This window comes from Topomyia yanbarensis, chromosome 2 (genome assembly GCF_030247195.1).
Source record: "Topomyia yanbarensis strain Yona2022 chromosome 2, ASM3024719v1, whole genome shotgun sequence".
Taxonomy (NCBI): domain Eukaryota; kingdom Metazoa; phylum Arthropoda; class Insecta; order Diptera; family Culicidae; genus Topomyia; species Topomyia yanbarensis.
In genome coordinates this window covers 290,028,354-290,100,442 of record NC_080671.1, presented here as the reverse complement: position 1 = coordinate 290,100,442, position 72,089 = coordinate 290,028,354, and the positions used below count along the sequence as shown (strand labels likewise).

At 38.0% G+C, this 72,089-nt stretch overlaps 3 protein-coding genes, 1 long non-coding RNA gene and 1 pseudogene across 4 annotated transcripts in view; 2 read left to right on the top strand and 3 right to left on the bottom strand.

Moving 5' to 3' along the window:
- The window catches only part of LOC131683247 (uncharacterized), a 5,071-nt gene extending 4,080 nt beyond the window's left edge, over positions 1–991 (top strand). Inside the window, exon 4 of the mRNA XM_058965076.1 lies at positions 1–991. This exon is cut by the window's left edge and continues 340 nt beyond it. Coding sequence (XP_058821059.1) covers positions 1–991 — 991 coding nt within the window.
- Positions 992–3,093: 2,102 nt separating this feature from the next.
- LOC131683246 (uncharacterized) lies at positions 3,094–6,892 on the bottom strand. Its single transcript, XR_009304451.1, has 3 exons — positions 4,792–6,892; positions 4,480–4,737; positions 3,094–4,406 (listed from the first exon to the last, which is right to left on the bottom strand). It is a non-coding gene; the product is annotated as an uncharacterized LOC131683246 (long non-coding RNA).
- An 896-nt stretch (positions 6,893–7,788) lies between these two features.
- On the bottom strand, positions 7,789–9,038 carry LOC131680422 (uncharacterized; annotated as a pseudogene).
- A 17,949-nt stretch (positions 9,039–26,987) lies between these two features.
- Positions 26,988–47,063, bottom strand: LOC131680421 (chaperone protein DnaJ-like). Its single transcript, XM_058961138.1, has 2 exons — positions 46,870–47,063; positions 26,988–27,345 (listed from the first exon to the last, which is right to left on the bottom strand). Exons 1-2 carry the CDS (start codon positions 47,061–47,063, stop codon positions 26,988–26,990), a joined length of 552 nt encoding a protein of 183 aa, XP_058817121.1.
- A 9,794-nt stretch (positions 47,064–56,857) lies between these two features.
- Positions 56,858–58,065, top strand: LOC131679272 (uncharacterized). The gene is made up of 2 exons (XM_058959975.1): positions 56,858–57,573; positions 57,651–58,065. Exons 1-2 carry the CDS (start codon positions 56,994–56,996, stop codon positions 57,800–57,802), a joined length of 732 nt encoding a protein of 243 aa, XP_058815958.1. The 5' UTR covers positions 56,858–56,993; the 3' UTR covers positions 57,803–58,065.
- Positions 58,066–72,089: the final 14,024 nt, after the last annotated feature.

The window sequence follows — 72,089 nt, the reverse complement described above, 5'->3', positions numbered from 1 at the left end:
TTTACATAGCAGCGCTAACTTAACTAGACGTGATGTTAGACACATTCAGAAATGTGTGAACAATTTGAATGAGAAGATAGCACAAGATATTAATGAACTTCAGCTTAAAATAACCGATCCACAGATTGAGTTCGAACTTCATACATATCTAACCAAAATGAAATCGTTGTTTAATTTTGTTGGTACAGACCATAAACTTTTTATGTATTTGACGGAAAACAATTTGTTTCGTATGCCAACTGTTGTTTCGTTACAAAGAGAACAAATTTCAATACACTCCAAAGATATTACTCTAGAAGAAACTTACGATGAGAGTGAAAATAATTTAGTTGTAATGGATGTCGAATTCCAAATACGATCATTTTTTAACACAGATAATGTTCTTACTCAAACAATAGAAAATACTATTAATTTAGAACAAACGGAAGGCATTACCAGTATCGTTAGTGGAAACGTGTGGAAACAGATAAAACTAAAGTATAAAAATGATGTACAAATACCAATTTCACTATACGCAGATGAATTCGAAATTAATGACCCGCTAGGTGCCCATAACAAAAAACACGCTGTGTGTGGCTTATATTATTCATTCCCCACAATACCAGATGAATTTACTTCAAAATTATGTAATATTTTCGTATGTGGAGCAATTAAGAAAAGAGATATAAGCCAAGCTGGAGTCCATTCCCTTTTGCGACATCTTGTAAACGTTTTCAAAAACGTAGAGGAAACCGCTTTTGACTTCACAAATAAGGGTATTATAAAACCAGTTAGGTTTATAGTAACTATTTTCCAAGGAGACAATCTTGGTGTGCACCAGTTTTTCGGGTTTTTGACATTCAGCGCTAATTTTTACTGCAGAATTTGTCGTCGTCATAAAGACTATTTGCAAACCGATTGCGAAGAGATAAACGATTGCCTACGCAATGAAGATAATTATGACTCTGACGTCGCTTTGAATAATCCATCTGAAACTGGAATTAAACATTAGGTTTGTTCCAGTACACGGAAGTTACTCCCTGTTGCTCCGGAGCAAAAAATTCTTGCTCCTTTTCACTCCGGTTTGCTACCAAAAGAAGAAAAAGGGAAGAAGATAATACAGGAACGTTTTTCTCCCTGTTTGCTCCGGAGTACTTCCAGTTTCTCCTGGTGCTGGAACAAACCTATTGTAGTCCTTTAAATGACTTACCTTCGTTCCATTGTATACAAAATTTATGCGTAGATCCAATGCACGACCTCTTCAGTGGTGGTATATGCGTGTTTGGTTTAGAAGAACTCTTGACTTATTACATATTTGAGAAAAAATATGTTTCTCTGGAGATTTTAAACACTTATAAAAGCGAATTTTCAAAAACCGTCCCAGACTCTGCATTAAAACGGCTGCCTCCATTCAGTTCATCGTATTGCAGTAAAAAAAAATCTAAATGTGTAACGATAAGAGCAACTGCAAGTGAAGTTCGATCACTTACTCACTATTTTCCGCTAATCATGGGACCTTTTGTACCTCAATACGACCATGTTTGGGAATATCTGATAGCACTTGTAAACCTTACAGATGTAATACTAAAACCTAATTTATCATTATTGGACCTTGATAATATGCAATCAGCAACCAAAAAGCATCATATGTTGTATCAGTCATTATTTGATAAACAACTAAAGCCCAAACACCATTTTATTACTCATTACAGTACTGTTGCGAAACAAAATGGCAGTTTAGCTAAAATGATGAATTTTAGATATGAGGCAAAGCATAAATTTTTTAAAGAATATGCTCGTGTGATTTCATCACGACGCAATATATGCCTAACACTATGCACCAAAATATCATTGCAATTCAGTAATAATCTTTTCAAATCTGATTTTTTCCAAAGTAAAATAGAAGGGAATTTTCAGTTGATTGTTTTTAATGAGCGACCATATGTAAAATCAATATTGTTTCCAATTTCTTTTGACATTGATTCAACGGTGTCTGCTTCTGACTGGATAAAATATAAAGGCACTAGCTTTAAATCAGGGATGTTTGTTACCATTACTGAAATCAACACCGTTTCCTTGTTTGAAATTATTGAAACGATTTTGCATATTGATGGAAATGTATATATTGTTAGTAATCATTGGAATGTAGGGGATTATAATAGACACTATCTAGCATACGAAGCTGTTTTGAAAACAGAGGAAGTACGTATTATTAAAATACAAGACATAGACGGTCCTCCAATAGCAATACACAAAATAGGAAAACAATTCCTCTTCCGTAAAAATCAAGCTTTTCTATCAATAGATTAGAAATAAGTTTAGGGGCAGATCAATATCATGTATTCAGTTCTAGAATAAATGTATGTTATCAAAGATACGCTGCACTTGACTTCTCTATTATCGGCGTACAATATCCCATTAAAATGTCGTTGATTTTCAAAATGATATCAGATATACTATATACTGCAATCTGCATGATGTATATATGCATGGAACATGAAAATAATTTGTGTGGTATAATAAATATTAAATTTGAAGCAATTGAGATTAACTTTTATTACTTATGCATATGAACAGTGGAAACATTTCGATTTTATTATTAAACATATTTCATTTGATATATTTGCATTCAGAAACAATGTGGTTTACACATAACATCAATGTTATGTCTAAGAACGATTATTATGCGTGAAACTTATAAATAATATGTGTGAATGCAAATTGCAAAAATGTATGTGTTACGCACATATGTATTATAATGATTCTTCCCTCAGTGTAGTTATGGCGTAATATACGTCAAAAATCCATTGCACACTATTTTTTCCACCGTAAGAGCTCAAATATTGTCAATTAACAACTTTCGAGAAATCCGTTTGTTTATCTCAACGATTTCTCTGACGTCACCGAAAACTGTCAATTCGCGGAATAGCAAGCCTCCTTTCTGTGAGCTGTGATCGAACCGACGTGATCCGATGTCGAGCTATAGAAAATCGGGCGATCGTCGTGCTCCTTATTTTGGTCTTCTTCTTCTGATTTTATTCGTTTGGGTTTTCTTTTTTTCAAATAAAAACAATAACAGAAATATGTTGTTTCAAAATTTTTATTAGCGTCAGATTTTTAAAGCACTAGTCCTTATAAATAAACAAATTATATAAATTTTTGATGTAGGCATGTAGGGTTAATGTACGTGCAATGGCGCCAGTCGTTCGTTCCTCAGAAAAGTACTAAGGAAGGTATTAAAAGTATAACTATTCAAACTTATGTGTATTACTAAGGATGGTATTAAAAGTATAATTAAACTTATGAAAGTCGAGTACCATTAGTTTGGAATCTTTCGTACCGTTGCGACCCTACGGCATAAATTAGTTTGTGTTGTTGGCTCTGACTCGCCACACAACGCCACCGGATCTGCCCCATTCTATTGCAACCAGGTTACGAATCAACTCTCCAGTTTTTACGTCTCACAGCTTGACGGTACTGTCGTCGGAGCTGGTGATTACGAAGCGAGAATCGAACCGCAAACAGGTGACAGCCGGTTGATGTTTGTTGGGGCCAGATAGTTTGCAAGCACTGACCAGTGATGATGCCCCAAACACAGACGGTCGAGTCAGCATTCCCCGATACCAGAATATTTTGCCGGAGCCAAACTCTTGTGACCCATCAGAGCATGATTGTAACTTCCCGTTTCCGCGTCCCACACGCGAATTGACGTGTCAAGAGAGCCAGATACGACGTGAATACCATCAAACTGTAGCGAGTACACCCGATTAGTGTGGGTTTGTAGCGTATGGAGACACTTTTGTCGTCCAGGATTCCACACCTTAACTATGTAGTCGTAAGCTCCTGAAACTGCTAGCCTACCATCAAACTGAACACAGCAAACAGCAACCAAATGACCAACCAGCACATGTAGGCAAGTGCCCTCGGTAACGTCTTTCGTTCTCCCATCGTTGAGGATGTTGGCGTTGAAGTAAGATTATACGGACTGAGTGAAGTTCTCGGCGAACTGGTACTATCTATAGCTAACCGTTTACGGCTACTAAAGTTGGGGGACTCTGAGCTTGTGTTGTCACAGTGATTCCCCAAACAACCTACGATTTTGGATCCTATAGTACGGGTGCCGCTTCCGAACAACATCCGATTCTCAGTCAGGCGCTTCTGATGCAGTCTTGACGTTTGTGAATTATTCACGGCAGTCGCTTCCGGAGCCGGGATCATGAGCGAGAATATCTTCCGCAGCATCCATGTGAGAATAGCTGGACAGATCAACGTCTCGTGAAGGTAGTACGTCCAGGTCCTTCATCAGTGTAGTCTCGGCATGTGCAAATTTCCTCATCCGATCCTTCCTCGCAATCGGCCCAGTTTTTTTTTCATCGCAGCACTATTACTGCAGCAGCTAGTTCTAGTGGCGTGGACATAAGGTACTTCTGTGAAATTAATACATAGAATCACATTAATTTCCGATAAAATAGCATCGGTGATAAAAAATTTCGTGCTTACCGAAATCCAAACTCATACACATACTCATACACATAGGTGAAGCAATTGGACTCGTTCAACTCGGACGAGTTTGCAATTGTAATTTTGCAGTAGCACGATGGCCGGATAATAGCAGCTTCTGGGCAGGTAAATGTGTCTGGATTTATATCCAGCGTGGACTATCGTGTAGATCAGGTTTAAACAATTTTACCCAAGAAAGTCCTTCATAAGTGTAAAGAAAACGAATAAACTACCAAATGTGATGACCCCGTTCAACACCTGAAAAAAAACCGAAGTGATTAGATTTTAATACATTACACACTGGCTGTTTACCTAAAACATCAAGTTGGATTGGCCTAGATTTTTCTTAGTGGTTGTCGTAGAACGAAGTACAACGATAATAGGCTGGCACATGAAATATCCAGTCGAAAGCACATAGTAAGCCAAGTCGGTGTTATGTTGATTTCCGTATTGCTGCTTGTTATTCGGGTGCTGCGTGGTCCTGACGAGTTGGCTACAGTTCAACATATGCTGAAACTCACCTCGGAAACGCCATCGTGGCATCGAAAGATTCGGTATGTTTTGAAAACTGGCGTATTTTTGTAGAACTTGAGCAGCCTCGTTACGCTGAGCGTGCGGATGATTTTCTGTAGAAACGTAGCCTGGCGGAGACATCCATCGATCCGATCTCGAATGTAATCGAAGAATGCTTGTTGTCGTCAGCCAATAGATGTGTTATGTTACGGCCCAATATTAGAAAATAGTATTTTATTTATGCGATCTCCAAGAAAATTTTTTTTTTGGTATGATTAATGGCACGAGCATTGGTTTTCTTCTCGATATAATACCGTCAGCCCAGAATAAATCTCTGCGGCGGCGGTGAGGTATGTTTGCACTTTTGACTGTCTATTTTAAGTTTTTTTCTTTGTAAGCAAGTACATTTCACTGTTTGAGTTTTTCAGTTGCTGTGATTGATACTGCTGAAATATAGTACTTGTGGTTTTCATGTTAAGCTTTTTGATTGTTTACCGGCCGAATTCAGTATTCTGTACATCTGTCAGTGTGTACCATCGACTAAATGATTAATTGGATGATTAACTTTGTTGAGCTAAGGACTATACGTCGTAATTTAAAAACAAATCTTTGGGCTGAGTATGTTCGAAAGAACTTGTACCCCAGATTCTATTGTCGAGAACAAGATATTACTGGTGGGCGTGTTGTCGCTGGTACTATTCCGAGCGCAATGCAAATGATACCTGAAACGTTTTCTTCAACAGTGGACGATACCGATGCGTAATGTACCTAAGGTGGTCTTATATTTTCTTCACTCGCTTGAGTACTCCTTCGTTGCCAGGAATCAGACGTATTCTTTTTCATAAAATCTCTTGATAAACTCAGTATCAGATATATGTTCTTCTTCCCCATAATATTCGTCTTCGGAGGGTGATCCTTCTGTTTGTTCCATTTTGTTGCGGGAGCAACACGCTCGACCGCACTGTTTAACTTAAATCAAAATAAAAAATCAAAAGCAATAAAAAGAAAAAAAATCGATAAGAAAAGTAAAAAACAAAACACTTCACCAGTTGGTTCCTGACGAGCTGGTAGGTGAATTGATCCTTCGTTTGTTTTATCCGTCACCCGCGTGACCTTCACACAATAGAGCTGATATAGCTCGTCTAAACAAAGCCGTCTTTCCGGCAAGAAAAGTGTTTAGTAACTTCACTGCACCGATATCGCAGGTAATAATTATCACTCGCGGGACTGTTTATTACTAATGCTTTACTGCAGCCTCTGCCACAGCAAGCACCTTCGTACTACCGAGAAAACTAAACCACACCGGAGAGAACAAAAAGCACTTGTTTCCCGGTACAAAGTTGGGTTACGAATGTATTACCATTGATAAATCCGGATATCAATGGGTGCAAATGACCTAATTGCACGTGAAACCGAAGTCGGTCGGTCGAATTATTTACAGGGATACCTTGCCAGGTAAAACCATATTAGACTCCTTTGGGAGAAATTTTCATCTCAGCAAATTAACAACCAACCGTCTAATGATATACAAACCGTTCAATGAACCACAGAATTTTGCTGAGCTTGGTACCACGGAAATTTCTCACAAGAGATACAATTATAGTCGCAAACTCCAATTGAACGATTCAATTGAAAAAAAAAAAATTCTTAAAATTTACTTCTTCTTCTTCTTCCAATTCTGTTTATTTTCCGTCGGCCTATTTCCGCTACGAGGCCAAACACCGACGCCAGAGAGGTGACACTCCCACTATCTGGATTGGATATCGACCCATCAACTCATGGACCGGGGACCAACGGCTTTACTTCCCTTCCGAAGGAAGGCGTGACCTCAGATTTTTCTCACCTCTGAAAAATCTCAACGACCTCGACTGGGATTGAACCCAGACCAACTGAGGTGGCTTAAAATTTACATCAATTTAGTGAGTTGTAAAGATTGTAAACATTCCGCGCTGACAGTTCTCCATACACGCAGGTGTTAGTGTTATGAGTTCTTTCTCCACTTCGCCCAGTAAATTTTGTAGAGCTCAATCGGCCCGATTATCAGGCCGATGATCGGGCCGACTAAGCCCGATAACGGGCCGATCAGAGCAGGATATCGGGTTTATATCCTGCAATTTTGCACCATTTGCATAAACCGCGTCAACCTTCGAATATGTCAAACGCATCGACGTAATCGGACCCACGGCTTACATATACTAGGCTAGCTCGTTAGAGTGTAAACATTTGACGAGAGCGCGTCATAGAAATCGTCGGCGAAAACAATTACATGAAATTCATATATTGTTTTCTGCTAACGAATGATCGACACCTGGTAAATCACAAGGAAGCTATGTGGATGTCCAAAACCTTTGCTATGATTAGAAAATTACGGTGGGATATGTTTTCTATGGCATGCATCCAAATTCCCGATTTACGCTAATAATCACATAGATACACTGATTATCCACTGTGTCTAGTGTAGTTATGGCGTAATATACGTCAAAAATCCATTGCACACTATTTTTTCCACCGTAAGAGCTCAAATATTGTCAATTAACAACTTTCGAGAAATTCGTTTATTTATCTCAACGATTTCTCTGACGTCACCGAAAACTGTCAATTCGCGGAATAGCAAGCCTCCTTTCTGTGAGCTGTGATCGGACCGACGTGATCCGATGTCGAGCTATAGAAAATCGGGCGATCGTCGTGCTCCTTATTTTGGTCTTCTTCTTCTGATTTTATTCGTTTGGGTTTTCTTTTTTTCAAATAAAAACAATAACAGAAATATGTTGTTTCAAAATTTTTATTAGCGTCAGATTTTTAAAGCACTAGTCCTTATAAATAAACAAATTATATAAATTTTTGATGTAGGCATGTAGGGTTAATGTACGTGCAATGGCGCCAGTCGTTCGTTCCTCAGAAAAGTACTAAGAAAGGTATTAAAAGTATAACTATTCAAACTTATGTGTATTACTAAGGATGGTATTAAAAGTATAATTAAACTTATGAAAGTCGAGTACCATTAGTTTGGAATCTTTCGTACCGTTGCGACCCTACGGCATAAATTAGTTTGTGTTGTTGGCTCTGACTCGCCACACAACGCCACCGGATCTGCCCCATTCTATTGCAACCAGGTTACGAATCAACTCTCCAGTTTTTACGTCACACAGCTTGACGGTACTGTCGTCGGAGCTGGTGATTACGAAGCGAGAATCGAACCGCAAACAGGTGACAGCCGGTTGATGTTTGTTGGGGCCAGATAGTTTGCAAGCACTGACCAGTGATGATGCCCCAAACACAGACGGTCGAGTCAGCATTCCCCGATACCAGAATATTTTGCCGGAGCCAAACTCTTGTGACCCATCAGAGCATGATTGTAACTTCCCGTTTCCGCGTCCCACACGCGAATTGACGTGTCAAGAGAGCCAGATACGACGTGAATACCATCAAACTGTAGCGAGTACACCCGATTAGTGTGGGTTTGTAGCGTATGGAGACACTTTTGTCGTCCAGGATTCCACACCTTAACTATGTAGTCGTAAGCTCCTGAAACTGCTAGCCTACCATCAAACTGAACACAGCAAACAGCAACCAAATGACCAACCAGCACATGTAGGCAAGTGCCCTCGGTAACGTCTTTCGTTCTCCCATCGTTGAGGATGTTGGCGTTGAAGTAAGATTATACGGACTGAGTGAAGTTCTCGGCGAACTGGTACTATCTATAGCTAACCGTTTACGGCTACTAAAGTTGGGGGACTCTGAGCTTGTGTTGTCACAGTGATTCCCCAAACAACCTACGATTTTGGATCCTATAGTACGGGTGCCGCTTCCGAACAACATCCGATTCTCAGTCAGGCGCTTCTGATGCAGTCTTGACGTTTGTGAATTATTCACGGCAGTCGCTTCCGGAGCCGGGATCATGAGCGAGAATATCTTCCGCAGCATCCATGTGAGAATAGCTGGACAGATCAACGTCTCGTGAAGGTAGTACGTCCAGGTCCTTCATCAGTGTAGTCTCGGCATGTGCAAATTTCCTCATCCGATCCTTCCTCGCAATCGGCCCAGTTTTTTTTTCATCGCAGCACTATTACTGCAGCAGCTAGTTCTAGTGGCGTGGACATAAGGTACTTCTGTGAAATTAATACATAGAATCACATTAATTTCCGATAAAATAGCATCGGTGATAAAAAATTTCGTGCTTACCGAAATCCAAACTCATACACATACTCATACACATAGGTGAAGCAATTGGACTCGTTCAACTCGGACGAGTTTGCAATTGTAATTTTGCAGTAGCACGATGGCCGGATAATAGCAGCTTCTGGGCAGGTAAATGTGTCTGGATTTATATCCAGCGTGGACTATCGTGTAGATCAGGTTTAAACAATTTTACCCAAGAAAGTCCTTCATAAGTGTAAAGAAAACGAATAAACTACCAAATGTGATGACCCCGTTCAACACCTGAAAAAAAACCGAAGTGATTAGATTTTAATACATTACACACTGGCTGTTTACCTAAAACATCAAGTTGGATTGGCCTAGATTTTTCTTAGTGGTTGTCGTAGAACGAAGTACAACGATAATAGGCTGGCACATGAAATATCCAGTCGAAAGCACATAGTAAGCCAAGTCGGTGTTATGTTGATTTCCGTATTGCTGCTTGTTATTCGGGTGCTGCGTGGTCTTGACGAGTTGGCTACAGTTCAACATATGCTGAAACTCACCTCGGAAACGCCATCGTGGCATCGAAAGATTCGGTATGTTTTGAAAACTGGCGTATTTTTGTAGAACTTGAGCAGCCTCGTTACGCTGAGCGTGCGGATGATTTTCTGTAGAAACGTAGCCTGGCGGAGACATCCATCGATCCGATCTCGAATGTAATCGAAGAATGCTTGTTGTCGTCAGCCAATAGATGTGTTATGTTACGGCCCAATATTAGAAAATAGTATTTTATTTATGCGATCTCCAAGAAAATTTTTTTTTGGTATGATTAATGGCACGAGCATTGGTTTTCTTCTCGATATAATACCGTCAGCCCAGAATAAATCTCTGCGGCGGCGGTGAGGTATGTTTGCACTTTTGACTGTCTATTTTAAGTTTTTTTCTTTGTAAGCAAGTACATTTCACTGTTTGAGTTTTTCAGTTGCTGTGATTGATACTGCTGAAATATAGTACTTGTGGTTTTCATGTTAAGCTTTTTGATTGTTTACCGGCCGAATTCAGTATTCTGTACATCTGTCAGTGTGTACCATCGACTAAATGATTAATTGGATGATTAACTTTGTTGAGCTAAGGACTATACGTCGTAATTTAAAAACAAATCTTTGGGCTGAGTATGTTCGAAAGAACTTGTACCCCAGATTCTATTGTCGAGAACAAGATATTACTGGTGGGCGTGTTGTCGCTGGTACTATTCCGAGCGCAATGCAAATGATACCTGAAACGTTTTCTTCAACAGTGGACGATACCGATGCGTAATGTACCTAAGGTGGTCTTATATTTTCTTCACTCGCTTGAGTACTCCTTCGTTGCCAGGAATCAGACGTATTCTTTTTCATAAAATCTCTTGATAAACTACTTCATTGTGTAGGCAATCATCTGCGTACCTTGTATCAGCGATGAAAGCATCTGAAGTAAAAAGCATAAATTGAAATAATGCAAAAAATACATATCATAGAACTCACAATCAGCAAATAATTGGAACCTTGGACACTGTCAACGATTTCGTTTACAGTATTAGAAAGTTTAACGCAGTTTCCACTTTAGACCGGTGTCGATCCATCATTGACAAGATGGATAGCAAATGATATATATTTGGCATTTATGATTTCATAGCTTCTATTGATTTGGTAATGAATGGTGAGTAATCAAGGCAGACAATGCTTGGCATATTTGGAAGGGAAGAGTGCTGGAGGGGCACTTGATTTAACCACCATCGCAATCGAAAATTTGTTGGACGATGTCTGCGACTGATTTGATCAATACCTAACAATAAATAAATAATTACAAATTAGAATGCGGAAGCAATGTAGTGTAATTGATTTATTTACCTAGATGGCATAATCGAGTTGATTTTAGCATGCGTGTCGATCCTTTTTGTGATGCATACGCATGTGCATACAATCGCGGAGTCGTCAAGCATTGGTATATGGTTTCCACCACCAACTAGATGCATTTTCTTCAACTTGGAGCCAATCATCCGTGTAGCCTGTGTAATCAATAAGAACTCCTGTAGAAAAAGCATACGTTAATTTAAGTAGCACAAAGTTTATTTGATTACACATTAAATAACTTTAACGTGGCGAGTGAATTTTCCAATTTAAAGTCCCGTAAATAAAACTAAACGAAATTAAATAACTTCTACAATGTTATTTGATTTCTTAGTGAAGATAGCATCATAATTTGATGAATACATCGTAATTTGAAAATGATTGGTACGGAATAAACTCGCGCCTCCAGATTCTGCCATCGGGAGCAGCCAATCACAGGCAGTATCGCTAAAATCATATAGGGTGCAATGGTAGCTACATTTTTCCTACCTATAATAAAAGTACACATTAAATTCATGCGAAAAAAACAAAATTCAGTGTGGTTTCGGCTTAGAATCGGCAGGCAGTCTAGTTTGATTATTGAATTAGTAAAATGGTATATGATTTCTTAATCATTTTAGATAGTATGGTACCTCGATGTCTCAAATACCAGTTTCGAAGGGATTGCCGAGTTCGATGGCATCCGATTCTATGAGGCGATCGACCGACGGTATCGAAGCGCTGGAAGAGCTAAGCTGTAGCCAGCTGGAGTACACATAAGGATGGTATTGAAACAGCTCTTGAGTTTTGAAAGGTCGAGTGAGAAATTTCCACTAAAACGTAATCTGTAAATATTATTAATACTTGTTACGTAAGTGATTCCAGGTACGGATTGGGGCTGAATTTGGCATAGTCCATTCTCATTTGTTCGGACGTCTTCATTGGCATAGTCCATTCTCATTGTTCGGACGTCTTCCTATCAGTTGTCGATTCTCCTGACCTTAGCCCTAGAACGTTGCACTGGGGTACAAATGTACCCCACGCCTTCTTTGGAGCAATGACATGATGAGACAGGCAATGGCGCCCACTAAAACTGCTTTAGACTAATTGTAGCGGGCCGTGATTCTGAATGCGATATTCATTGTACGGTTCAGGTATGTGCGGGTGTAGGGACTTCGCGTCGCGTGTATCATCGTGAAGGACTCGAGCACGTTAACGTGTGCGATCGCGTATGCGTTTGTATATCGCGTGTACTAACGTATATGTAGCTTCGCGTGTATAAAGTCTATATTAAAACCGTGTGCCTTTCGCATATCTGCGTGCGTTCTACAATGATAGCGCGCGGACCGTGAATCTGATACTTAATTTTTCGTGTGCGGTTCAGATTCTAGAAGAAAGTGGGTTCTTCCATATCACTAAAGTTCCCAGTCATGTGTTGTATAGTGGATATTAACTTTATTTTTTTATTGGTATAACTGAATATATGGACCTAAGTTGCTAGGACGGAGGGTAAAGATTTCCGGAAGTTACCTATTCGCGTTTGCGGGTTCGGCCTTGTAACTTCGTAAGTACTAAAACGTTCACATTAGCGTTTGTAGCGTGTGCTCGCGTGTATGTGACTTCGCGTGTATAAATTCGATTTTGTAACCCAGTGGTCATTCACATATTCGCGTGTGTTCTTGGATGGCCACGCGGACCGCCATTCTGATATTTAGTTTTCGGTGTACGAATCACATTCTGACAGGCAGTGAATTGCCCCATATCACTAGAGTCCCGGTCATGTCGCCATGGAACGTGTTGTCTAGTGGATATGAGTTATTTTTTTCCCAATTTTTCAATTTTATTTTTTTGTTTCTTTATTTTATTAATTGACATGGACCTAGACTTTTCGTACCGAGGAAGACTTCCGGACGTGCCCAATTCTTGATCGCGCCAGCGCGGGAGTTTCACGCTTGCGATCGCGTTTGTAAGTTTATGAGTGCTGAGACGCCCACCTTGTCACCGGGGTGTAATCATGTTTGTTAAATCGTGGGCGTAGGTTGCTTGGATAATCACGAGGGGTTCAAACGTTAGTATGCTGACGTGATTGTGATATTTGCGTGTGTTCTTGGACGGTCGCGGGAACCGGTCAGTGTACGGTTTAGATTCTAGCAGAGAGTGGGTTCCCTAACATCGCTAGGGTTCCCTGCCATGTTGCCATGAGACGTGTTGTCTAATAGGTATGAGCGTATTTTTAATTGGTATGGACCTAGGTTTCTAGGATCGAGGATAGCCCCCCGACGTAACCGATTCGTGTTCGCATGCGCGAGGGCTGTATGAGTGTTAAGATGTTCACTATCACCGAGGTGTAATCATGTTTGCGATATCGCTGGCGTAAGTGTGTGTGGGGGGTCACGAGGAGCTCAAGCGTTTATATGTTAACGTGTGATTTACAGAAAAAAGATGTTTGCATGTATTTGTACATACATATCCATGCAAATAACTTGGTTCATGGATTTAGGTAGGTGATAGCTCAATTGACTTTCCGATGACTCATTTCGTGTACAGCGCCAGCCATGTTCCGAGGTCATCGTTCCATCAACTAGCCCCACTTTAATGTACTGTTTGTATCAATTGGATTTTAATATTATATTAAAACTTTCGATTCCTTCCCGAAAACATAGAAACATTTAAAGCGCTAGCGAAACAAACAGTTAAAAATATACAGATAATAATAGTAGATACAGAACACTAGATTAGGATTGTCGCTGGCATCAGTGGTTGGAACATCATTGTTTTGATTTCGGGATATACCTGTCAAATGGGCCAAATAAAAAAAGCAAAAAAATAATCCTCTATCGTTGTTTCATAGCGACCAATCATTTTTGTTTCTTTTCGCCAGCAAAGCAATGGCCATTCTCGGTTGATGTATTTTCACTAATTAGAATGTACAAATTGTCTAAATCTGTACTGAATTTTAATGAATTTTCAATTCCTTGTGCGATATATACAAACTCTTCCATCTCATAACAATAACAGTCGAAAATGTACACCGAGAAAATTGAATATATTGATTTCACACATATTTTTTTTGCAACTTGTAGTAGCAAATAAAAATTACCTGTCACGCATAGATATCATGTGAAAACTAATGAAATTATAATAGTATGCCACATAGAATTTTTTTCTATATTCTGCTGTATATTTTATGCATTGGACGTTTTCGATCATGAATTTATAAAAATCACAGAAAAATAAACGAGACTGAATTAAAGAAAGGCAAACTCTGCCTTTTACTAATTCGAAGTTTACCCGAATAGAAATGTACAGTAACAAAACCATGATTTTCACTGTGACAGTACAGTAATTTTACAATAATTTACAGTAAGTTTTAGTGTTATGCTACAATACAAAAACAATAAACTTTAACGTTTTTACAGTAAATTTCAATGTAAAATAGACTTTTACATCTATGTATGTTATGTATCTTAACATTAAAAAAATCAATTTTTCTCCATACATTTTTTCCCGAAAACAGTAATATTTAATGTGAATGCACTGTATCAGTTTTTGGCTGAACAGTGACATTTATTGTTACATGAAATTTTATTGTAAATCTACTGTGAGAACTTTGCATCGAACAATGTTGAAACAGTAATAACTATAATATTTATTGTTTTATGATTGTTTGTAGGGTAAATGCTATTACAAAATTGTATCCGGGCAACTAAACGGTTTGTGGTTACAAGCAGGCCATATTTTTCTGCGTGTACCAAAAGTGCGGACCAAAGACTTTTACTAGAGAGACTTTCGATAACTTGACAGATATATACCGAAAGCAAAACAAACATGTTCCGAGGCGAAAACAATGGGAACACCAGCGACAATCCTTATCTAGTGTTCTGTATCTACTTCGTTAAGTAATTTATAGTTGTTGTTCATATTATTATTGTTAATATTATTCTTTACATTATCGTTAATATTATTATTATTATAGGTATTACTATTATTGTTATCGCTATTTATTAATTTTCTTGTCATGGACCTGGTGTTGACAGTAAGTACGTTTAAGGCTTTTAATTCGTCTGAGGTTGCAACAATTCTGGATAAGGCATCCGCAGTAGCGTTGCTTTTACCAGGAATGTATTCTATATTAAAGTCGAATTCTTCTAAATCTAGTCTCATACTAGTGAGTTTGGAGGTTAGGTTTTTCATATTAAATAAAAATACTAATGGTCTATGGTCTGTTCTGACCGTAAATTTTCTTCCGTATATGTATGGTATTCCCCAGTGTATTCCTGTTAGTTCCTTTAGTATTGTCGACTTATTTTTCTCTCCTGGAGTGAAGCTTTTGCTCGCGAAAGCTATAGGTAAGTCGTTTCCGTTTTTAATTTGGGATAAAACTGCTCCACATCCTACGTCTGATGCGTCAGTTGTTAGTATAAACGGTTGAGCAAAGTCGGGGTATTGAAGTAGTTTTGGTGAGATTAGGTGTGATTTTAGTGTGTTAAAGGCGTTTTGGCATTCATTTGTCCAAACGAACTGTTTAATTTTCTTTAGAAGTTGATTTAGTGGGTGTGCTATTGTTGCAAAGTTTGGCACAAATTTGCGGTAATAGTAACAAAAAGCTACAAATCGTCTACAGTCGTCACTATTTTTGGGTATAGGGTAGTTGTTATTAGTGTCGAATTTGGAACTATCTGGTAGTATTCTATTATCTGTAATTTTGTGTCCTAGATACGTCACTTCTGTATTGAAAAATTTGCATTTTTGGGGATTTAATTTTAGATTATATTTTCTGATTCTGTCGAAGACTTTTGCTAAATTTTGCAAGTGGTGTTGGGTGGAACATCCAATAACAATTATGTCATCGATATAGGCGAATGCATGTTCTGGTGTTAGTCCAGCCATTGCGATTGTCATCATTCTCTGAAAACTGTTTGGGCTAATATTTAATCCGAAAGGTAAGCGTGTGAATTGGTAATGACCACTCCTAGGGGCAGATCACTCTAAGAATGTATAACAAATTTGCATCAAATTGAAAAAAATGCATTTAATTTCCATTTTTGCATCAGCTTTGCAGCAACTTTGCAAAGTTTGTTTAACAAACGTCCTACGCTGATCCACTTTGTTCGACGTTTTGTTAAATGTAGGGCTAGTTTTTCTGTAGGGTTTTGACGTCTTACACGCAACGCAAACAACATTGCACGCAACGCAAAAACATTGCACGCAACGCAAAATACATTATGAATTTCTATTTTGATGGAAATAAATGCATTTAATTTCGCTGAATTTTAAAAATGCATCACAAGTGATCTGCCCCTAGGACCACTGTCTGTTGAGAAAGCGGTAAATTTTCTAGAGTTTTTTTCTAACGCTATTTGGTGAAAGCCAGACATTAAGTCTAATGTTGAACAGTATTTTGCTCTGCCAAGTTGATCTAAAATTGTGTCGATTCTAGGTAGGGGAAATTTGTCTGCCAGGATTTTCTTGTTGAGTTGTCTGAAATCTATTACCAGTCGCCATTTCTTGGTTTCATCATTTGATTTCTTTGGTACTAATAAGATTGGACTGTTATATGATGATATTGAAGGTTCTATTATTTCGTCTTTTAGCATTTTAGTAATTTGGGTTTCTATTTCCGTATTTTGGGAATGGATTGTTTTATAATTGGGTATGTATACGGAGGTATTGTCCTTTAAGTTAATGTTTTAATTGTAACAATTGTTAGTCGACAGTGGTTCGTCAGCGAGTGCAAAAATGTCTGAATAGTTTAATATTAGTTTGCTTATTTCTTATTGTTCGTAGCTTGGCACATTTTTCATGTCTATCTCATTTAAAACTTTTTTATTTCTCGTATTGTTCTTATCTTTATTGTTAATTTTCATTATATTGTAGTTTGCCAATGGTTCCATTTCAGTTTTAAATTCTAAGTTGGATATATTTACAGTTGATTTCGTTGTGTTCATTATTTTTACATAGGGATTTTGTGGAGATATGATAGCGTTTCCGCAAAAAATTCCAGGTGCATTATAGGCACGGACACGTTAGTATTATTTACTGAGAAATTTAATAACCAACATTCGTAATCGATTATACATTTATGGGAGGAGAAAAAATCTCTGCCCAAAATGCCATCGGTTTGAATGGGAAAGTCTGCGTTAACTAAATGAAAGTTATGCTTAATGCTTATGTTATTTCCGAAATTTAATTCAGTTTCGGTCAGTGCTGTTCTTCTATTTTGCCTTCCGTTATTGCAGATAATTTTACTCAGATATTCTTATTTACTAATTGTTTGGGCATTACTCTATTACTCTTAAAAATAGAGATATCTGCACCAGAATCTATTATCAACGTACAGATCGAATTGGCCATACGCACTCCAACTTTTATGAAGTTATAAGCGCTTATATTTAGAGTCAACACATTGGCCCAAAAAATGGTTTTGAATTTGTTGTTGTTGCTGCTCGCTCGGTGCAGGGACCGGCACAGCTGTTTGCGCTTGGCCTTGGTCAGCCATGCATGATTGCGGTTCAGTACTTGCTAAATACATGTTTTGTCGATTCTGCGGGAATCGATTTGTTCCATATCGAGTCTGTTGAGGTTGGTAATGACCACGGCCTCGTCGGTTATTATACGGGTTTTTATGTGGATAAGTATAATTGTTATTATACGATCGCTGTGGACCGTTATAGCGCTGATTGGTATTAAAATTTGGCTGAATTGCGTCGTTCCTAACGTTTCCTCTTTGGGAACGGTAGTACTGCTGTGTGTTATAGTAACTTGGGGGGTTTTGGAAGGAGTTTCGTTTAACTCGGTTGTCCATCTGTTCGTATTTTTATTTATGTTTGGTAGGGTGGCGGATTCTTTTTCATGACAAGTTTCGTTTTCAACTATTAAGTCGATGGCGTCGCTTAATGTATCAAATTTGCCGACTCTTAACATCATTCGAGTCTCTTGGTTGCGTGCGCATTTTATTAAAGCTTGTATACCTGCTTTCTTTGCTTTATTGTTAGCTACTTCTTGGATGTATGCGTTGGCGAGCTGATTGCTCAGTTCGTCAACGCTTTTAGCAAAAGTTCGTGGGTCGTAATTAGTATAATAATTTAATATCCACCTGTGATATATGCTTTTAGGGTTATTGGGCGGATACTTCAGTTTTGTGTAATAAATAGTTGAAACATGGAAAAAAACTGTAAAGGGCTAACCATGATTTTATACATATATATTTTTTGACAATTTTATTTTTATAGACAATTTTAGCCTAGATTTTAGGTAAAACCTGTTTACTGTTTGATTGTGTTGTGTATAAATTAGGTTTTGGTTAAATAGATCATACTGTATGCTACTGAGGCATAAATCTAGACAATCGATATTATATAGTAATCAAATAACAACCTTTGTATAGCTGCACTTGGTTGGCTTTGACAGGTTAGTTTTTGTTCTATTTTCATTTAAAGACAATTGGAACAGTACAAGACACTATTTGTGTCTATTCTTTTAACTATTTTAAACACTCTTCACTTTTTACTGCATGCGTATTCACAAAAAAAGTCTTTTACCGTAATAGGGATATTTAGGGGTGTGCGGGTTAAGGCATATTCTGATGCAGATTAGTACCGTGAGTTAATATTTCAGTTCTTTTTCAATTTTTTGGCTCGAAACTATTGAAATAAACATTTTTTAGTTTGTTTCCTTTTAGGACAATAACACATCCAAACCCATGCGACTTGCACGACCCTATAGGTTGCCTTATCAGATCTACCATAGTTTGCAGATGAAACTTGGGATGGCAGGTTGCTAGCGGATTGACAAAGTACCAGATCATGCTGTGTGGGGTGCTGTCCCGGTTAACAATGAGGCGAACGAGATATTTGCAGATACGTCATTTAGTAGGACAACTGTCAGTTTGCTGGTTGAGTTTAATTTGGTTTTTTTTAATTTAAAAATCATAAAAGAATAATTAAGGTTTAAGAATGATATGAGTGTACTCGTAAGGACACCCGCTACCAATAGATATGAAAAACTGGCACAATTTTTCCAAATTAAAGATCCCTTTTGCTATCATTATCAAACCATCTGTTGCAATAATGCTATCAAAATATATCTTGATTTACATCTTCTCCGGTGACATCTGTATTTCATAAATTGGAAAGAAAACAGCGTTTTCATCTGTTCATCGAACTCTTACCTCCGGACTCTGCTTCTGTTGCTTGTATCACCGTCACTCTCCATCAGTCATGCACCCAAACCGTTCGAGTAGGAAGAGATACTGCTACGTGTCGAATTAATTTGCAACAACTCGTGGGGCTGTGGCGGCATCGGTACCAAACTGTTGCCGTACAACTGCTTAATTTGCAACAACTCGTGGGGATGTGGCGAGTGTGGCGGCATCGGTACCAAACTGTTGCCGTACAACTGCTTGATTTGTAACAACTTGTGGGGCTGTGGGGAGTGTGGCGGCATCGGTACCAAACTGTTGCCATACAGCTGCTTCACTTCCTCATGGTGTTATTCGGGTGGATAGATAGCTGTTATTTGTGTGAATTCTTCTGAATTTTTTTGTCACTTGTCACTAATTTGAGTTCGTTCTAACGATTACTAGTAGGTCTTAGATGCCCGAATATATGTGTACAGTAACAAAACCATGATTTTCACTGTGACAGTACAGTAATTTTACAATAATTTACAGTAAGTTTTAGTGTTATGCTACAATACAAAAACAATAAACTTTAACGTTTTTACAGTAAATTTCAATGTAAAATAGACTTTTACAGTGAAAAAGGGGGGTGGTTATGTATCTTAACATTAAAAAAATAAATTTTTCTCCATACATTTTTTTTCGAAAACAGTAAAATTTAATGTGAATGTACTGTATCAGTTTTTTGCTGAACAGCGAAATTTATTGTTACATGAAATTTTATTGTAAATCTACTATGAGAACTTGGCATCGAACAATGTTGAAACAGTAATAACTATAATATTTATTGTTTTATGATTGTTTGTAGGGTAAATGCTATTGTAAAATTCTATCCGGGTGTCCATTTTCACTTCATATTTCGAGTTCTTCAGTGGAGGGTGTGGTACATTTCCACAACACATAGATATCTTTTCTCGCGGCCACCGCATCAGCATTATAGAATTCTCAACACAAAAACTTTACTGGCGATGCAAAATCGTGGTCACTTTTTATCTTAGTATCAGCCCGAGATAAAAATCGGAGGTGCGATAATTTGAAATTTCCGAGGGGCAGTTCACTCCCCATTCAAAGTGAATTGAAAATACCCAATTGAAAAAATACACGAGAAATGCTTCAATACACCTTAATACATTTAATGCGCCGAAAATACACTAATGCACTAAAAATACGTTACTTCCGGAAGAATTTTTCAATACGTCGAAAATACGCTAATAGACAAAAATACGTTAGTACCGGAAATATTTTTCAATGCGTCAAGTAATACACTGTTGATACAAGCCATACAAATATTACATTATTTTTATGCTAAATGAAACTAATTCAGTATATTTCTTATTATGACATAGCGCAAGTTTTTTCAGGTTAGATTGTTTACTTTTCTCGGAATAGACCTTTCTTGTCAGACCTAACCCCTATTTTTCTTAATTAATATCAAAAGAGCTCACCTTTTTAAGCACAATTCTGTTAAAAAGAGATTATTAAACCTTTCCCTGATTTTGCTATGATTTTTTAAAAATTGCAAAATGCAAGAATGTTGAATATTTTTTTCACCATTGCAAGAATGGTGGGACAAAAAATATTCGTTTCGGCAGCACGGTTTATACATTTACAACGAAATTATCGGCAACTCTGCACGCAAAATGGTGAATTAGGTTTTACACCAACCGACATAACCCCACAAAATAAGCCGGATGAACTTCATTTGACAATTCGCGGTGGTTTGTTTACATGGGAGTTACGTGAGTGCGAATGTGACGGATGAGCACCCGTTGCACTCGAACTCACGCAACTGACAAAGTAAACAAACCACCGAGAATTGTCAAACATGAACTTCATTCATCATGAGTTCATTCGTGTCGTCATCTTGTAGAACTCAATGACGATACAATATTCATTAGTGAATCTAAACAAGCCGAGTGAATCTCAAATTTCATTGTTTGGCTCATTTCTGGTGATTAATCTGTTCGATTCCAATAATTCCGCGACGTGCAGAACGGGAACCGTTTTTATCTTCTCCACAAAAGCATTTATATGTCAACCACGCGTAGATGATCCGGCGAATGTATTGCCTATGTCACGATCTGTTGGCAGTCCCAGATCGAACACGGTCTGAGAGAATCGAGGGGCGACTCACTCTAGTATTTTCGATTCAGGCTAACGTATTGAGAGACGTATTTGTGTATTTTTCACGAAATGACACGTATTTTGTGTATTGATGAGTATTGGTTATTTCTTTCATAATTCTTACGTATTAGCGCATTAAAAACGTATTTGTGTATTGTTCACGAAATGCAATGTATGCGTATGCGTATTGGTGAATTATTTCATAATTCTTATGGATTAGTGTACTTAAACGTACAATTGCATGCACGCATTGTATTTTTGTTGAATAATCAATTGAAACCGAATGTTACTGAATTTTGACGTTTAAATGTTATTGTAGAATGCAAGTAGAATAATTTCATAAACGCAAATAATAAAATTAGTACAAATGGAATTACTAGTGATTTTTCAAGATTAACGAACAATTAAGCATTATGCCAAATTTTATTATTTAGAGAATTAGAATTTCTAATTAGGCTTACCCAATGGTAATTTTTGAGCAACGCGGTATTATATTTAATCACTGCAGTATTATCTAAATTTATTTCAAAAATTGAGATGCATCTCAGTAAAATTGAGATGCTCCTAAGTAAAATCAGCCGAAATTCCTACTGGTTGTACTAGACTGGACTTAGAGTTATGGCTGAACTCATTCCTGCAAGTTGATCGGAAGCGACTCGTAATTCGGATTCTTGTGTTTTGTATTATTTTTTATTATTTTAATTATAGAGGTTTTAACCTTAGGGTCATTCGCCTCTTTTCTGGTTAGAGTAATTTCTTGTGGAAAAATCTCTAACCCTATGTGCGGGGTTGGGAAACGAACCCAGGTGAGCTGCGTACAATCTTGTGTTTTGCATTCTCAATTCATCGAGCGTTGGTTTCGATTCTATTCCCCCAACGAGTGTTGATTTATAATGTAACCTGTATATCTAAACAAAATGATCCATCGCAATGTAAACTTCGAACTTGCAAGATTTTAGAGCTTCACTATTTAGGGTAAACATTAAACATTGTTTATGTCGATAAAATGAGCGAATTCTTGATGAAAAATTTCCTACTGATGCTGGTAGGAAGTTTCGGATTTATTTATGTTTACAAATGTACGGGATGTTTATTTCCATTAAAGATTATGGGATTGTTCCTCTGAATCAATCTAACAAGAATTCTGATTGATTTCTGCCTACTTGTCATTCTAATGATTCACCGATTCTGAGTCCGTTTGCTGGGAGTCCCAATTCCGAGAAAAGTAAACAATCTAACTTGAAAAAATCATACGCTATGTCATAATAAGAAATATACTGAATTAGTTTCATTTGGCATGAAATTAATGTAATATTTGTATGGCTTGTATCAACAGTGTATTACTTGACGAATTGGATTGTTATCGACGCATTGAAAAATATTTCCGGTAATAACGTATTTTTGTGTATTAGCGTATTTTCGACGTATTATCGACGTATTGAAAAATTCTTCCAGAAGTAACGTATTTTAGTGCATTAGTGTATTTTCGGCGTATTAAATGTATTAAGGTGTATTGAAGCATTTCTCGTGTATTTTTTCAATTGGGTATTTTCAATTCACTTTGAATGGGGAATGAATTGCCCCACGGAGAGAATCGCATGAGATAAATTGATGCGATTCTCGGCGTCTGGGCGTAATAGAATGGATATAGAACAATGAACAAAAGACTGCGCGAGATCCACAATCAAAAATATGGATAAAGATAAAAATGGTAATACTTAAATCTAACCCAGCCAACTAATGCACAACTAGAATTGACATGATATAAGATACAACGGAAAAATCCGAGTTTGTAATAATCACGAACATGCCCTTTCATCGGTTCCTTGCACCAAATCCATCAATCGTTTCTATGAAGTCTCTTCGTTACAGTATTTGTATCGATCTGTTATTCGACGGAGTATTTTATACAAAATCTCATTGGCTCGAAGTCCGCCGATTATCCTTATCCTTTGATCGATTCAACAACATTTCCCCAAGAACCGTTTCTCAGAAAATAGCATTCCGCAACTGCAGAAATGCGTTACCCAGAATTTCAGAAAACTAATCCCCAAAAATAACTAAATCTTAGAACGAAATTCTCCAAATCGAACATAAACCTAGAAAACTATTCTCCATACTACATCATTTCCTATTACACGATTTGCCCAAAATGAAAGTTTGTTATTTGGTCAAACAGCCAACAGATATCTAGCCTTTGAATGTGTGTACATATTTGGACATCATTTTTGATGATGAGAATGCAAATCACTTTCGTTTGAAAAAGCGATCCGTCGTAACGCTGAATCTATCGACAGATATGATCTTCTAATACTGATGGATGTAGGAAGTAACTTTCATATATGTATTATTCGTTACTAGTGATGCAGGGATTGATGTTTCAGAAAATCATTTATTTAGCCTTACTTTCTAAAAAGAATAACATTTGGTCCATCTCCCTGCCTAATACATACACCTTTCACCCAGAACGAGCACTAGCAGTAGCACTACATCTACGACGAAAACTGCGTACCAAGTTGAGCTAGGCTCTGAGGATTCATTGGACATCCCCATATGTAAGAGCAATGGATATAGTACGCCAGTCTCTCAATATCAGTGCAGAACGTTAAAATTAGTTCATGAATTTCCTTCGGAAACGTCCCCATACATCAATGGTACGGAAAATTTTAAAGTACAGAACATCTTAATGTGCATACGTGGCACATAATCAAATTATCCTGGCAAAACTGTGACGTGACATTATGGCAAATGTTGATATTTCGAATTAATCGTATTAATGGGAACAGCCGAATTACAACTGCAACGAGATCTCAATCCGAAATGTAAATGTCACTTGGGCGCGCCTTCCACAAGTATTGGGGCAGAATTTCCTGCATGCAAATGAAAGTTGCAATTGTTTCAGCGAATTGCCAAGTCGATTGTCAATCCTCACGGTTACACTGCGAAAAAATCGGAGAATGTTTTTGCCATCTGAGCTGGTGAAATGTGTCATTAAAACGTATCAAAACATATATTAAAATAAAAGTAATCCAATGTACATCCTATCTTTGATTCCATAGTATAGATCTTATTGCTCCGTTCTGAGATCTGTATTCCGCAAAGAATCACATTTACTACTGGTGTGAATGCGGCAAGTTCTTCGACGTTGTTGATCATTCGAAATTTTGCAAAGATTTCATTCTTGTTTTGTATTTACTGCATTCGTTTCAATCTTTTCGTAGAAATCAGTATCGTGTCGGATTGATTTCCAAAAGGCTTTTCAACGATAGGGCTACAACATACTACCAACTACACAAAAGTGTAGGAACTCAAAATATATTTTGTGGCTCGATTGGCGAATAGCAAAAATAGCGACCGCTGTAACGGTGATGCAGAATTTGCTATTACCCTTGAGCGCACAAGCTTGATGCATCCAAGTTGTTGGTTATGGCTGGAAAGATAAAAAAAATGCAATCATGAAAAAAAATCTCAAACTAATGTTTATTTATTCTGCCTAACGACTGGTTACTTTTTAGAGTGAATGTGACAATAAAAACAGGCGAGAGTCGGATTTAATCGAGCCACATTTTTTCGATAAATTCGTTTTATTGATGTAGTAAATTTATAATAGATACTTACTCCCTTTGTCCAAACTAGTGGCCCAACTCTCATAATATATCCAGTAATGTCGCTGCCGTTTGCCCAGGTTGCTTTCTTTGGCAATTGACTTCAGTCCTCCAGGTTACCACCGTCTAGAGGTTAAACGTTACAGTGTCACCGAGAAGCGATTCCAGCACGGAAAACTTGATGTAACACGAAGAACTTTTTACATAAATACATGTTCGTAGGCGCAGCTGAATTTTGTATTTGTTTACACACTTTCCGAAAGTTCATCATGGACAAGGTGTAGCATTAGAAGGTGGAATCATTTCTCCAAGTGTGACATTTTTAGAACTAGCAGGAAGATGAGTGAAATTGAAAAAACGCGAGTGTCCAACTTCTTTATGTTTGGTATAGGTGATGTTAATATTTACGTTCCGGAAACCCAGTCGCCATGTTTAATTTCGCAAGCAAGAAAATGACATACTCAAAAACAACTACCTTTCTGTTCTTAAAAGCGTACCCTATACGAGCAGAAATATTGAAAGTAAGCCAAATATTGGTCAATAATTTGAAGGTACTAGTGCATCTTCAAAATATTGATTCTATAGGATTCAAATGGGATTAGGCAATCCATGAGACGTTTCTGATCAGCTGATTATTTCTTGTTTACTTATTCTGACGTTACTCCGAGGGGTGCGGCATCCGACAATATCGTTGATTCGATCCAACATCAAACGAATCGGACTAACAAAGTTGTTTGTCGGACGAGTTTTTCTTTTCGCAGGAGTAGACTTGTTGACAGAACCCACCGCTGAATTGTCAAACAAACGTCTAATGGATTGCCTAATTGACGTACTGAAGCATTCTTGTTAATATTTTTATTGACAGTATTCTTGTCTCGTATAAGGTCTGCGAAAAGTTCATCCAAATCAAAAGAATTCTTTTGACATATGTAAAATAGAAGGAGGGAGAATGCGGAGTGTGTCGTTCCGAATGGATTTGGAACGAGAGTGAGGATGACAGGTAGAGTGAAATGATCAAAGGTAAAACTAGATAAATCATTTCGGAATGACTATCTGTAAGGACTTTATTTTATATTCCCCACACGAAATTCATCCAAAATGCTGTAGTAGTGTGGGGAATCTAGGCAGTTCGAAGAATTTTAAATTTTTTCGATAGAGGCTTCAAATCATCGCGCAAATAATCAGGATCGATTCGGGTGTGAAAAATGAAGCTTTTGAGTATATAAATTTTTTTGACGAGAAAGGTCTATTCATCCCACGAAAGACTAAAATAGCTTTGACAGCTTCCCAGTAAAGTTCAGCCGGAAATGAAGTGGAATTCTGGCTGGTTCCAGCTCGTATTCCGGCTCCAGTAACACAACCCATTCTAACTAGAATTCCGGTTCATTTCCGCGTGAGCTTAACTGGGTTCGAGTGAATTTTGCTGCGTTGAGACCCAGTAAATGAAATGGCGGATAGGCGGTTTTGAATGGATGCTGGCAAGCGGTAGGCTATTAGAATATTAGTCTAGGCTACCCTCATTTCCGGCTGAACTTAAATGGGTTCATTCTCCCCACATGAAGTTCATCCGAATGGTGAAAAAATATGGGGAATCAAGGCAAGATAACACATGAGAATGTTGGGCGAGATGGACAATTCACAGTATTTTTGATTTTTTCAATAGTTAGAGGCTTCAAATCACGAAATCAATAAGTAGAATAAAATCAGCAATAAAAATATTATTATATTTACTCATAAAAAATTTTGACGAGAAAGGTCTATTCATTGTGAGGAATTATGCTGCGTTCCGTTATTGCTTGTCCCTGTAGAGGATGTGTGTTTCTTCACTTCGGCTAACAGCTCTTACTTTTTGGGTAATTTTGCTATCTTATTCTGCAGGATAAATCTGTCTAAATCCGCTACGTTATACTATGGTCACGTTAAAAACACCTTGCTATTTAATCTTGTAGCATTGCTTGTAGCTCTCGGGAAGTCTTCTTCTCGACGTCGCACTTATTATTGTGATGCAACTTGGTGTGAACGGCAGTGGTTTTGTCGGAATTGCTCACTCGACAAGCTGTAGGTGCAAGGACTCTGCTACTAATACCTGAGCGACTCGTTGAAACCTTCGCACAGGGTCAAATCGGGCTGTTCTTGTGCACAGGACTGCGTGATCTTCCACGAGCATCGTCCTGCCGGAGCGTATTGCTGAACCAAAGCACTCTGTGCTTCTGTGACTGCCTTCTTCGAATCGGAACCGCTGAATATTCTGGTTAGAGGAATGTCCGACGGCAAACCGATTGCAGCAACACCACCTGGCGTACCTGATATTTTAGACTTTAATCCAAGTCCCTGGCTGGTGGCTGCCATTGACGTAGCAACAGCCGAGCGCGTCGCAGGCTGGACCATCGGTTGACTCGGTACCGGACGGGACGAAACAGCTGCAACTGGAGCGGACCTGGAATAGGTTGTAATGGTCATCAATTACCAAAGATGATCAAAATGTTTTGTGACTAACATGTGCATGTGTTTTTGTACGAAATACCCAGTTCGGGTTCGCATACAAAATGTGGGTTTAATATGAGCACAGAACTAGGGGCAGATCACGCTAGGAATGTATAACAAATTCGCATCAAATTAGAAAAAAATACGTTTAATTTCCATTTTTGCATCAACTATCAACTAACATTTTGGAGTAAGCCTTTTTCAAATGTTTGGCTAGAAATGGCTCACTTCAACGAATCATGTACACTGAGCAAAAAGCATCTGAGAATTTCATATGAACCAGCCTTTCGAATGCCATAGACAAGCTTATGAATTCATTTATCTTTATTCATGCACTCCATAGACGCACAAATAATGTATTTCAATGAACAGTCTTATGATTTCGCTCCAATATATGCGTTTAAGAATTTCATAAGTTTTTCTCATGAAACCCATATGAGATCTGTTATTGATTCTATAAAATTATATTCTGTTTTTCATAAACGTCTCTTTTGTGAAAAGTTCATAATAATTGATTCTTATGAATTCAGTACTGGCTTGGACGGTCAACCAGGAGCTAATAGTTTCAGTCCAGCACTTTTCGGTTACCGCTGTTTGAAACAAAAGAAGTGAGATTTTTAGTCAAATTGCAACAAAATTTTAAATAATTGTTTTTTATGTTATTCAATAAATTACTGTGTTCATTAAATCAATTTACGTGGCTATGATTTTTACAGAAGATATCCGATTATTTGAAATGAAATTAGTTGTGCATATAATAGACCTTTCTCGTCAAAAATTTTTATATGCTAGAATGCTTCCTTTTTTATCCCCGATTCGTTACTGCATATTGCCGTGATGATTTGAAACCTCTAACTATTGAAAAAAAAACAAAAATATTGCGAACTGCTCATTTAACCCCATATTCTGAATACCTATCTTGCCTTGTTTCCCCGTAGTTTTACACCTTTTGGATGAATTTTCTGTGGGGAATACTAAAAGGATGCCAGATCTGCATATATATTAGTAAACTGCCGATTTTGCATTTTCGCTGCAGATCTTTTGAGATTACGAGTATTTAGCAGAACAAAGCCCGTGCCAGCTAATTTTAGCCAGTCTTCAACGTTTTTGATCATTTAAAATATCAACACTCTACATTTCTATGTCAAATTTATTGAAGATTTTTGCAGCAATCCGCAGACTTTTATATTTTTACTGCAGGCTATTGTTTAAATAGACCTGGCAACAATGATGATAAAATAATTCATTCATATATCTGTCAAAAAATTGTTTTTCGCTTGAGTGAATACTTACGATGCTAAATCAACACTGCTTCGATAGTGCACTAGTATGGATTCACCAACGACACGACCTGAAACTTCATTAAATCTTCTGAAGAAAAAGTGTCCGAGTAATTTAGCGCCAGTTACCAGCACATTGAGTAACCCCTCGATGCGACCAAAATAATAATTTCTCCAGCAACACTTCTTTGTTTATTGGATTTTCGGTTGTTGTTGTTGTATAGCAACCATTCGCAAGCAAAGAAAAAAATTATGTTTGAATTGCACTGCTATACACCATGGTGCCGAATATAAGAAATTCGGAAAATAAATCAACTGAATTTGGCAGACTCCTGTACAGTCCGGGTGAGTACAGAAAGGATGAACTGCTGAATGTGAACGGTCGTGCAAGTGACGGGCGCAAATCCGTCCACTTCATCTGGCTGCCGATTACAATCGTATATGGGTCGTGCAGATTCTGCTGCAGCATGATGCCGACGTTAATTCCAAGTTATGTCTTGTTCCGCTGCACAATGCCTGTTCGTTTGGTACTTTGAAGTGCCCGAACTGAATCGGAACTGCAGGAAAAAAAGATGGGTGGGTAATGTCAGAGACATAACCGGAGTGAAGTAGAATACACTTTAGACCGGTAAATTCTGCTCTGGAATAACCAATTTATATGCGATTTTGTCGACTTTAGCATATTCATAGTTTATTTGGAGTATTTTTGGAATTATCAAGTTGACAATTTGCAACATTTTTTGAAAATATTGTTGAACTTTTAGGAATGAAGGCACGCAAGCGAGCGTTTGACCGTCGTCCTACTACTAGCATCAGAGAAGTAGCTGATCAGCATTTTTCGCTACATGGCCTGTACCAAACAAACCGCTCGTAAGTCCACCGGAGGAAAGGTTCCCCGCAAGCAGTTGGCAACAGCCCCCTGGCAACCCTATACCATCATATGGAGTTTGACAGCAACCGACATATATGGGGCGTTATAGCTATAAAGCCCCAAACAAAGAATTATGTTCGGCACTATGCTCGATATTCAAGCATTCCACACGACGTTTTGCATCTTGTGGGATGATTTAATAATTTAATTTAATCGACATTTTGTAACTAAATACAGCTTTTAATCATTCGGTTCAAAATCAATGTTTTGCCTTTCATGGCAGTGATGCTGGCTGTACAGAGACGTCGTCCTTGACAGGGGGCTGGTTGGCAACGAAGGTCGTGTAAAAGTGCCCCAGTCACGGTTGGCGTTAAGAAGCCTCATCGCTACCGAACAGAAACAGTCGCCCTGCGAAAAATTCACAGCTATCAGAAATCGAGCGGGCCTAAATTGTGACCCAAAATAAACCACAAACCAACAAGTTGTTTTCAGGACCAGCCAATTATAAAGTATTATTATTATAAATGAAATTTTCCATTGGCTTACAACCTCCCTCCTCCTTTCTACCCGGCTTGAATAACTATCAATCTTGATGATGCTGTGCGGCGGGGGCACTAGTTTTTATTATAGTGGAAAATTTAGGTTTGCGAGTTTTTCCCAAAAGTTTTTTAGCTGTGCTGTTTTGAAGGAAGTTGTAGTTGAATTCAAAATAAAATAGTTTATTTCTATTGTCAGAGATGGACCTTCCAACGAAAACTAGTCTGGCTCGCTTGGAATCGAATTGTATGGACCAACCACTGCTTTCACAAAATCTGTTATTTTCAGTAATTGAACATTCTACACAACTAGTCACAACTATTTCCAATCAGCGCAAAAATCGAAGATTTTCATTCAGTACAATAGCAGATTTTCACTTTTAGAAAAACAGGCAACATTCTGGCCGAAAATTTTGAAACGGAGCACCTATATCGAAACGTTAGAAAACGTTCGATTTTTGTAAATTGAATCATTACACTAACCTGTCTACAAATCACACAAATAACTTTTCTATTTTGTGCCATTCTACTTGAAAGCGACGATATTGTTCACAAGTGGCTCACTTACCATCCAACGCTCTTGACAAGCCACTTTCTGATGCTTGTAATAAAATTTCAATTCGATTCTTTGTCGATAAATTGATGGCCCTGAAAAGGGCCTTTTGTTTGGACAGTGTTCGGAATTTACTTGGAGCTGGTGTATATGGTAACAGTTTTGGTGCCATCTGAGACGGCGTGCTTGGCCAACTCTTCTGACAGCAGCAAACGGACGGCGGTTTGAATTTTGCGGGTGATGCTGCAAACGAACTGCTGCATGCTGATGCTGCAAACGAACTGATCGTGAACAACAGCATGCTGAGTTTTTATACCTGACTACAGCACAATGTAAGCTCGTCCTTTTTTGTGTTGTCCTCAATATGTGTTCTTCGTAGCTCCACCCTTGCGTTGGTCGACCACATATTTTTGATAAAGAACAAAATTGAAATTGTGTTTCCAATACGGAGGTTATCGAACACTCAGGGTAAAAACAGTAATGTAATACGGCACCTTGGTAAAATGTTTGAGAATTGAAACCTGCGAAACTGCGCCTAGTAAACACGAAACTGTAAACAAACACACAAATAATAACTATTTATTTTGTGTCATTCTACGTGAAATCTACGATATTGTTCACAAGTAGCTCACTTGCCATCGAACGCTCTAAAAGTGCCCCAGTCACGGTTGGCGTTAGGAAGCCTCATCACTACTGAACAGAAACTGTCGCCCTGCGAGAAATTCACAGCTATCAGCAATCGAGCAGGCCTAAATTGTGACCCAAAATAAACCACAAACCAACAAGTTCTTTTCAGGACCAGCCAATTATATTCCAGTAAGATATAAATGAAATTTTCGTTTTCCATAGCCTTACAACCTCTTTCTTCCCGGCTTGAATTACTATCAATCTTGATGATGCTGTGCGGCGGGACACAGGCAGTTTCCATTATAGTGGAAAATTTAGGTTTGCGCGTTTTTCCCAAAAGTTTTTTAGCTGTGCTGTTTTCAAGGAAGTTGTAGTTGAGTTCAAAATAAAATAGTTTTCTGCTATTGTCAGAGGTGGACCTTCCAACGAAAACTAGTCTGGCTCGCTTGGAATCGAATTGTACGGACCGACCACTGCTTACACAAAATCCGTTATTTTCAGTAATTGTACATTCTACAGAATTAGTCACAACTATTTCCAATCAGCGCAAAAATCGAAGGTTTTCATTCAATACAACAGCAGATTTTCACGTTTGAAAAAACAGGCAGCATTCTGGCCGAAAATTTTGAAACGGAGCACCTATATCGAAACGTTAGAAAATGTTCGATTTTTGTAAATTGAATCATCAGTTCAGTGTAAAACTGTCTATAAATCACAAATAACTTTTGATTTTGTGCCATTCTCGTCAAAGCGACGGTATTGTTCACAAGTGGCTCACTTACCATCCAACGCTCTTGACAAGCTGATGCTTGTAATAACAAAACTTCAATTTCATTCTTTGTCGATAAATTGATGGCCCTGAAAAGGGCCTTTTCTTTGGGCAGTGTTCGAAATTTACTTGGTACTGGTGTATATGGTAACAGTTTTGGTGCCATCGAAGACGGCGTGCTTGGCCAACTCTTCTGACAGCAGCAAACGTACGGCGATTTGAATTTTGCGGGAGATGCTGCAAACGAACTGCTGCATGCTGATGCTGGAAACGAACTGAGCGTGAGCAACAGCATGCTGAGTTTTAATACCTGACTACAGCACAATGTAAGCTCGTCCTTTTTTGTGTTGTCCTCAATATGTGTTCTTCGAAGCTCCACCCCTTCGATGTACATCAAAGCGGGTATATAAAGACGGGCTTTTCGCGCGGAAGGTGGAAACCTTGCTGCTGAAGTGTTGGAATTGGTAGGAAATGCTGCCCGTGACAACAAAAATTATCCCACGCTATCTGCAGCTGGGGATTCGTAACGACGAGGAGTTGAAAAAACTGCTTTCCACAGTGACCATTGCTCAGGGCGGTGTGTTGCCCAATATCCAAGCTGTACTGCTGCCCAAGAAGACCGAAAAGAAAGTATAAATTTAACGCTGGGAAAGAAATGCTCTTGTAAAAACTGTCCTTTTCAGGACGACCACATATTTTTGATAAAGAACAAATTTGAAATTGTGTTTCCAATACGGAGATTATCAAACACTCAGGGTAAAGAGAGTAATGTAATACGGAACCTTGGTAAAATGTTTGAGAATTGAAACCTTTTTTGAATGCGCCTAGTAAAAATGTTTTCCACTTCACTCCAGTTTGTTTCAGGTTATATTTGCGATTTGCGTACTGAAATAAATCATAATTTAGGGTTTAACCCAAATTGCTCTCCAGGGAGAAACAGTCCATGAAACAAAATGCAAACTTATTCTTTGAAATGAGTTTGGTGGCCCTGAAAAGGGCCTTTTTTATAATGATACAAGTGAGTTCTACCATACAATGTGCGTCCCTGCCGCTACAGAGTATAGACGCCATTCATTGAGATTTTGCAGTTGGCGTGTTCAGTATAGGTCATGGCATCTCAGATGATATTTTCCTGCACACCATCAGCATTCGTAGATTAAATCGGAAATGCATTTTACATTACCACGACGAGCCAGACGCCGAATGGCGGATTTGGTGATTCCCTGGATTTTATCACGAAGAACCTTGCGATGACGCTTGGTAGGGAACGCAAACATGATACCGCTCATTGTACCGTGCGGACGAGCATGTTGCTCGTGTGGTAAGCGAGCACCCACTGATACAAAACAAGCTCGCGTGACCTGTATATATAACATTCCCGTATGTAATGAAACGCTTACATGCTCCTTTTTGACGGCTCTGCGTGGGATATGCTGGCAAATTGCGCATTTTCCTCGCTGTTTCCGAAGGATTTTCTAAAAATCCTTGTTTTGGTTTATTTATAGTAGTAGCACTAATTCCGAAATCTAATACGAAATACGTGCACAAATTTCCGATCAGATAGTGCAAAAATATTGCGATTTCGTCCAGTAGAACGGAAGATATTCGCATTTCAAATCTGGGAAAATTTCTCAACTGAAATTTTTGAAACGGGACCCCATATTGAAACGTTAGAAGTATTCTACTTCAAAATTACATGTGAGTACAAATTTTAATTATAAAATATAGCAATATTTTGAATCCTGAACGCAAATTTTCAGATGAATATAAGGAGCACTTTTGGCTGGATGCTTGTCGGGCTGATATTCAGTGACTGAAAAAGAACCTCAGCTGAAAATGTCAAAGTAGTACATCCGTACAGTAGCTCACTCAGTGTATCCGAAGCGAAAAATTCTCGAAATTTTGATTCGTAATGGTGCACAGTTGAACGAGATAAATATAGAGATTATGGATGTGCTTCTGCGTCACGATGTCAACGTGGATACGCTCGACGGACTCGGTCAAACAACGTCACATAGATGCGCTAGAGAAGATAAGATTCAAGCAACGACACGACGTGAAACTTCATGAAACATTTCAAAGAAAAAGTGCCCGATGTAGGATATGAGACGCAGTGGGAAGAAAAATAAAATATCAATAAAGGCACGATGGGAGTAAAATTAGATATGCTTGGAGAGGCAGTGCATCAAATACTTACATCAAATATATTTTGAAATTCAATGATATATTTTTCTTCTTATTCAGAACCGATTTCTGGAATTACAACAAATATTATCGCATGTAAATTTGTGTCATGGTATATCTGTATGAAAACAATCCTTATTATACTGCAACCAAACAACAACAACAAAAATGGTTCACGCCAACATAGCAAAAGAAAACGCGAATCATGTTGAAATTGTTTAGATTTATGCGAGAGGACGCGAAACAGGTTGGGATTGTATTAATTCGATGCGACAATGGCGCAATTGCTCCCAGGGACCGCCACAGGCTCGGGATGCAGAATTGGTATTTAGAGGAAAACAAGTGTTCTCATTTTGAGTGATATTTATGGTTTGGTTGTGCAAAACCGACGAACGCAATGGAGAATTTTCGGAGATTATGGTGGCTTTGTGGTTTGAAGAATGTGAATAGCGATGGTGAATAGAAAAGTTATGACAGAAACATACTCGCACATGATAAGAAACGGAAAGTTGTATAAGTGTTTCTTTTAGATATCCGAAATGATGGTCAAAGAGATGGTAAAACTATTGATAGCTTGTTTCTAATGAAAGTTTAGATTAGGCAATTATTTCTTCAAATGTTATGATTCGTGCGAGAGGACGCGAATTAGGTTAAGGTTGTATTGATTCGTGCGAGAGGACGCGAATCGGATTGAAAATGTTTAGGTTCGTGCGAGAGGACGCGAATCAAGTTGAAATTGTTTAGATTCGTGCGAGAGGACGCGAATCAGGTTGAAATTGTTTGGATTCGTGCGAGAGGACGCGAATCAGGTTGGAATTGTGTTGATTCGTGCGAGAGGACGCGAATCAGGTTGAAATTGTTTGGATTCGTGCGAGAGGGCGCGAATCGGATTACAATTTTTTGGGTTCGTGCGAGAGGACGCGAATCAGGTTGAAATTGTTTAGATTCGTGCGAGAGGACGCGAATCAGGTTGGAATTGTGTTGATTCGTGCGAGAGGACGCGAATCAGGTTGAAATTGTTTGGATTCGTGCGAGAGGGCGCGAATCGGATTACAATTTTTTGGGTTCGTGCGAGAGGACGCGAATCAGGTTGAAATTGTTTAGATTCGTGCGAGAGGACGCGAATCAGGTTGGAATTGTGTTGATTCGTGCGAGAGAACGCGAATCGGACTGCAAATGTTTGGGTACGTGCGAGAAGGCGCGATTCAGGTTTAAATTGTTAGGATTCGTGCAAAAGGACTCGAATGAGGTTGACGTATTGATTCGTGCGAGAGGACGCGAATCGGATTGCAAATGTTTGGGTTCGAGCGAGAAAACGCGAATCATGTTGAAATTGTTTAGATTTATGCGAGAGGACGCGAAACAGGTTGGGATTGTATTAATTCGTGCGAGAGGCCGCGAATCGGATTGCAAATGATTAGTTTCGTGAGAAGACGCGAATCGGCTTAGAATTATTTAGATTCGTTAGTCTAGATTTGGCTTTAGTTCGTGCACAAATATGCGATTGAGGATTCAATTGTTCTGATTAGTACGGAAATATTTAAACCGTGTATGAGTTCGTGCGGAAGGATGTGAATTGGTAAGGGAATTCATGATAGTAAGTCATACAATATGCTCGATTTTTTGACAAATATTCAGAACACTACTATTGATAGAGTAGAGATAGGAAAGGATGTAGGATATGAGACGCAGTGGGAAGAAAAATAAAATATCAATAAAGGCACGATGGGAGTAAAATTAGATATCCCTATTATTCGGAAATAGCCCTAATGAACCGAGCTTGACTGTACGAAGATGCATTCGTAAGCGCGGAAACCCACACGCACCGTCACAGAATTTGTTTGTGAAGCCCCATATATTGAAGCTCAGCACATTATGAGAAGCGAGAGAGATACAATGATTGAGAGGAAAATACGAGTGTATGAGTGGTAGCATACCATGAAGTGGCAGCTGAGCGAAAGTTTTACTGTAGTTGGAATCGTGTGATGAAGAGTGAAAATGAAAATAGTCGACAACCTATTCAACCAGTGTGTGTGTGTTTCCTAACAGGAAGAATGCAAATATGCGAATTGGGATCGTGAGTGAGTGGTTCGAGGATGTTTGACGGGATAGTACGTCTTTGCGAATAGAACGCGTTCCACGCCATTTCGATTATCGAAAATTCTGATGTGTTCCGCAAGAGATGCGACAATGGCGCAATTGCTCCCAGGGACCGCCACAGGCTCGGGATGCAGAATTGGTATTTAGAGGAAAACAAGTGTTCTCATTTTGAGTGATATTTATGGTTTGGTTGTGCAAAACCGACGAACGCAATGGGTTTGAAGAATGTGAATAGCGATGGTGAATAGAAAAGTTATGACAGAAACATACTTGCACATGATAAGAAACGGAAAGTTGTATAAGTGTTTCTTTTAGATATCCGAAATGATGGTCAAAGAGATGGTAAAACTATTGATAGCTTGTTTCTAATGAAAGTTTAGATTAGGCAATTATTTCTTCAAATGTTATGATTCGTGCGAGAGGACGCGAATTAGGTTAAGGTTGTATTGATTCGTGCGAGAGGACGCGAATCGGATTGAAAATGTTTAGATTCGTGCGAGAGGACGCGAATCAAGTTGAAATTGTTTAGATTCGTGCGAGAGGACGCGAATCAGGTTGAAATTGTTTGGATTCGTGCGAGAGGACGCGAATCAGGTTGGAATTGTGTTGATTCGTGCGAGAGGACGCGAATCAGGTTGAAATTGTTTGGATTCGTGCGAGAGGGCGCGAATCGGATTACAATTTTTTGGGTTCGTGCGAGAGGACGCGAATCAGGTTGAAATTGTTTAGATTCGTGCGAGAGGACGCGAATCAGGTTGGAATTGTGTTGATTCGTGCGAGAGGACGCGAATCAGGTTGAAATTGTTTGAATTCGTGCGAGAGGGCGCGAATCGGATTACAATTTTTTGGGTTCGTGCGAGAGGACACGAATCAGGTTGAAATTGTTTAGATTCGTGCGAGAGGACGCGAATCAGGTTGGAATTGTGTTGATTCGTGCGAGAGAACGCGAATCGGACTGCAAATGTTTGGGTACGTGCGAGAAGGCGCGATTCAGGTTTAAATTGTTAGGATTCGTGCAAAAGGACTCGAATGAGGTTGACGTATTGATTCGTGCGAGAGGACGCGAATCGGATTGCAAATGTTTGGGTTCGAGCGAGAAAACGCGAATCATGTTGAAATTGTTTAGATTTATGCGAGAGGACGCGAAACAGGTTGGGATTGTATTAATTCGATGCGACACCCGAGTCATTTATCGCTAGTCACCAGTGCATTGAGCTACCCCTCGGAAAAGATAAAAAATGAATTTCTCGAGCAACACTGTTTTGATTTTATTTTATTACTATGCGTGGTTATCATGCCATCATCTTCCCGTGAAAATGTTTTACTGTGGTGTAAATACCGTACCCAAATGGCTTTAAAAATGAGATAACGAAAGGTAATAGCATTAAATAGTTTAACAATGTCTATTTTCAGATAGAGGATAGATAGTTCTACAATAGAGGCATAATTCCATGTTTGAAATGCTATCATCGAAGAGCCAGCGTTATCTAACGTTAGGATGCGATGTTCCTTCATACTCAGAACATACAGGGCGAGAAACTATCTTGCGTACGATGCCTAGATTTGTTACGGAGCCCGGCAAAAAGGGTCACGAAGTCATCTTTGATAAACTGCTGGCGTGCCGAGTTCAAGAAGGGCTAATACTCCACTCCTGAGGTCCCTACAAGAATTACATGGATAAGCTGCATTGCCCTAGTTTTGTACCTTCAATGAAAGATTGGCTATAATATTTGACCTTCATATATTCTACTCATTCGGTTCACGAACTCACATTGGAATATATCGAAGCCGTAGAGCCATCAGATAAATGGCGTAGTTTTAGTCAGATATCAATCTTAAAACATATGGAAAAGGCTTGAGATGAAGTGAAAAAACATGGTTAAACATTTATCTTTTTTATACGATCCCATTAAATTTGTCGAGAACTGTAATATCGGACATTTAAAACTAAACATTAAACAAATTGAATAATATTACAGTAAGCAAACAAACAAAAATATGTACAGTAACATATTTAGTTTGCCTAAATTTCAATTAAAAGTTTTCTTGACCTGATGTACAGTGTAAACTAACAGATTTTCGTACGCAATAAAACTACAAATTAAAAAAAAAACAAGAATTCAGTATCAAAATAGGTGCTCAATACTAATACTACGTTCAGACTACGAGTTAAAACGTTTTTAACTAACATAGTATAAACACATAATAGACGTTTAGGCTCGATTTGAATCGTGTGTAAATACCCGCTACTGAAATTCCGAATGATTCAGACGTTTGAAACACGTTTGGCAAACGTTTGTAGATGGCGCAGTGATCGATACAATGCAGTTAGAGTGCAGCTGTCAAACACGTGTAGCAAACAGTTGCGCAGATGGCAATAGTGAAACACGGATTTCCAACGTTTATCAATTTGAAAGTTTACACAGGTTTTTGAAGAAATTTTGTTCTAGCCTAAACGTCTGTTATCTGTGGAATAAATTTATCATTTGTTTCGTTACAAATCGACGGAAGTGCGATAGTTATCGCCTACCCTATCCTCAATGCGTATTTTAATATCTCAAATGTTGCATTTGCGTCCATCTGAGGTAGGTTTACTCTATTGAAATTCATTATAATTTTGGCACTCGTAACATGGCATTAACAACTTTTGTTATCGTTTGACCAGATAGAAAGGAGAGTTCAACGAAGATCCGGTAGCGTTGAACAGCTTATCGATAAACTGATTCCTGGTTTTCGGGAGTGGTAAACCGTGTTGAGTCCAAAACAAAGCATAAAGTGTAATGTATTAGAATTTAAAACAGCTCTTACTGAACCTCAATGAAATTTACGTCGCACTGGCTGCCAACGGCCATTGCATGTAGTGGATTTTTGTTTTACTTTCAGTACATCGACGTCTTCCTGAAACTGGATCATTTATATGACACTGCCCGAGTTAGTCATTAAACTCACGGAGTGTTTTAGAGCCATTGTCACAGATTTCTGATGGCATGTTGCTTCCGTTGGAGAAGCTTTAAGGGAATTTATCAGTCCAAAGGTTCTTCAATTATTCCACAAGCCCCTTACTTACTGTATGCTCATTAAAATAAAAATTTTCCCAGTTACATATTCGTTCGGCTTGTGAATGTAGATAACAATCAATCATTTTTATTTGGTTCATATCTTCATCAGTACCTGAAATGTCAATATATTCCGCATTTATTTAGTCACAATGACTTCAGCGTAAACTATTGCAATAATTAGATATTTTTGTAGAATATGTACCGATCGGTATCTGCTATGAAAATTCTGCATAGATAAACATTTATTGCAATTCCGCTAATTAATGAATTACGAGAAACTATCAGAAACTATAGACCTATTTGCTCTATTCGTCTACCGCTGAAGTGGTACGACGAATAAGGAAAACAAGTGGCACCGAAAAGTGCCGCATCGACAGTGGGATTTTCGCAGCAAGCCACAGGTAGCCACATTTGTTTACCGCGGCGGTGGAAACGGAGAGAGCGCGCTTGTGGTGGTGATACCGACGAGCAGCTTAACCGGAGAGAGTTTTGGAGTGTTGCAGGTAGGCCTATTCTCTACTGAAGAAGCAACGCGACGAAGAAGGACAGCAAGTGTCACATTGTCAAACAACGGGCACCGAGTTTACAACGTAACACATGAGGTGTGTTCTACAGGTATAACAGGTATATTTTTCATTCCTTTTTGTGATAGTTTTTCTTGCTAGGTAAAATGGATGAAGAGATGGGAGAACGAGTAACAGACCCGCCCCCTAAGCCTTATGCTGAAAATGTAAATCCGACTAGAATTAAAATTTACCCAGAGTCGTCAACGGGACCATGGATTGTATTTATTAGGCGTAAAGTAAAGGCGCTAAATATTATTCAAATTTCTAAAGATTTGACTTCGCGATTCTCGGATGTAAAAGAGATCGTCAAAGTCAATAAAGATAAAATACGCATTGTCGTTGGTAGTCTCAAACAAGCCAATGCAATTGCTTCTTGCGAGCTTTTTACGCGTGAGTATAGAGCGTATATTCCTTCAAAGGAAATTGAAATTGATGGGGTCATCACAGAATCGAGTTTGACTGTTGATGACATAATTAAGCATGGGGTTGGTCGTTTCAAAGACACCATACTTAAAGACGTAAAAATACTTGAATGCAAGCAATTGCATTCAGTATCACACGAAGGAGATAAAAAAGTTTATCGACTGTCTGACTCGTTTCGAGTGACTTTCGCTGGGTCTGCGCTGCCCAACTATGTCATTATCGACAAGATTCGTCTCCCTGTTCGCCTTTTTATCCCTCGTGTAATGAATTGCCTTAATTGCAAACAGCTTGGCCACACAGCCACTTACTGTTCCAATAAGGCACGGTGTGGCAAATGTGGGGGTTCTCATCAAGAAGATACATGCAATGAAAATCCAAAATGTTTAATGTGCGGAGAAAACTCACATGAGCTCCCTGCATGCCCCATTTATAAATTGCGTGAGGATAAAATTAAACGATCCTTGAAGGAGAGGTCTAAGCGCTCCTATGCAGAAATGTTGAAAAATGCTACCCCTAAACCCATTTTCTTAGAAAACACTTACACATCTCTATTTTCGGAACAGTCTGACTCTGACGGAGCGTGCGAAGGTACATCATTTGTTTTACCCGGAAATTCCAGAAAAAGAAAACAGTCTTCTTTTCCCAAGCTGCCAAGAAAGGGCCTTAAAATTTCTCCACCAATAGATAAACTGCGCCCAAAACCGAAAAATTCCGATTCAAAACCGAAATCAATTCCGCCCGGTTTTGGGAACGTACAATCCAAACAGAACACCATTACTGGAAATAATAAAATTTCGACTTCCTCTGAGCCTCAGCCGGGGGTAGGATTATTGAAATTTTCTGAAATTGTTGATTGGATTTTTAAAGCATTCAATATTTCTGAACCACTAAAGACTATACTTTCAGCTTTCCTCCCAACAATTAGAACATTTTTAGAGCAGCTGATTGCTCAATGGCCCATCCTTGCAGCGATTGTATCTTTCAATGGGTAATTCACCTCCTCCAATGAAAGATTCCATCACTGTTTTACAGTGGAATTGCAGAAGTATCATACCAAAAATTGATTCCTTAAAAATTTTACTGCATAATTTAAAATGCGATGCTTTTGCTCTATGTGAAACATGGCTTACCTCAAACATTAATTTCAACTTAAATGATTTCAACATTATTCGCCTAGACCGAGACACCCCGTATGGAGGAGTGCTTCTAGGAATTAAAAAGTGCTATTCTTTCTATAGAATTAACATCCCCTTGTTTGCGGGCATTGAGGCTGTAGCTGTCCAAACGAACATTAAAGGCAAAGACATGTCTATCGCTTCTATATATATACCTCCCAAAGTTCAAATTGGACAACATCAAATTTTTGAGGTAGTGGAACCCATGGCTGCTCCGCGTCTGATACTGGGAGACTTCAACTCGCACGGAGTATTGTGGGGTTCCCTCTACAATGATAATCGATCCTCTTTGATATACAATGTTTGTGACGAATTTAATATGACAGTTTTAAATACTGGCGAAACAACACGCATCCCCAGACCTCCTGCACGTCCAAGTGCATTAGATCTATCTCTGTGCTCGACATCACTTCGGTTAGATTGCACGTGGAAGGTTGTACCTGATCCTCACGGTAGCGATCATTTGCCAATCGTTGTTTCAATTAACAGTGAATTAGGCCTTACGAATTCTATCAATGTTCCTTATGACTTAACACGAAATATTGATTGGAAAACATACGAAACATTAATTTCCACTTCTCTTGCTTCGACAGAAGAGCTACCCCCTACCGAAGAATATGAATTCTTAGCGGGTTTAATTATTGAAGCAGCAGAACAAGCCCAAACGAAATGCAATCCTGGAATGACAATAAATAGACGGCCCCCTAATCCTTGGTGGGACAAAGAGTGCTCTGATGCATATGAAGCTAAACAAGTTGCCTACAAAGAAATTATGAAACAGAAAGGGGGTATACGTGAGAACTTTGAAAATTATTTTATTTTGCAAAACAAATTTGACAGTATACGTCGTGCCAAAAAATCTAGTTATTGGAGACACTTCGTTAATGGCTTGTCAAGAGAAACATCAATGAGTACTCTTTGGAACACAGCCAGAAGAATGAGGAATCGAAACGTGACTAATGAAAGCGAAGATTTTTCGAATCGTTGGATATTTAATTTTGCCAAGAAAATTTGTCCCGATTCTGCTCCTGCGCAGAAAATCACTCGCGATGCTCCCACAAGTAACGATTTCATAGATTCGCCTTTGACAATGATGGAATTCTCAATTGCACTCCTCTCATGCAAGAATAATGCTCCGGGACTAGACAGAATTAAATTCAACTTGGTGAAGAATCTGCCTGACCTAGCAAAAAGACGCTTGTTGAATTTATTCAATAAGCTTCTTGAACAGAACATTGTCCCGCACGACTGGAGACAAGTGAGAGTTATCGCTATTCCAAAACCGGGAAAACCAGCCTCCGATCATAACTCGTATCGACCGATTGCAATGTTATCCTGCATCAGGAAATTGTTGGAAAAAATTATCCTACGACGTCTCGACAATTGGGTTGAGGCGAACGGCTTGCTATCAGATACCCAGTTTGGTTTTCGGAGGGGAAAGGGAACGAATGATTGTCTGGCGCTACTTTCGTCAGAAATCCAACTCGCTTACGCAAAAAAAGAACAAATGGCGTCTGTGTTCTTAGACATAAAAGGAGCATTCGACTCAGTCTCAATTGATGTTCTCTCGGAGAAGCTACATCAATGTGGTCTTTCACCGATATTAAATAATTATTTATACAATTTACTGTCAGAAAAGCACATGCATTTTTCATATGGCGATTTGGCGACACTCAGAATAAGTTACATGGGCCTCCCACAAGGCTCTTGTCTAAGCCCCCTTCTCTATAATTTTTACGTGAATGACATTGATAATTGTATTGTCAGCCCATGCACTTTAAGACAACTTGCAGATGATGGGGTGGTTTCTGCCACAGGACCAAAAGCTATAAATTTACAACAACCATTGCAAGATAGCTTGGATAATTTATCAATTTGGGCTTTAAAGCTGGGCATCGATTTCTCTACGGAGAAAACAGAGTTGGTCGTTTTCTCAAGGAAGCGTGATCCAGCTCAGCTTCAGCTTCAGTTGGTTGGTAGAACGATAGCCCAAGTCCTGACTTTTAAATACCTTGGAATTTGGTTCGATTCTAAAGGCACATGGGGAGGCCACAGTAGGTATCTAATAACGAAATGCCAACAAAGGATAAATTTTCTGCGAACAATAACTGGATCATGGTGGGGTTCTCATCCAAGTGACATGATAAGATTGTATCAAACAACAATACTTTCAGTAATGGAATATGGGTGCATCTGCTTCCGTTCAGCTGCGAACACTCACATTATTAAACTGGAACGGATACAGTATCGCTGTTTACGAATTGCCCTAGGTTGCATGCAGTCGACCCATACGATGAGTCTTGAAGTACTAGCGGGAGTTCTTCCTATAAAAGACCGATTCTGGGATCTCTCTTCTCGTTTACTTATTCGATGTGAGGTTATGAACCCACTGGTAATTGAAAATTTTGAAAGACTTGTCGAGCTTCAACCCCAAACCAGATTCATGACAGTGTATTTCAATCACATGTCACAAGAAATAACGCCTGCTAGGTATGTTCACACATACGTCAATATACTAGATATTCCTGAATCCACTTTATTCTTCGACACGTCCATGCAAGCAGAGATTCGTGGAATTCCGGATCATCTACGCTCGCGGGAGATCCCTAAAATATTCACAAGTAAATATCAACACATAGACTGCCTTAAAATGTTTTACACTGATGGGTCACGAATCAGTGAGGCCACTGGTTTCGGTATTTTCAACAATAATTTTTCAATTTCTCTCAAACTTGCAGAACCCGCCTCTGTTTATATAGCGGAACTAGCAGCAGTTCACTATAGTTTGCAAATAATTAATACTTTACCCCCGAACCATTACTTTATCCTCACTGATAGTCTCAGCACAATTGCAGCTCTACGCTCAAAGAGGATTGATAATCACGATCCATTCTTTTTGGGGAAGATACGAGAATCTCTGAGTAACCTGACAAGAAAATGTTATAAATTTACCCTAGTGTGGCTCCCCGCCCATTGCTCCATTGCGGGCAATGAGAAAGCTGATAATTTAGCCAAGATTGGTGCACTAGATGGTGAAATATATGAAAGACCCATCGCTTACAATGAATTTTATAGCGCTTCTCGACAGAGGACACTTGCTAGTTGGCAAACATCTTGGGACAATGGAGATATGGGACGATGGCTACACTCAATTATCCCTAAAGTATCAACGAAGGCATGGTTCAAAGGATTGGATGTAAGTCGGGACTTCATCCGTGTGATGTCTAGGCTCATGTCCAATCATTATACTTTAGATGCGCATCTCCGTCGTATTGGGCTCGCTGAGGGTAATCATTGTGCTTGTGGAGAAGGTTACCATGACATTGAGCATGTTGTTTGGTCCTGCACTGAATATCGTGAAGCCAGATCACAATTAGTAGATTCTTTACAAGTCCGAGGAAGACCAATCCATGTTCCTGTTAGAGACATCCTGGCGTATCGCGATCCTCTATACATGGAACTTATCTATCATTTTCTAAAAACAGCGTCTGTCAAAATTTAATTAAATTCATCTCCTCATACTCTCATCCAAGGCTAATCATTCACCAATTAAAGTGTCCTAGAATATTTAGTTTTTAAATTTAGACAATAACAGAAAAAAAGTAAATAAATACACCCGAAAATACTAGATCATTATGAAATACAACAATGTAAGGAAAAAAGCAAACAATAAAGTGATTTCAGTGTTAGTTTTAGACAAAGTACTAGTATAGTTAAAATTAGTCTTAAGGATTTTTGTAACGTGCTATGTAAAAAAAAAGAAACTGGCGTAAAAAGCTTTTGCAGATGCCGTGTCAAATAAACGTATGAAAAAAAAAGTCACAGAATTTCCGAGATTTTTTCGATCCAAACCAAGTTATTTTTTCCTACCCTTATTAATTATTTCAAACGCAAGATTTGTATTGTTGTGTATTCGTTTTCCCCTGCGTAACCAAGGGATACACCAGGTTATTTGGAAAAATAACAAGACCGTTCAGTGTTGCTAATTTCATGCATTTTTTAACCAAAAGTCATATTTGACAGTACCAGTTACCTGAGTCACTGAGGGGTAGTCAGATTTGCCTTGCAGTTTTGGAACTCCAGTGTCTAGTCGTGTCGTTGGATTCACGGAGAAATAATGAGATCGAAGGAATAATGTCAATCACTTCCGACCGGGAATACTATCGATGAACGGATTTTTTTATTTCTGTTTTCGCCTGATAAGCTGAACGTATACGCTACGAATGTCCTTAATCGTTGCCAACCAACCGGAAAGCCAACCTTTGCGTTATTGATTATCCTCAGTTCCAAACAGTGCGCATCACTTTTATCGGTTCAAAGTTAAATAAAATATAAAATCTGCCAGATTATGCATGAATGTTACTTACACTGCTCAATCACTGAAAAATTAGTCGGAAAAAACATTTTTCTGAGAAAAAGTGAGTTTATTGTTCAGACACTTCGGGATCATCCGTGACATGTTTTGAGTGATTTTTAACAACTAATTTTGTGACGCTGAATTCATATTTGATGTTTATTTTTTGTCTTTTTAAATCCTCAAAATTTTGGCACTTAGGGTGGTTCGAAAATTCAACATTTACGAATTTAAAGTGCACTATTTCTGAAAATTCGTTTTCAAAAAATTAGGTTAGGTGATTTTTTTAGCAGAATACACATTTTTTCAATTGTTGATAATGATAAGACACATCTATAAATTATATTGCGAACCCTGGGTAGTCAAAGGCTACCATGCGTCTCCTTCAGACGTATCATGAAAAATCACCTTTTTTCATACCTCGGGACAGAAAGGGGCAAAACAAGATATTCATTTTAGAAAAGTACACTGATTTTCAAATATAATGTACAACAAGCGATCTTTCCGAACCGTTTCAAAAAAAAGTACAGCCACTTTGAACATTATAACTTTAAACTATTGCTCGATTTATTATTTGTTTTTCATGTCTGAGCGAGAAGAAAGGCTTGTATCGACTAAATCGGTTGACAGCTATAAATCCAGCGAATAACCTTTCAAATGAAATCAGTTTGACCCCAATCTGAATCTTAACTAAAAAGATATATTCATTTGAATAACTTAAGTTTGAAAAGAGTTTTCGTCAGAATTCATCATCTATTTCACCTTCGAAGTTCTGTAAAAAATTGAACTCTCGTCTTCGGGACTTAATATTTTGAGAAGACTCCATTCAACCTGTTAAGAAGCAGAGAAAAATGTTAAATCAAGAAAAATCTAAAATATAATATTGAGGTTTTGTCCGGCTAGGCGACACTGTGCGCCGGTGCCGTGTGTTATGGTGGTACCGATCGGAACCGTTGGTCATCAGACCCTCCTTGCCCTACTGGTCATAGATGTGACGTTTTTTCTCATCTGATAGCGCTTCATATGCTTCGGAGATCTCCTTAAACCGCCGATTTGATTCTGCTGGATTGTTTGGATTTTTATCTGGGTGCCATCGTAGCGCTAGTTTTTTGTACGCCTTTTTGATTTCCGCATTGGTGGCGGTCACGTCCGGCAGTTTGTAATACTCTATCATTGTGAACCGATATTTGTTATAATTTAATGCACTCTACTTCGCTCTAGGATACGCAAAACCGCTGCTAGATTTCGACAGCTAATTCCTGGCTGCTGCTGATACCCTATCAGTCTCTCTCTCTAGACTGATGACTATAATTTCGGTTGACTAAATTCTGCTATGAAAATTGTACTTCCTGGGATTTAATCTAACGAGGTCAACTCATTGTGGGGGATTACGCTGCGTTCCGTATATTGCTTGCCCCTACAGGTGATGATGTGTTTTGTCTCGCTTCGGCTGCCAGCTCTTATTTTTTGGTTGATTTTGCTATCTTATTCTGCGGGACTGTTACTTATCCTTGACCTGAGTAAATGTAAAACCAACAGGCTATCGTGCAATTAATTAATAAATTACAAATTACTTATACCTGAGCGCCTCGTTGAAACCTTCGCGCGGGGTCAAATAAACCTGTCCTTAGGCACAGGAGCAGAACCGCTTGATCTCCCTCGAGCATGGTCTTGTCAGAGTGTTAGCCTCGTCCGAAATCGGAGCGTTTTGCAGAATCGAAGCAGCCTGTGCTGCTGGGGCTGCCTCGTTCGAATCGGAACCGCTGAATATTCCGGTAAGACATCCAACGGTGTGACCAACATAAAACCGATTGCAACACCACAGGCCATAGCTGAAATTTTAGCTTTTAATCTAACTCTGGTAGGTGGCTGCCACTGAGGTAGCTACAGCCGAGTGTGCCGTATGCTGGACCATCGGTTAAATCGGTACCGAACGGGGCGAAACAACTGCAAATGGTGCGGACCTAGAATGGGGTGTGAAGGTACCTTGTAACCTTGGAATTCAGCAACAAAACAAACCAAATAAAATTTATCGCAGCAACGAAAAAATAAACTGAATTCTACCCAAACAATTGAAAAAGGCCTAATTGCCAAACGTAAACATTGAGAAAAAAGGCAAAAGAAGTTTGGTCAAATTCATTATAATACTGTTTAAAAGGTTGATACTGTTTTATTTCGTTTGATTGCAAGCAAATTCTTTTAAGGTCTGATATTACACCAAAAGTTAGGAAACATAAGTTAAATCTGATTTGATGATCAGATTGGCCTTATTGAACTTCATGAAATCAGATTGTCCCTGTATGTAAATTATGAAAAAGTTAGGCCTAAACTAGGTGCAGATCACTCTAGAAATGTATAACAAATTTGCATCAAATTAGAAAAAATGCATTTAATTTCCATTTTTGCATCAACTTTGCACTCCCTCGCAGAAAAGTTTGTTTAACAAACGTCCTACGCTGATTCACTTTGTTCGACGTTTTGTTGAATGTAGGGCTAATTTTTTGTAGGGTTTTGATGTCTTACACGCAACGAAAAATATATTACACGCAACGCAAAATACGTTATGAATTTCTATTTTGATGGAAAGAAATGCATTTAATTTAGCTGACTTTTAAAAATGCATCACAAGTGATCTCCCCCTAGGGCCTAAAGCAGTTGTAGTTTCGATTAAAAAAAAAAAGATGGGTGGGTAATGTCTGCGACATAACCGGAGAGATGTAGAATACATAAGGAAGACGTTCTTCAAATATGTTGATACTCATTGGAATTTTCGGACAAAAGGTGATTTGGGCGAGGAATATTTCAAATTATTCTTTACAAAAATAATGGTGGTCCTGAAAAGGACCGTTTTTGTTGGCGTGGTTGGCCTTGGTGGGGGAGATGCGCTGGCTTCGATTCTCGTTGGATGCTTCTGACTTCTTACTATTTCCGGGCTTAGCTGTTGTCCAGGAGGCGATTCTGACATGATTGGTGTAGGTGTAGGTCGTCAACCGGTTATAATTTTTCAAGCGTTGTTTACATTTGAAATTAAACCACTGGATCAATTAAAGAAAGTATTGGTCTGTGATATGAAAAGTACGAAATATATCTTCGGGTTTCTGCATTGACGTTTTTAACAAATACAAGATCAATGCATGTGCCTGCAAGTGTAGTTGCTTGTGATGGATCAGAGATCAAACGAAGCTTGAGACATTCATTCATAAAATGAACAAATTTCAAATTCTCTTGTTTTGAAACATCTATGTTGAAGTCGCCTGAAACGACCATTGGAACATTCTGATTTCTAGATTAAATATTCTACATTAAAAGATGGGTGGGTAATGTCTGCGACATAACCGGAGTGTCGTAACTACACTTGTGACGTTAATCCAAATCTAATGATATGCAACGAAATTACGTTTGCATGTGAAATTTTCAAATGATTCGTTATAATTATGGTTAAAAATTCTAATTGGGAATTCTTTTCCATCTTTTTTTCGAATCTACGGCATTCTTTGAAAATATTGTTGAAATGTTATTGATGAAAAACTGAAAATGCGTTTGAAAACACTGCTCACTAAATGGATGGTGGGAAGACGCACATTCGTTTTGATTATGCTAGTATTAGTAGCAGAAAAGAATGAAAAGGCACATGGCCCGAAAACGAGCAAGCGAGAGAGCGATAGTAGTTCGTATTCGCTCTACTAAACTAAAAAAAAGATGGGTGGGTAATGTCTGTGACATAACCGGAGCATCGTGACTTCACTTCGAGACGTTAATTTAAATCTAATGATTTATGCAGTTAATCAAAGGAGGCTGCCAAAAAGTTCGAATAAAAGCACGCGACTAGTGTACTTTGCACGTTCTATATTTTATCAATACAAGAGAGGATCGATAAAATAATTCAAAGTGTAATCGCAACATGCAATTGTGGCAACACTGGCCATGGGATGGTGGGGGAACACGCACATTCGTTTTAGTTATGATGGTATTAGCAGCAGAAAGGAATGGAAAAGCAGTGCACGAAAACGAGCGAGAGAGGATAATTTAAATTCTCTTTCTTTCTTTCCACACATCGTATTTCTTATATAGCTTTCTGAAAATTATTTGTTATACACCATAAAATGTAAATTTCAGTTTAACTCTTATTAGAACACAATTAATTGGTCCTGTAAAGAACCGGGGCATCATTACGACTGAGCTTTGTAAGCGTAGCTCGACTTTGCAGTCCTGCACAATCTCACGACCCAGACACTGGAACGATTGCCTACAGATTAGTTGCTCTGTTGCCCTTTAGTTGGGGCGAAATTCTTGCAGGGCGACAGTTCCTGATCGGGTTGCGATGAGTCACCAGTAGCTGGGGCACTTTTTCCGACCGTCGTCATCGACAACTGCTTTCCTTCGGTGGACTGGCTGCTTGCTAGTGCTTGAACGAATACGAATGATGAGAAAAACCGACCGACAGATATTCATATAATCGCGCTAATATGCACTACTATCGCTTTCTCGCTCGTTCTCGTGCCGTGCATGAGCCTTTCCTTTCCGTCCGTCTTCTAATGGCCTAACCAAAGGAATATGCCGTCTTTCCCCCACCAACTGCTCTCGTCAAGCAACCCAATGCGAATAATCATAGGAACAAACATGTAGTGGACCTATATATAAACTTTTCATTATTTTATTGTTCATTTGCTGCACCATTTTGACGGCTCACTTTTTCACTTTCCCGAGTCGTTTTTGAAAGATTTTTCAAAACACATTTTTTTGTTATTAGTGCATGTTATACATACTTCAAATTTTAATACAGCATAGAGGAACATATTTTCAACAAATTGGCCTAAAAATCAAATCATTCTGTTAAGTATGATAAAAATTATTAACGTTCAAAATCTGACGCGGCGTCGCAGCCGATATTTTGAAACGGGACCCCTATATTGAAAGCTTAAATGTATTCTACATTAAAATCGGTGGTCACGCTGAACTTCTTTTGTTTTAAACAGCGATGCATTACACGCGGTTTTCAATATATCGGCAATTTAACAGGGATTTGTTACGAAACCGCATTTTTCAAATTGGCAGACACGATGACTCAAACTATTCAGCGGATTGACATCATATTTTAATGAGAATGCACAATGTGTGTAGCAAGTCGAACGACGGAAAACTGAATAAAAAAATTCTTCACGTTATTTTGAAGAAAAGTGAACGAATGTTACATTAATATACAAGCTTTTTCAGTTTTTAGGATGCCATTTTCCGAAATTCAAACTATTTTTTTTTTTGGTTCATCAAAGAACTACAAGTCTAAACTTTATAAATCTTACTAAATTTCCTGTTTCAGACAATTTTATCCAGAGTTATAATGTCCGCCGTGGCGCTCCTCGACGTGGAAATGGTTTGAGATCTACTCTTGGAACGCTCGTATATATGACTCTACGTGACTGAAAAATGCTTTTTTTTGTACATTACACAAGAGGTCCATCGTTGCCTTGCCTTCAAAATCGTAAAACAAAGTTAGTTTCGGTTTGAGCACTTTACATCATTCATTGAGTAGGCATTCCACTGCTTTCATAATTGGCATTCCGCTGCTTTCATAATTGTTTTGTAATTAGTTATAATAATCCTTTATAATCATTTTGTAATATGTGCATTGCTAGTTAGTGTAGAGAAGTACGGGAGAGGTATTTGAAAGTAGCTGAGAGAAATAGGTATATAGAGAGTAACTTGGGCGAGAGGTGAGTCGAGGTCGCTATTACGAGTTAGTTAGAAACGAACTGTGAAACCGATCGGTCGAATAAATTACTCTGCAACGACTAAACAACCGAGTGTTTAAAATACCGAAAGAAATACCGCGTTTGAGGATTCTACAATTTGGCGCAGTCGGTAGGATCTATAGTGAGTAATTTATTTAAAATTTGGTTGAAAAATATTTCAGTGCTAATAGAAAGCAAGCGTGTGTTATTCTATTTTATTGCTTTGCCTGATTGCATTCTTTATTCGTGATCTTAGTTGGGTTTTATCTTGATCCGTGTAACATTTTCGTTAAGGCGTGGACGGCCAGGTTTTTCTCTTTAAATTATTGTGAAATTTCGATAATTATTAATCGGATGCGTTGGTTTGGGTAGCCATTTTGTGCAAACGAAAGAAAATTTGCAGGATACACAACAACAATCGAAACGCGACAAGCGAGGCCGGTTTCATAACCGAAGCGCACCACCACAATGCTAATCCAGTTTTATTTAACTGCATAGCGCAAGCTTCATAGCTAAATGGCACTACCACATTGCTAGTCCAGTCCTCATTCGGACTGAAGAGCGAGAAGCGAGACCGGTTTTAACCGAAGCGCACCACCACTATGCTAGTCCAGTTTTATTTAACTGCATAGCACAACCTTCATAGCTAAATGGCACTACCACATTGCTAGTCCAGTCCTCATTTGGACTGAAGAGCGAGAAGCGAGACCGGTTTTAACCGAAGCGCACCACCACTATGCTAGTCCAGTTTTATTTAACTGTAGAGCACAACCTTCATAACTAAATGGCACTACCACATTGCTAGTCCAGTCCTCATTCGGACTGAAGAGCGAGAAGCGAGACCGGTTTTAACCGAAGCGCACCACCACTATGCTAGTCCAGTTTTATTTAACTGTAGAGCACAACCTTCATAACTAAATGGCACTACCACATTACTAGTCCAGTCCTCATTCGGACTGAAGAGCGAGAAGCGAGACCGGTTTTAACCGAAGCGCACCACCACTATGCTAGTCCAGTTTTATTTAACTGTAGAGCACAACCTTCATAGCTAAATGGCACTACCACATTGCTAGTCCAGTCCTCATTCGGACTGAAGAGCGAGAAGCGAGACCGGTTTTAACCGAAGCGCACCACCACTATGCTAGTCCAGTTTTATTTAACTGTAGAGCACAACCTTCATAACTAAATGGCGCTACTACGTTGCTAGTCCAGTCCTTATTCGGACTGAAGAGCGAGAAGCGAGGCCAGTTTTAACCGAAGCACACTACTACTATGCTAGGCCAGTTTTTTTTACCTGTAGAGCGATATCTGAGACCGGCGCCCCTAGCCGTAGCGCACAAGAGCGAATCCGTTTATAGCCGAAGCACAACTACACGCATGCTTAACTGGGCGAGGTGGATTAGAAAAAGTAAACGAAAACTACCGCACAGTTCCAGTAGAATGAAATATGAAGCTCATCTGTGTGCTGAGAGACACACTTAAAATGCGATGAAAGCGTTCTTTGAGGATAGAAAAAAAAAATCATTTAGATTGTTTTGTACATAGCAACGAAAGTACGCTGCAGTTGCAGGCTGTTTGATTCGCGTAGTGGAAATTCGAGCGACAAATCAAATTCTAATTTTGCAGTACTTATTCGACCACGCAGTTTCAAACTGTAAGTTAATTAAAGTTCTTGAAGGTTCTGAAGGGAATATAATTAATAATAGTGTCGAATTCAAAAGAAAAATATATTCTTTCGTAAACCGCCTGAAGAAAAAAAACGCGTTTTAATAAAAAAAACGTTTGCACTTGTTTGTTCACAGATCAGTATGGATGAGATAAACCGTAACTTACTACCCGTATTCAACCACAGTGTTGATGCACAAGACTTGCGTCGCGAATGGGAGGAATGGCACAGAGCATTCGAGTTAATGTTGGAGCTCAAAAATGTGGAGTCCCAGCACCGTAAATTGGTACTGTTGCTAACGTGTGGAGGCAGAGATCTTCAGCGTATTTTCTACAATCTTCGACCAACACCAGATGAAATTTATCCAGAGGCAGTGAAAGTCCCGCTGGCTCCGATTGAAGTGCCGGAATACGATAACGCAGTTAAAAGGTTGAGCAAGTTCTTCATCGGAAAGCGGAACGAACGTGTGGAACTCGAGTTGTTTCGTTCGCTAAAGCAAGATTGTGATGAGTCATTTAATCAATTCATCTTGCGATTGCGCGCTCAAGCCGCGCGATGTGAATTCCTGGAGCGAGAGGAGAAAGAACTATTGCAGCAGGTCACAATGGGAGCCCGCGACGAGCGAGTGCGAGACAAGGGGCTCGAAGACGTAATGGGTCTTGACGATCTCATTAATTACGCTATCAACAGAGAAGTTCTACTCAAGCAAAAAGCTAAAAATAAGCCATTTAACGAATCGTCGTCATCCATTGTTGGAGCACTAAGAGAGAAGAAACCTTCACCTACTTCGTATGGGAAACAAGCACCCAATAGAATCGGCGTAAGGCGTCAACACGAGACGTATCACCGCAGTGTCGAATGCAACAGATGCGGATCACGACGACATAGGAGTGAGGCAGATTGCTATGCCCGAAAAGCTCGGTGCAACACATGCGGAAAAATTGGACATTTTTCAAGAAAATGTAAGAGCGGTAGCAACATTCAAATACGCAATGCACGATACAGTCGCAATCGTACACCGATGGAAACGAACACACTTCAAAATTCGCCCACATGGAAGGAAGAATTACCAAATCGACCTAAGTTAGATGATATTGCCGAGGTACAGTAATGTGAAATTTTTTGTTCATTGTTTTTTTTATCTTTCTCCGAATTATTAATTTTTTTTTACGTTGGGTAATATTTGAGGGTTTGTCGAATCCTAAAGAAATAAATGAATTTTATTTGAAGTCGATAAACAAAGAAACGTTTTGTTTTTTTTTCTTCCTTACATTGGATAGGTTAAAGTACATGTTCCGAATGATGGTACGATCACTTGCAAGATCGACACGCTCCCTGTAGTATTTTTGATCGACTCCGGTGCAGCCATCAATACAGTGACAGAAAGCATTTGGAATGAGCTTATAGACAGTAAAGCTATTATTCATAAGAAAAAATTCCAATGCGACCGACAGTTTACGGCATATGCTAGTAATAGACCACTACGTGTCATGGCGCTGTTTGAAGGATGGATTTCAGTGAGTGACGATAAACCAAAAAATTATGCTGAATTCTTCGTGATAGAAGGAGCCAGTAAGTCCTTACTAAGCAAAGCGACAGCTGAGGAACTGAAGGTATTGAAAGTAGGCCTCGAAGTTCAGAATGTTGAAGTTAGTCAGCCTTTTCCGAAGTTTCCAAACATGCAGGTCAAATTATCAATTGACAAGACGATCACTCCAAGAAAGCTTGCGTATTTGAGAGTTCCCGAGCCTATGAAAGAAAAGGTAGACAAAAAAATTGTTGAAATGCTGAGTAATGACATTATTGAACGGGCTGTTGGTCCTCCGGATTGGATCTCCCCTATGGTCGTCGTTCCAAAGGGTAGAGACGACATACGCCTGTGCATCAATATGAAATTCCCTAATGAAGCAATTCAGCGGGAGCATTATCCGTTACCAGTCATCGAAACTTTTCTGAACAAGTTGAGAGGGGCAACCTGGTTTTCTAAATTAGACATAACCTCTGCCTTTCATCACATAGAATTGCATCCTGATTCACGAGGCATTACCACATTTATGACTGACAGAGGGCTTATGCGCTTCAAAAGGTTGATGTTCGGGATAAATTGTGCCCCGGAGATTTTCCAGAGAATAATGACGGAAATGCTAGCAGGTATAGATGGTGTCATTGTGTACCTAGATGACATTGTTGTAGCAGGCCAAACACGAGAGGATCATGATTTGCGATTGAAGCAGGTGCTGAGTGTGTTAAAAGAAAATAATGCAAAATTAAACACCAGCAAATGCCTGATTGGAGTGAATGAATTGGAAATTTTGGGGTTCAAAGTAAGCGCTACGGGAATAAGCCCATCGGACGATAAAGTGTTGGCCATCAGAAATTTCCGAAAGCCAGAAACTAAAGAACAAGTGAGGAGTTTCTTAGGTCTAGTTAATTTTGTTGGTCACTTTATTCCTATGTTGTCAACGAGAACTGAACCACTTCGTCAATTCATTCGAGGTGATGTGGCGACATTCGGAAAAGAACAGAAGGATGCGTTTGATGATCTACGAGAAGAGCTATCTAAAAATGTCAGGAAGCTAGGATTCTTCGATCCGAAAGATACTACACAACTCTTTGTAGATGCTTCACCGGTCGGCTTGGGCGCGGTTCTAGTTCAGAGAGATACTTCAGAGATCCCGAGAATAGTGAGTTTCGCTTCAAAGGGTTTAACAGCATCGGAAAGAGTATACCCACAAACGCAACGAGAGGCGCTGGCCGTTGTCTGGGCAGTAGAACGGTTCTACTTGTACCTTTTTGGCATCAAGTTTACCATCTTCACGGACCATAAAACATTGGAATATATATATACGGCGGGAACCATCGGGAAAGCAAACGTGCCTGTACGCGAGCTGAAGGTTGGGCTCTTCGTCTTCAACCTTACGACTTCGAGATTAAGCATATTCCGGGTTCAACCAACATCTCCGATATCCTGTCTCGATTGTGCTGCCAAGAAGATAAGCCTTTTGATGACAACGCTGAACACTATCTCTGCGCTATCGGAGAAGGACCAGTGGCCATAACTCTTGACGAAATTCGGCAAGCGACAAAACAGGACGAGATTCTGGAGGCCGTTTCGCAATCACTCGAGACTGATGAATGGCAGACTCAGTTGATTCATTATCAGGCATTTAAAAAAGAACTGGGAAACGTAGGTGGCATAATCGTTCGAGACGATCGAATAGTACTCCCTACAATACTGAGACATAGGGCTCTAGACATCGCTCACCGTGGACACCCCGGAGTAGTCACCATGCGGAGATACCTCAGGGAGAAGGTTTGGTGGCCATACATGGACCGAGATATTGTTGAGAAAATCCAAGAATGTGCTGGTTGTGCATCGGTAAGCTCTCAAGGACCTCCAGAGCCAATGCATCGAAAGGAGATGCCGGAAAGAGCATGGCAAGACATCGCAATTGATTTCTTTTCGGCAAAAGAATGCGCTACCTTTCTTATCGTGGTTGACTACTTTAGTCGATTTATTAAGGTAATAGAAATGAAAACCACAACCGCGGCCAAAACAATAGAGGCCTTGGAGAAAGTATTTGAGGAACAAACGTACCCGGAAACCATACGAAGTGACAATGGCCCACCATTTGCAAGCGAAGAGTTCTCTAAATATTGCACATCAAAAAATATTCGATTGGTGCGAACCATCCCATACTGGCCTCAAATGAACGGGCTGGTAGAGCGCCAGAATCAAGGGATACTCAGAGCACTGCGTATAGCGAAAGCCACGAACTCAGACTGGAGGAAGGCTGTGAAAAACTATGTCCACATGTATAACACATCCCCGAATTCGATGACCGGAAAAGCGCCTATGGAATTGATGACAGGTCGCCCGGTGAAAGATCTTTTGCCCTCGCTGAGGACCGACCCAAGCTGGCGTTGTGAAGACGGAGTTCGAGAAAGCGATGCAATCAAGAAATTGAAAGGCAAAATTTATGCTGATCAACGTCGACACGCAGTAGCTTCGGATATAAAAGTAGGAGATATTGTTCTTCTTCGAAATTACGATTCGGGAAAACTGGAACCTAAATTTACATTGAAAAGGTTCACAGTTGTGGAAAGAAAAGGAAACGACACCATCGTTGTGAACGAAGAAGGCTTATCCCTCCGTCGATGTGTTACACACTTGAAAAAGTTGCCATTACAAGGCGAACCCAAGGAGGCACTAACCACTGACAACCCGTTAGAACCAACTTCGACACCAACACTGTCTAATTCTAATACACCTTTACAATCCCCTACAGGTATTATCCACTATCCGGAACCAGTTCAAAGTATACTTCACATCTATATTCTTATTACTTCTTCGAATCTACTACAGGTACAAACCATCATCAGAAGGATCTGTCAGCTGATAGCACACCACTCAAGCTCCATGAATATAAGCGCAAGTCCTCCATCGATAAGCAAGAAGAGTCTGTGAAACGACCCGCTCGCATACGGAAGATACCACGTCGATACGTAGAACATTGATCAACCTGAGACTCACATGTAATTTTTTTTGTATCCTTCCTTTTAAAGATCAGTTCCTTATCTCGGAGTAGGACAGGGATGTAGAGAAGTACGGGAGAGGTATTTGAAAGTAGCTGAGAGAAATAGGTATATAGAGAGTAACTTGGGCGAGAGGTGAGTCGAGGTCGCTATTACGAGTTAGTTAGAAACGAACTGTGAAACCGATCGGTCGAATAAATTACTCTGCAACGACTAAACAACCGAGTGTTTAAAATACCGAAAGAAATACCGCGTTTGAGGATTCTACAGTTAGGACTTTTATGAACCAGGCCCTTTTATAAATTGTGATAAAAATCGTTATCAAACTCTTCATAATTCATTGTTGCGTTATGTACATGATTGGAGAGATAGTTTTCAACTGGGATGGGACGTGCAGGTACGAAAAAACCTAACGTTAAATGCAGCCAGGGGGAACTGTCAAATGTAACCATTTAAAATATGTGAGCCCATTTAAAATATGTGAGGCAGAATTAATGGCTATGCGAGACAAAAGATAAAATGAACAAAAAAAGAAGAAAACATCTATCCGCAGGATTTAATGGAGAACATGGAAATTCGATTTGTTTGCATTTGACAGTAGGCCTTTTTCAAATGTTTGGCTAGAAATTGCTTACTTCAACGAATCATGTGTAAGAAGTCAAAATGTTAAATTTAACGGAACATTGCATGATGCCGATATCAAATAAAAAAGACAGCTGAGCGAGCTTGTTTACAAGGTGTTTACATTTAGCAGCGAACCAAACCAAGTTTTTCATAATATTATGATCGAATTAAAAAATTTCCAAGACCATGTAAACAAGCTCTCCAAAGCTCAAAAAAGCGAGGTTAAACATTTTCATTCAATGTTCTACAGCGAGAGGTTCACTTTAGATTGTTTACATTACCAATGAATTTTGTACCGCAACTCACCACTTCATTTACCGCGTTGCCAAGAACTCAAGCAAAAATATACAAAACAGTGCTGCCCAAACACACATTTTGAGTAGAGCACTCTAGTGCGGCCAAGACGCGTTTGACCTTGACGTATCCAAACGAGCAGAAATCTGACGTATTTCTATTGTGAATACGTCAAATTTCATGTTCGTTTGGATACATCATGGCCACACTCTAACTAGAGTGCTCTAATTTTGAGTCCCACCATTCTTGCAAAGATGAAAAAAATATTCAACATTCTTGCATTTTAGAAATTTAAAAAAATCATCAAAAAATCACGATAGCTCTTTAAAGTCTCATTTTAGCGAAAATATTCTTAAAAATGTGCAATTTTTCGATTTAAAAAAGAAAAAAAGGGGGTTAGGTTGGACGAGAAAGGTCTATTAGTGTCTGGCGCGTATTTTATAATTATCAAAATCATTTCAGAAGTAACATTCATTATCCTTCAGTTGTCAAGTCCAGTTTCCCAGTTGTCTAAGCCCAGTTTCCCAGGAAATATTGACGAAGCGTTGCATCTGTTACATTCAAACTCACGTAACTCCCATGTAACAAACCACCGAGAATTGTCAAACGAAGTTCATCCGGCTCATTTTGTGGGGTTATGTCGGTTGGTGTAAAACCTAATATCCTCTCATGGTTGTTTTTACTTTTGATTTTTTGTCTACTAAAAACGATCGAGAAATGTCAGCCATGTTCTATTTTTATGTAAATGCACAATAATATCCATAAATAAAAAACTTATGGAATTCATTCGAACATTGTGATAAATTTCATAAGAGTGTTCTATGAAAATCATTATTTCTACTATATTTTCTGCTTATAAATGTCAGCAATTTTCATAAATGGGCACCTATGGCGTTCAATCTGACATTTTCATAAATTTCATAAGACTGTCTTATGAAAATAATAAGAGATGGATTTGGAAAATTTCCCCTCCAAATCATAAGACAGACTTATAAAATCCATTTAAAATCCTTATGTCTGAAAGTCATAAGACGTTTTTATGGAAATTCAATGTAAATTTTGCTCGGTGTACAACAAAAGTCGAAATGCTAAATTTAACGGAACATTGCATGATGATGACAAATTACAACTGAGCGAGCTAGTTTACAAGGTGTTAATATTTAGCATCGAACCGAACCAAGTTTCTCATACTATGATCGAATCAACAAAAAATTTCAATACCATGTAAACAAGCTCTCTGTCTGAACTGTCAAATATGAGGTTAAACATTTTCATGCAATGCTCTACAGCGAGTTGTTCACTTTATTTTGTTTACATTGCCAATGAATTTTGTACCGCGACTCACCACTTCATTTGCCGCGTTGCCAAGAACTCAAGAAAAATATACAAACCAGTGCTGCCCAAACACACTTTTTGAGTCTCACCATAGGGATCTTTAGGGGTGTGCGGGTTAAGGCATATTGTGATGCAGATTAGTACCGGGAGTAAAATCTCAGTCCTTTTCCAATTTTTATGCCCGACACTATTGGGAAAAAAACATTTTTAGTTCGTTTCCTTTTAGGACAATATTACATCCAAACCCGTGCAACTTGCACGATTCTATAGGTTGCCTTATCAAATCTACCATAGTTTGCAGATGAAACTTGGGATGGCAGGCTGTTAGCAGATTGACAAAGTACCAGATCATGCTGTGTGGTGTGCTGTTCCGGTTGACAATGAGGCGAACGAGATATTTACAGATACGTCATTTAGTCGGACAACTGTCAGTTTGTTTGTTGAATTTAATTTGTTTTTTTCTTTAATTGAAAAATCAGAAAAGAATAATTTAGGTTTAAGAATGATATGAGTGCAGTCGTAAGGACACCTGCTATCAATAAATACGAAAATCTGGCACAATTTTTCCAAATTAAAGATCCCTATTCTTGCAAAGGTGAAAAAATATTCAACATTCTTGCATTTTTCAAACTTTAAAAAATCATTAAAAAATCACGATATCTCTAAAAAGTCTCATTTTAACGGAAACATTCTTAAAAATGTGTAATCTTTCGATTAAAAATAAGAAAAACCGATTTAATCCACCTAGCAGTGAGATGAGACATTCCTTACACATTTCACTATTGGATTAGTTTGCAGAACTCACGAGAAGTAGGCACCCAACTAGAGGTGGGATGAAAACAGTTTCTAGTCTTGCACGAAAGAATCTCGAACAAACTGAATAAATTATAGAAATCAACAAAACGGCCGAAATAAAAAAGTAAAGCAAAAAATGAAACAATAGGTTTTTAAATTCATAAAATGAGTAGAAAAATTAATGGAAATCAAAATTATAATATACACGAATCAAATTAGATTAGGTTATTACATAAAAATTAAGATTATATTTAGAAATAGTTATAAGAATAATAGAATAAATTGACTCATACTAACAAATTGAATGAAATAAAACGAATGACTGAACATGAAATGCATAAAATTAAAGATATGAATGAAATGAATCAAATGAATCAAACGAATCAAATGAATTAAACGAATCAAATGAATCAAATGAAGCAAATGAATCAAATGAATAAAAAAAAATTAAAGGGTTGTGTACAGGACACGACCGCGGTGACATTAAAAATATAGCTTTTTTTGTCTATCACACATATCGACACACGTTCTTGTTCACTCGCCTGTTTTCATATGTTACAATTTGCTATATACCCTCCCCATTAAAACATAATTTATTGAAGGTCTTTTAACGGTAATCTATTAATTCATCAAGTATCTCACTAGGTGATTGGCATTATTTGGCTGATCCATCTAGTAAAAATAGGCTGGTCTGGTGTGATGAGGAAACCCACGCCCGCCAACGGAAATATACAGATTCTCCATAAAATATGAAATTTCATTTTCCATTTAAATTTTCAATAATGTACTAATGAACTTAAGTAAACAATCTTAAGTGTAAGTATTTCTTGATCGATTAGTGGTGGAAAAATGAAATTATTTGATAAATTACATTGTTATGCAACTTTCGCACTACCAGTTAAAACGGGTTTTTATGCTATCTTGGTGACATTTTTCTTGTTGCTAATTATTAAAACGTGTTATAACTCTGTAGTGTAAACATTGTATTATTAATCCAATTCTGCAGCGTTTTATGTTATATAGGTGTTTTATGTGGTAATAGGACTGACATAATTATATCTTCAGTACAGCGGTTTGTTTCATAATTTAAAACAGATTTATTTTAAAATTTAAATTAGTATACCCAACCGTATTTGTTGTATACCTTAAAACGCAATTTGAACTGTGTTTTAAATACATAGGGTAGGACAGATGTTCTGACTGGTTAAACTGGGAAAACAATTTTAAGTCCAGTAACGCTTAAGACATGGCTTGAATTTGAATCGAAAAAGAACACCCGCTTCAACTGCTGCTGGGACGGTAAGTTCTGTTTTAAAATTTTCCGTTGTGTGCAGTACGAAACAAAAGTGTTTGAAATTAGAAAACAAAAAGTTCTGCTGGGAATGTGATTGTTTCCGATGCAATTACACTCAGATTTTTCACGCAGGGGATACAGGCCGTGTAAATGAAAACCGCGTAAATTTAAAAAAACGCGTTAATGAAAACCGCGTAAATTTCAAAATCCGCGTAAAAAACCTGAGTGTACTCTCCTATATAAAATATTACGCTGCTGAACAGTGCAATAACTACAGAAGCACGTTGTCAGATGCCTTACTGATAAAAAACATACAACCGAAATATGAAACATGAAAACCAATTGGCTCTTTACCCTACGCAGCTACAAAGCGCCGTAAACATGGATTAACAAGTTACAACGCACACGCATGCATAAAAATGAATATATTTTTTTCAAACGCAACACTCTTAAGCAGCACACACCGTATTGAATTAAATCCAAACCACCCCGCCCACCCACTTTGCAAATCATTCTGTGACACCATGCTGGTACCCGACAAATCCGCACACGGCCACCGCTGCCGAAAATGCATAGCGTCTACCGCTTATTGTAGTGCCCAGACGCTGCAGTCATGATCTTACCCGTTCGACATAAGAACAAAAACTAATTCAAACGGGTACGCGTCACCTCTATTTATAAACTAACCGTATATGGTTTAGTCACTTAGGTGCGAGCAGCGATGCCAACCTTCCAGTTTAAACTGGATTTTTCCAGTTTTTTTTGCAACATCCAGTCAAACAGACAATCGGAAAATTTTTCCAGTTTTTTAAATTGGAGCCAGTTTTATCCAGTTTTTTTTAAATATTCATTTATTAAGTTTTTTTCTCACAAATTGTAACTTGATTCATAGAATTTTCAAGCCAGCCATGGGATAATGCCGAGTGCCCCAAAATAAGATTTCAATCCACCGTAACCTGAACTCTTTTTATACAACTTGTGAGTAAAACGGTTCGGGAATGTACATTTTGATTCGATTTCAAATGAATTTTACTCAAACATAAAGGTGGCAGTACATTGTGTCAAATATTTTGATGAACATTTGTTGAATTCTCAGCTAGTTGCTATAGTGGTATCTACAGAAAGGCTTAAGCGCATCGTCGAGTTTAACAAATGGTCTTAAATTCAGAATTTTGTGGATGTGTAGATTGAAACGTTCAAAACAATAAAATTCGATCAAATATTACAATTTCAATCAAATTCGAATGTTTTAATATTTTTTTTTAACTTGGACAACAATATCAAAAAACCGACTCAAATTTTCAGTAAAAGGTATGGAGCATACGTGTTTACTTAAAATTACGTTCATTGCATCGTTGACTTAAACAATATAAGGGCAAAGTAGATTTTTTTCAAGTATCCAGTTTTTTCCAGTTTTTTTTCAAGAAAGGTTCCAGTTTTTTTGAAAAAAATGTTGGCAACGCTGGGTGCGAGTGTGTGCAAATGCCAACGCACAGTGGTCCAGATCGCTAATTTAGGAGGAATTTTTACTTTCTGACAAACCTGTATAATTTAGCCGTATCATGTCTTAGGATGAATTTGTGTACTTTAGAAGATGCTTCTTTTTATTGGAATAGTTATTAGGGTGGTTCTAATTTATCTAAAATACGAAAATAAACTTTTTACTGATGAAAGATAGAGCTCCACAGTCTTCCACAAAGTTGTAAAGTAACTTATTTTGAATAAATTTGTTGAACATATTAAAGCTCTATCTCTTTTAGTTTTTGTTATACAAGAAATTTAAAAAAAAAGATTAGGGTGTTCCTGAAAAAAACGTTTTTTTAGTATAACTTTCGTATCTTTTACTTTTTGTTAACACAACCTTTGAACAGCTTATTGAAAACTTCAAGCCGAGTATTTTTCTCCAAGACTCCGAAGGTCTAACTTTTTTCTTTAAAAAGTTATGGACACTTTTCGTTAAAAAAATAGCCTATTTCAAGGCTCAATATCGCTGATGCGGGCACCTAAAATTGAATTCTGTTTCCACCACATGAAAGACCATACTTATTAGTATATTTGAGCAAAAATTGGCGAATACGATATTTTTTTAAAATTTGCAATTTAGATTTAAAGTTTGTAGTTTTGCAGGTTCAACGCATTAAAGCATTTACACACATATCGTTGTATTATGAAAAAAGCCACTTTCAAATATCATTCTCTCATCGCAGCAAGCTTTGCATAAGTGAAACGACTGTCAAAAAAGGTTTCTGATTTTATTCGTTTTAAATAAAACTAGTAAATATGGATATTAGTCGAAGAGAGTTGGCGAATTTGCTTATTGCTGGTAAAAAGACAGATGAACTGCTTAAGTTCATTACAAGTAGTAATCCAAATGTAAAATTGAGACTTGTTAGTGCTCGGAAGAAAATAAAAATCTTCATGTTGGAATTTAGAAGGTTGTGGATTCGGAGTAAGCGCACGCAAATTCGGTTTGAGCTGGAAAATTTTGTGTGGCTTGAAGGAAAGCTAAGATTCGAAGTCGAAGGTAAAGGTAAAGGCCGAAAGAGGAAACCATTTTCCGAAATATGTCGCAGAGCCAAAATAAAAAGATTAGGAAAGTTGCGCGATAAGTATTCCACGGAAGAACTTGGTTTAGCGTCAGCCGTCAACGCTAATTCTACTGGTTTCCGTTTAGTTGGCAGACAAATCGAACGATTGTCGAAAAGTCCCGTCAGATCTACCGTAGAGAATTTAGGATCTATGGCTGTCCCGATTGCAGAAGCGTTTACTGCGGAGGAGGCACTTAGATTTATTTGTGAAAATGATTTTTCTAAGGCGCAGTACCAAAACATACGCAGCTCAGTTATGCAGAAGGGTTTGGACATTTATCCCGCGTATAATAAAATAGTAGATGAAAAGAAACTATGCTATCCGATCGGTATGTACTATTCTCAAAGATTCGTCCCTGAATCAACAATTTTTTTCAGGAATTTCTGTTCAGCCTTCTTGTGCGTATGTTCCCCTTCAAGCTCTTGTTAACCATACCGTGGAACGACTCATCTCGTTTCTGAATATTGGAGTTCTACCACTGCATCCTGAGGATAATACGTTTGTTATCTTTAAGTGGGGCTGCGATGGAAGCAGCAACCATTCCCGGTAGGCAACATTATTTTTCTTCTAAACTTTGACTGACAGTCTCTTTTCCACTTGAACATAGATACAAGCAAATGTGCGTTGACGAAGATGAAAATGGAGAACTATTCGAGTATAACGATTCGCATATATTTGCTCTATCTATAGTACCTTTACGTGTAGCTAGTCGCCGGAAAGATGAGTCAAGAGATTGCATTCTTTGGAATAATGATTTTCCATCTTCAGTATCCCTGTGCCGACCAGTAAAATTAATTTTCAAGAAGGAAAATCCTGAACTAACAAAGGATGAAGTTGCCGCGATGAACAAGCAAATCGATGAATTAGTCCCGACTATAGTAAATGTTAATATGCGCAAGATTCCGATTAGTTCAAGCTTCATATTTTCCATGGTTGATACGAAGGTAGTGAATGACGTAACAGGCACACCGTCTCAAGCGTGTTATATATGCAAACGCTCCGGAAAGCGATTGAATGATCCTTTACTGGAAGCCAGCGATCCACCGGATAGTTTATATGTTTTTTCACCTTTACATGCATTAATACGAGCAATGGAGTTACTATTGAATATTGCTTACCGTTTAGCTCTAGCAAAACCGCGTTGGCGCGTAGGCAAAAATACCAGCGAGCTTAAGGAACGACAAATAAAAATTCGACAAGCGTTACGTGACCGTTTAGGTCTTCGTATTAGCGAACCTTTGCCAGGTGGCGGAAATTCTAACGATGGTAACACAGCTCGAAAATTTTTCAGAAACCGAGATGTCGTTGCAGAAGAAAACGGGTTGGACGAAATGTTGCTAGAACGTATGTATGTGCTATTAACAATCATCAACAGCAAATTGGGAATTAACGCGGATGCTTACCGGAGTTACGCCGAAGATACACGATTGCTTTATGTACGCCGGTATGGTTGGTACGCTCTCTCACCAACCGTGCATAAACTCCTGGTCCATGGAGGAAGCATTATTCAACATAACATGCTGCCAGTAGGTATGTGCAGTGAAGAAGTTCAAGAAACCAGGAATAAAAGTATTCGCAGATTCCGAGAATTCCACGCACGCAAATTCGATCGACTCGTCAATCTTGATGACGTTTTCAAGAGACTTCTTGTTTCATCAGATCCTATAATTTCTCTTAAATGTAAACGTCGAATTCAACGAGCACCGCTGGATATACCTGAAAATGCAATGCATCTACTTTTGAATTAATTGGCATTGAATAAATTCTCCTTATATAAATCATAAATTGTTGTCATAGCCAAATTATTTTTAATGAACACATTCTGTATTGTTGATATGTAAGCAAAACAGAAAAGGAAATACAAAGGCTTTAGGCAATTTCTTTTATGTCGCTATGCGATAAAATTTAAAACTTTGGTTAGTAAATTTAAAATTACATGCTTAAAAAAATAATATTTTCCAATTTTTGCTCAAATATACTTAAAAGTATGTTCTTTTCTATGGTTCAATCCGAACTTACTTTTATTTGCCCCAATCAGAGATAATGACATTTGAAAAAGGGCTATTTATGAGCGAAAAGTTTCCATAACTTTTGAAAGTATAAAGTTAGACTTTCAGAGTTATGAAAAAACGTGGATTGAAGTTTTCTAGAAGCTGTTCAAAGGTTGTTTTAACAAAATATAAAATTTCTTTCGAACATTAACAAGTCTCAATTTTACATTTGGATTACTACTTGTAATGAACTTAAGCAGTTCATCTGTCTTTTTACCAGCAATAAGCAAATTCGCCAACTCTCTTCGACTAATATCCATATTTACTAGTTTTATTTAAAACGAATAAAATCAGAAACCTTTTTTGACAGTCGTTTCACTTATGCAAAGCTTGCTGCGATGAGAGAATGATATTTGAAAGTGGCTTTTTTCATAATACAACGATATGTGTGTAAATGCTTTAATGCGTTGAACCTGCAAAACTACAAACTTTAAATCTAAATTGCAAATTTTAAAAAAATATCGTGTTCGCCAATTTTTGCTCAAATATACTAATAAGTATGGTCTTTCATGTGGTGGAAACAGAATTCAATTTTAGGTGCCCGCATCAGCGATATTGAGCCTTGAAATAGGCTATTTTTTTTAACGAAAAGTGTCCATAACTTTTTAAAGAAAAAAGTTAGACCTTCGGTGTCTTGGAGAAAAATACTCGGCTTGAAGTTTTCAATAAGCTGTTCAAAGGTTGTGTTAACAAAAAGTAAAAGATACGAAAGTTATACTAAAAAAACGTTTTTTTCAGGAACACCCTAATCTTTTTTTTTAAATTTCTTGTATAACAAAAACTAAAAGAGATAGAGCTTTAATATGTTCAACAAATTTATTCAAAATAAGTTACTTTACAACTTTGTGGAAGACTGTGGAGCTCTATCTTTCATCAGTAAAAAGTTTATTTTCGTATTTTAGATAAATTAGAACCACCCTAATAACTATTCCAATAAAAAGAAGCATCTTCTAAAGTACACAAATTCATCCTAAGACATGATACGGCTAAATTATACAGGTTTGTCAGAAAGTAAAAATTCCTCCTAAATTAGCGATCTGGACCACTGTGCAACGTTACCGAAAATCGATAGCGCTTATTGCATCGCCCGGAGACGACGTTGCTCGTGTGGGATAAGAGCAACAACTGATTTAAACGGACATGCGTTGCTTCTATTTATGACTTTTCGTGTTTCATTGAGCAACTAAGCTGCCCTCTTTTGACGGCTGTGTCTGAGAAATCTGCCTCACGAATGGTATTTTTCCCGTTTTTTGTGAACTTTTTAATTTTACCAATTTCCAAAAGTCTACTTTTATTGGGGAGATATTAAATTATTACCAATATTTAAGTTAGGTGTTTCTGAATCGGTTGGTGTATGAATGATTAAAATCCATCTAGTAATATCGGAGTTATAAGCGTGCAAACCTTACATAGTTTCGTTACATGGGAGATAGTTTAGATTTTAGAATGACACCTAGCCCCAGATAGTGGAGTAAGACATTTTTAATGTCAATAAATCAAATGAATCAAATAAATCAAATGAATCTAATGAATCAAATGAATCAAATAAATTAAATGAATCAAATGAATCAAGCGAATCAAATGAATCAAATGAATCGAATGAATCAAATGAATCAAATGAATCAAATGAATCACACGAATCAAATGAATCAAATAAATCAAAAGAATCAGATAAATCAAATGAATCAAATGAATCAAATCAATCAAATGAATCAAATAAATTAAATGAATTAAATGAATCAAGCGAATCAAATGAATCAAATGAATCGAATGAATCATATGAATCAAATGAATCACACGAATCAAATGAATCAAATAAATCAAAAGAATTAGATAAATCAAATGAATCAAATGAATCAAATGAATCAAATAAATCAAATGAATCAAATTAATCAAATCAATCAAATTAATCAAATTAATCAAATTAATAAAATGAATCAAATGAATCAAATGAATCACACGAATCAAATAAATCAAATGAATCAAATGCATCAAATGAATCAAATGAATCAAATGAATCAAATGAATCAAACGAATCAAATGAATCAAATGAATAAAATGAATAAAATGAATCAAATGAATCAAATGAATCAAATGAATCGAATGAATCAAATGAATCAAATGAATCAAATGAATCAAATGAATCAAATGAATCAAATGAATCAAATGAATCAAATGAATCAAATGAATCAAATGAATCAAATGAATCAAATGAATCAAATGAATCATATGAATCAAATGAATCAAATGAATCAAATGAATCAAATGAATCACACGAATCAAATGAATCAAATAAATCAAAAGAATCAGATAAATCAAATGAATCAAATGAATCAAATCAATCAAATGAATCAAATAAATTAAATGAATTAAATGAATCAAGCGAATCAAATGAATCAAATGAATCGAATGAATCATATGAATCAAATGAATCACACGAATCAAATGAATCAAATAAATCAAAAGTATCAGATAAATCAAATGAATCAAATGAATCAAATGAATGAAATTAATCAAATCAATCAAATTAATCAAATTAATCAAATTAATCAAATGAATCAAATGAATCACACGAATCAAATAAATCAAATGAATCAAATGCATCAAATGAATCAAATGAATCAAATTAATCAAATGAATCAAATGAATCAAACGAATCAAATGAATCAAATGAATCAAATGAATCAAATGAATCAAATGAATCAAATGAATCAAATGAATCAAATGAATCAAATGAATCAAATGAATCAAATGAATCAAATGAATCAAATGAATCAAATGAATCAAATGAATCAAATGAATCAAATGAATCGAATGAATCAAATGAATCAAATGAATCAAATGAATCAAATGAATCAAATGAATCAAATGAATCAAATGAATCAAATGAATCAAATGAATCAAATGAATCATATGAATCAAATGAATCAAATGAATCAAATGAATCACATGAATCAAATGAATCAAATTAATCAAATGAATCAAATTAATTAAATGAATTAAATTGATTTAATTCATCCAGTGAATACAGTGAATCAAATTAATGAAATGGATCAAATGAATGAAAAGAATGGATGAACAAAATGAATAAAGTAAAAAATAAATGAAATGCATAAATAAACGAATCAAATAAACAAAATGAGCTGAAGTGATAAAATGAATAAAAAGAATAAAATGAGCAGAATTAAATGCATGGATTAAAATTAAAAATTGAACAATGGTAAAAGGTTATAAATTAATATAAAGAAATAAATTGAATCAAATAAATTATTTGGATGAAATGATTAAAACTGAAAAAGTAGTCGGATTATTAAAATGAAGAAACTGTACAAAATGAATAAACTGGAAAAAATGAATAAAATGCATACAATGAAAACAATGAATGATATGAGTAAAATGTACAAAAAGAATAAACTGATCAGAGTGAATCCAAAGAATGAAACGATTAAAATAAGTAAAATGAACGCAGATGAACAAAACGAATAAAAAGATGCGAAATGAAATAATTAATTTAAATGAAATGGTCATATATTTGAAGCTAAAAACAGAAAATGAATAAACCGGATTGTACCATTGCATCAGAAAATTTTGAAATGGTTTTGAAAATACCATCTTCTGAGAAAAGGCTAATAAATATGCAATGGACTTTCTATGGCTTTTTTTTGGTTTTATTCTTTTTGTTTTCATGCTTCTTTACTTGACGGCGTCGTTTTAAGATTATTTGGTGTTTCTACTTTATTGTTGGACCTTAATTAGTTATCAGGAACCTGGAACGATCAATTTGCTTTGGAATTCGAAGTTTTACTTTTTGGTCACATATTCCCGAATAAAAGGTTTATGTACAGAATTGAATTTACTGGTCCAGTATTTTAACGCGCAATTGAATATAGTAAAGTGAGACAAGGTCACATGTGCTTTCAAGCCCCTTAAATAGAGAACGACAGGGAGAATGCGTTCGTGAATGAGACAGGTAGATATTTCAAAGTTTTCATTTGCATTGAAGTAAATAGTGTGAAATGTCTAGGCTATGTCGATAGCATAAAAGCCGTGCATTCAGTTGATTGCAATGCAGTCTCTTTCCATTCATCCTTATAGCTTTCATCAGGAATCAGAATATATTGGCTCAAATGGCACGTTCCCCGTACATAGTCGGGGATTTGTGCCTTGCCGTGTGTTTTCATCATTTCCTGAGCGGAAGGAAAGGACAAGGACGTGTGGGGAAGTAGAATTGGAAGGGTGGGAAAATAACAGCACAAAACAAAAATAAACAACAGGTAAGTTAAACTCACAAGTAGTTCAACTTGCCTGCGAATAAGCCTAAAGCTCTTTACCACATTGGATAAGATACTTTAGTATGTCCCTGAGTTTCAGTCGACCAAACATGGTTTCGTCAATATAAGGACGGCTGAAGACTCGAAATCGCAATTGCGCTACCGCTGGACAGTTGCATATCAGATGATATGAGGTTCCGTAGTCGGATTCACAAAGATCACATGAAAAAGACTCAGCGCGCTGAATAGTTGCCATGTGATAATTGAGTTTGCAGTGGCCGGTTAAAGCCCTGGTCAGCATGCCGCAGTGGAGCTTCGAAAAATGTAAGAGATTTTTCGAAACCACTGGGCATGGTTGTTCTAGAAACGCCTTTGTTTGGCGACACGTTTGTAGATTTCTCCAATAATTGCGGTGCTCGGACGAAGCCCAGGACCGTATTTTTTCACGTATCCAACTTGTCGAAATTGGCAGCGTGGGCTCAGGACCAACGAAGTCAATCGCTGAACCTGCCCTGGCCAATTCGTCAGCCCATTCATTTCCAGTAATACCGCAATGTCCGGGCACACAGACAAGGTAGATAGTGTTGACAATGCTTAGTTCTTCGATTTGGGTTCGGCACGCGATCACTAGCTTGGACCGAGATTTGTCTGAGCTAAGGGCCTTGATTGTAGCCTGACTATCGGAGCAGAAGTTTATAACTCTGCCGGACAAACTCAGTTGAAGGGCCGATTGCACCCCGCACATAATCGCAAAGATTTCTGCTTGGAATACAGTACAGTATCTACCTAGTGAGTGAGATTGTTCCAATCTCATTTCACGACAGTAGACACCAGCACCAGCACGTCCCTCCATCAGAGAACCGTCAGTGTAACAGACTACTTGCGTTTGTTGTTGTCTTTCCATAAAGCCAGACAACCACTCCTCTCGAGAGGGAATCTTCACATGGAATGTCCTGTAAGGAAAACTACAAGTGAGTGTAATATCGCTGGGAGCAAGAATATCTTCACCCCATGTA

Coding starts and splice junctions, on each gene's coding strand:
- LOC131680421 (XM_058961138.1), bottom strand. CDS start 47,063: ATGATAGAGTATTACAAACTGCCGGACGTGACCGCCACCAATGCGGAA. Junction 27,346..46,869: donor AAACGTCACATCTATGACCA/GTAGGGCAAGGA, acceptor AACCTATTCCAG/GTCCGCTCCAGTTGCAGCTG.
- LOC131679272 (XM_058959975.1), top strand. CDS start 56,994: ATGAACGGGCTGGTAGAGCGCCAGAATCAAGGGATACTCAGAGCACTG. Junction 57,574..57,650: donor ACCTTTACAATCCCCTACAG/GTATTATCCACT, acceptor AATCTACTACAG/GTACAAACCATCATCAGAAG.